The 72,089-nt window shown below is 39.6% G+C and overlaps 1 protein-coding gene across 1 annotated transcript; it reads left to right on the top strand.

Moving 5' to 3' along the window:
• Nucleotides 1-862: 862 nt before the first annotated feature.
• Nucleotides 863-57,155, top strand: tgfb2 (transforming growth factor, beta 2). The gene is made up of 7 exons (XM_067602530.1): nucleotides 863-2,251; nucleotides 42,102-42,265; nucleotides 46,292-46,424; nucleotides 46,529-46,639; nucleotides 49,415-49,589; nucleotides 51,377-51,530; nucleotides 51,700-57,155. The coding sequence occupies exons 1-7, from the start codon at nucleotides 1,906-1,908 to the stop codon at nucleotides 51,856-51,858; spliced, it is 1,242 nt and encodes a 413-aa protein (XP_067458631.1). The 5' UTR covers nucleotides 863-1,905; the 3' UTR covers nucleotides 51,859-57,155.
• The last annotated feature ends 14,934 nt before the right edge of the window (nucleotides 57,156-72,089 follow it).

Raw genomic sequence — 72,089 nt, forward strand, 5'->3', positions numbered from 1 at the left:
TTTGTGTGTGTGTGTAGGAGCTAGTGAAAGGCACATGGGTAAGTGGGTTTATACCTTTGTCATTACATTTCAGGGGGAAATATTTGCACTTTTACCTCCAAAACATTTATTTCACAACTTTAATTGTTGTTGCAGATTCAGGTTTTACATGCAAAACATATGATCATCTTTTATATCAATACAATGCATTATAATAGTTTTTCTTTTACCAAACAATTTAAAAATAAGTAAAAAAACAAAACTTATATTAGCCCACATTCTGCTGACTATTCTTTTGAACTTTTTTTAGGATTTTGAATGCAGGACTTTTATTGTAATGGAGTGTAATTCCATTGTGGTCTTGATCCTGCTGGATCCTGCACTGAGAAATGACTGAGCTTACACTTCCAGAGCTGTACTGACCACTGAGGACACTGAGCTAATGCCATCAGTATTTCTTCTTGTTAATTGTAATCACATCATGAGAGTTTGGAAACAATATGAAGATTTAATTGTAATTACATGTTTTAACCTGCCTGTCTTTAATCAATATTTTAGAGATACACTCTTCAACAAAACAAAAACACAATACTAAGGAGTGGAATATGATGGTAGGTGAGAGCATGTACACACACATATCCGTTCACACAGATTATAGCAGCTTGTACATACTAATAAAATAGCCTCTCCTTACCATGTTCACCTTCCTCTGATGGAATTATAAAATGTAACAGGAACCTCTACGAATTTCTGAGGCAGAAAACGAGAGGGATATTTCTCTCTGCTGACAAATCTCCAGAAGTCTCGGTCTGACCGGCTTTAAGACCCAGCGTCACGACGCACCAGGAGCCAATGAGCCATTAGCCGTTGCAGCGCTGTCCCAATGGGCACAGCGAGCACTCCTATTTACAATAAATCGTCTCGTAACGTGGAATTGAAGGGGTCCCCTGCTCCGACAGTGCATGACCACAACCTCGGTTTGAAGCGGGCGGAGGGGGGAGCACGTGGTAACATTAGTCCCTTATAAATCTCCTACAAGCAGCCACTGCTGTCCGCTTGGCACGCGTAAAAGACGAGCCGTTGCCCAACTAGATGGGGTGAGGGACGACGCGCAAAAGCGCTCTGCATCACATCGAGGGGAAGCTCCGAACTGTTTTTTTACCAAGTGGCTTATAAAGGAAAACGTTTTCATCGTGAAATTTCAACTCTATGTGGATCTCTGATTTCGCCAGAACGTGTTAAGCCACCACAGAAAACGTTCGCACCTTGCGTCCCTGCTCAACGCCAGGACTGCGTTTGGGACTTTGCTTTTCTAAAACACGTTTGTGATCTGTTTTTGATCATAAAAAAGCAATGAATCGCTTACCAAGACTCTGAAGTTTAACAGACAGAAGTCTCAGAGCTCGGGTTGGTGTCGGTTGAAGTGCGGTTGGAGAGCTGCGAGCTGAGCGCTCTGATGTGGTGGAGGTGTGCTAAGTCCCGCAGGCTACACGGCTGTGCGTCTCGCTGACGATAACCCCTCAGCTGTTTTTCATTCTCCTGTTTTCAACCAGATATTTCAGACCCGTTTGATGGCCGCACGTCCAGCTCTGCCAACACTCAGCTGCATCTTTACGCACTCTCGGTGTGCGTTCACTGCCAGCCGGGAATAGGTCGGTGCGATCTCTTCTGACCGTTTCTTTTTGTGTCTACTCAGTTGAATGGATTTTCAGATACACTTGACTGAAACTGGGGAATCAGAACAATACGATTTTCAAGTATCATTTCGGGGCCAGTTGGCTCGTGTGCGTAAATGCTCTCTACTTTTGAACCGTTTTGATTTTTGCTCAAGAAATGAGTCTTCCTGGTGACATTTAAATCGCCCCGGTGAATATTTTCCTCAATCTGTTTTTTTCAAATCGAGATTTGAAGACGTTGGCGGAGAAGATGAACCTGTGTATCGTCAGTCTTCTCCTCACTTTGGATTTAGCCACCGTGGCGCTCAGTTTGTCCACATGCAGCACGCTTGACATGGATCAGTTCAAGAAGAAGCGCATCGAGGCCATCCGAGGGCAGATCCTGAGCAAGCTGAAGCTCACGAGCCCCCCGGAGGACTTCCCCGAGCCCGAGGAGGTGTCCCGAGACATTGTCGCCATTTACAACAGCACCCGGGACCTGCTGCAGGAGAAGGCGAACGAACGGGCGGCTACGTGCGAGCGACAGCGGAGCGAGGAGGAGTATTACGCCAAGGAGGTGCACAAGATCGACATGCAGCCTTTCTACCCGTCAGAGAGTAAGTGTGTGTGTGTGGGTGTGTGTGTGTGTGAGTGTGTGCGTGTGTGCGCGCGCGCGTATGTGCACACGCACACGTGTAGGCCCTTAAATGCCCTTACTGATGTTACTTGAGTGTGAAATTTAAAAGCCTTGCATACACACAGTCCCAAATAGCGTCTGTGCGTGGTCACGTGTGTTTGTAATTGTTTTTGGAAAATCCGTCCCATCATGCTCTCCTGGATGAGTGCAGGGGAAAACAGCCAGAAAGGAGAGTTGGAGCTGAACTGCAGGCATCAACAACTCTGCAGTCTGAGCTGAACTTCCCCTCCTCTTCCTCAGAGTGCAGCCAAGTGCATGGCCATCACCAGAGCCAGAAGCCCCCAAATGTTCAATAAATCCCGGAGCTGTACGCTCAGTACTGTGCAGCATTAGATCTGTTAACTAAAATGTTTAACATCACCTCCAGAAAGCTGCATTCAGACTGTGAGTTTAAGCTTTGTTGACCTGTTAGAGAGCCCTGGCCTCTACTACTACTATGCCTCCATCTCAATTTCTGCCTCCATCCCTATGTTTAGAACTAATTTATACCAAAATAATAGTCCTCATGAAAACTGTTAACAGTGAGGTCTGTGGATTGTCCAGAGTTATTAGGACTCTGGTTCTGGGAAGATTATGATGTTTGTTGATTTTTTAAGTGTACCACAAATTAAACTCCGTTGTACTGAGGTGGAGGCAGAAATCTAAAAACCTGAACAATAAAAAAACAAAACCCTGTAATTGGATAGATACCACCAGAGGGGAGTGAGATTTTATTTTTTGTAATTTGGTGAACTATCACGTAAAGGCATATTTACTCCCACTTTCCTCCCCTCAGTTGATCAAGTTCCATCCCCAAAACTCTCACTCAGCTGACTCAGTCCCTTGTGCACCAGCATCACAGCTGTGTGCAATATACCGGACAAACCAGCCCTGCAGTACACTGCTGTCTGTCTCTCTGCTTTTCTCTGTGCTTGAACTTCACACGGCAAGGTTAAGGTAAAGCATCATGGAGGAGATCATTCTACTGGTGATTTAATGTAGAAGCGGCTGCATATTGCAGCTTTAAAAGACGAAGGGAGTGAACTAAACACAGTATTGTTTTCAGATTTCTAAATGTAATGTTGGTACTGACATCAGAATGGTGGTATCACAACAATGACTTGCAAAGACAAGTTGTTATTGTACTGTGTATTGTGAGCAGTTAGACACAGACCACAATGATCCAAGAATTGTCCTAAATTTAAGTTTGTCTTCAACAATCACACAAACTCACGCAATCTCATTTCACCCAAGCTTTTATTTACAGCAGTTTCACATTCAAGTCAGAGAGTCCAATACACAACGCAGTTAGTTAGTTAGTTAGTTAGTTAGGGTATTGACTTAAATATCACAATACAAATATGCAAACACAATGGCTGCATTTCATACATGTTATATACAGCAGGGCTAGAGGGGAAAACAAATACTTTATTTGGATGTGCACAGATAATGTGCTCCATATTTTGTCAGTAATATTTGTCCCCTTCCAACCTTTCAGCTGATTGACACAATATATCACAAATATCACATCACTACACACACTATGCTAGAATCAGCACAGGTAGTTTAAGTTTGATATTCAGACATTCAGCAAAGGTTCATCCTTCACCATTTTTCATTAATTGTGCAGTGTCATTGTTTTTTTTGTTAATAGCTTTCTTATTTTCTATCATATACACTTTAAACCAAGTACATTTTCATCTGGGCATCTTCCATTACATACACAACCTCCAGTTTTTGAAGAAAATCATGCAATTTGGCCCCCATGCTGAGCCAAGCTAACACATTCCAAAGTCTGTCCACTGAACACAGAGACCAGACTCATCTGACAGTGAACCAACCGACTCTCAAAATGACAAAGTAACAGAGCGTTATTGGCATCAGTAACTGTAATTTCCGGAAGTCAAATAATAATCCCTTACACTACTCATTACTGAAAAAGTAATGACATTACTATTCCATACTGTTAATGAGCCATTTGTCCTTGTGAACAGTGTTTGTATGTAGCTGTTCCAACTTATCAGCTTGTTTCCCTTTGGCGTCCTGGAATATGTTTTCTGCACAAGGTGACATAACAACGAGTCATTGACATGTGGTGTGACTACGCTTTGTTAAAATTTTCAGATTTTATCTGAAAAAAATGGTGGAGTGTGCCTTTATTAATTTACATCAATGTCTACCCTAAAATGTGATTAAACTGTTACAACTTAACTACTCCTATGTATGGACTTGTGTAGAATAATGCCCAGCGTGAGGGGTTTTCCAATCCTCACTGACTGAACTAAAATGTGTGCTTACAAACCAAAAGGCTGTGTGTAAAAAACCTTCGAGTTTGTGTGTATGACGTGTGTTTATCTGCTATAAGCAGTAATATACACTGACTGCAGAGGAAGCCATGTTTGTATAATAATCATTCAAGTAGAAGGTGTGGGTTCCTTTTCCTTCAGTGTTGCTGCTCTGTAGCTGACCCTGACCTTTGACCTCCCATGTGGAGAAGATGAATTTCCCCCTCAGCGGATCAAAAGCACATTAGAAAAAAAGGCATGGCTGTATAAACAAAATAATCATATTAAAAGAAACTGCGGAGCCATTAACCCAGATATGGTTTCCCTTCACATCAGAAATGTGAGCACATGAACTGAAGCAAAAATAAATTAGCACGACATTTTGTATGCCCTGAGGTGTATTTTGTGTTAAATGTTATCCTTGGGCCTGCCTCTTGCGTAAATACCTTAAATATGAATAAATCGGGCTGGATGCCAAGTGCAGTCAGGGAAGCATTTACAGGGTATAAATAATACTGAGTCAACACACGGGGAGGAAAGAGGCCAGAATTGATTCCCATTCATGTGAACTGGTGACACTGGCCAGGTCCTCACATCTGGAGACATGCTGACAGGAGAGAGATCAGGCAGTTAACCCTTCAGCTGATAGGCCATATTTATTTAGTCTCTTTCACTTGACGTGTGCGTGAGTCGTTGTGAAAGTGAATATCACAGACACACACACACACACACACACACACATATATATACACAAACACAAACACAAGGGTATCAGCCTTATTTGGTTGGGCGCCAGGAAGTCCTCAGAGACAGCAATGTGGGGCACAACGGCACTGGAAACCTTACAGAAATGTTGGCAGGAGGGTTAGGGGTGGGTGTGGTGTGTGTGTGTGTGTGTGTGTGTGTGTGTGTGTGTGTGTGTGTTGAGGGGGTGGGGGTAGCTGCAGACACTGTCACAGACGTCAGTCGTCTATTTGAACCCAGTTAGCTGTGAGGCATTGTGCTTACCCTGCCTGCCACTCTGCTCTGCCACTCCTCCATGGAAAATTCCAACATATACTATTCCTTCCCATCCTGTTCTTTTGTCTTTGCATTGGCATTTATTTGCAGGAGCTCAGACTAGCCATGGTTGCTAATAACATAAACTCATTTTACACATAAATATCAGTTTACTAGTCACTGGGAGTTCTACTCAGCCTGTAAAACAGTTGTATGATATGATATAATGAAATAACCCTGATGATGTCATAGTGATGTTACCTCAGTTTGGAGATTCAGATTTATAAATCAAAAACAGGCATCAAGTTTGAAAAACCCTCCCTGCTTGGCATTTACCGGGCCTAATGCAAAGATGGTATTAGTTGCATTATGGGAAATGTAGGATCCTGTGTTTTTGGAGCTTGAGCCACAGTAGGGTCTAAAAGTCAGGATATGTCAGCCTCTACTGCACAGATTTTGATAACTCTTTTTTTAATCTGTGTCTTGTGAGTCCCCCAACTTAATGGAAGTGCAATACTTAATTGTAGAATTACCCCTTTAATCATCTTATTGTCTTTCACCATGACCAGTTATGGTTTGTGGTACAATTCCCTGATAACAATCTAATGATCTCATTATGTAGAGATAACAAACAGTGGTTCTCATGTTAACATACTGTAACATGCATACAGTTTTCTCTCATGGCTGTAAAGACGTCTGATATTCTGACGTATCGAGACATTTCACTTGAAATCTCAACATTTTTGACATCTTCTTGATAATGTTATAATTAAATTGTCTTGGGGTGCCCCAGTCAGGATAAAGATGTTAACCATGAATTGCAATGTCCCCTGTTCCAGTCCAGCTGAGGATCCTTATACATCTCTCCTCATTACAAATAGTCATTAAAAAAGGAAACTGTCAGCTTGTTCTTAAGGCTTGACTAACAAACAAACTCCAATCATTTGTTATTTTTAGATTTAAAGCTATGAAGTTGTGATGAGGAGGTACCAGGTGTAAAATACATTTAAAAACACAGACTCACTCTTTTCTATTTAAGCCTGCACACCTTCAGCATATTGAGGTCAACCAACAATGCTGCATGTCAGCTTGTCAGGGTAGGTCACTGTCATCCATAGCAATGATAGCAGAATGTCTATCACATTCATTTCCCAGACTGGCACATCTAGCCTTCATGCTGTGCTTGTTTCACACTTTCACTACTTGTGTTTTTGTCCAAAAATGGATGTTTTGCTTCATTCCCATTCTTGACTACAAGTTCTACATTTTTTAAATGATCTTTTCCCTGAAACTGCACTGTTCACCTGTGAGTGAAAGAACCATTTTATTTAGTAATTTGACTTAAGTTAAGATCAGAGCAAAATTTTTTGAAGATTTTTTTCTTAAAGAGGTTTGTTTATCAAAGTTTATTAGGTTTATTCCTTTGAAATTATTCTCAATATTTCAGTTCAGTGACAGAATAACATCTGTTGTGTTTACAGTCAAAACCTTTTTGTTCACAAAGAACACATTTTCACAAGAACAAGAATAACATGTTCATAAAATGAACAGATCAACAAATGCCTGCAAGTCTGTTGTGTCAGGCTCGCTCCACCTGTCACTGTACACACATCTGCCCTCCAAGTTAGTCATGTCCAGCATTATTCTTTCAACTGACCGTGGATTCTGAATTTATACCTTTTTATTGTTCTTTATATTTATGAAGTCCAGAGCACATTTTTCTTTAAAGCAATCAAATAAAAAAAAATGTATTTGACAGTGGGAGATTTTAAATTGGTCAAATTTGAGCAGAACACAACACAAGGTCTAGAATACCTTGACTACTTCTTCTGTCTGCAGGATGCATTTGTCGTGTGCTACAGGCATCACGTTGAGGAACTCTCCATGCTGTGGCCAATGAGTGCTGTTCAAATTAAAGAGGTCATATTATGCATCTTTCCCATTTTCATGTAGGGGTCTATTTACCAACATCTGCATGTTTTTATGGTCAAAAAGCACCAAGTTACACTTGTAAAACCATGGATGCAAGCCCTCTGTTTCACTCAGCTTGGGCTGTTTTGGGTCTGCTCAATGCCTCTCTCTTCTAATTGGCTGACTGTTTTCTGAATGACGCATGTCCAGGCCAACCACAGGTAACAGATTGTAGTCTACTCTGGCTAGGAAAAACCAGGGCTCTGGGCAAAACTCACAGGTAAATTGCGATGGCCACTGCTGAGGATAATGTTATCCAACCTGTGCAACAACAAATTTGCTTCCTGACATCCAACAACTGTGTAGCATTCCCTCCACTGTCTGTCTCTCCTCTGCTCCGCTCCGTGTGTGTGTTGAGGAGCTAAGAGATGATTGCTATGATTGCAAATTAGGTAAATAACACAAATAAACATATTTTGTTTCTTTCAGGAGGGCAGGGTGGGCGTCCAAAGCAATGGTAGGGGAAACACTGAGCATATAGTTGTGACATCACAACCTTACAGAAGTCCAAACGGCTCAATTAAAGGCACAGTTTCTGAATATGGGCTGAATGCATTTCTCCATGGACTGAGTGTTTTGTTAGTTTCACAGTATTTATATAGCACCTAGACCTGCTTTATAATCCAAAAAGAAATGGAAATATCCCTTTCTACAATATGTCCCCTTTAAAGGGATATTGCTTTTTGTAAAAAGCATTAGGCAGTTTGTACTTACAAACCAGCCTGAGCCGAGTTGCTTCCAACTGTTTCCAGTTTTCATTTCAATCCTCTCATTTTACTCTCTCAAAGAGAGCAATGTCACTGTTTGAACACATGCATATTTTAACAATTTGGACACTTTGGACATCGTATTTTGTTGCAAGTCAAACTTTCCAACTTCTGTTTAAAATGTCAAAAAAACAGGCCTTGAAAGTGGTGTTTTACAGGAACTCTTGGACCAAAAGCAGTAAGAATGGTATAATACTCTTGTCCCCATTTGATCTCTTGCTCTCTGGTATTAATATACACAGCTGAGCTTTGTGATCAAGCCTCTGTCTGATCAGTTAGATGTTTCACAACTCATCAGTAATTATAATTTCATGAAGACTTGAATATTCTTCAGGAGTGTATCAGCTCAATTGCTGTTGTGTATATGTATATGGATGTATGAATGTCATAGTTCTGTCTGCATCACCTATAAAAGACTCAATCTAACAGTCTGGGCTAGTTGTGTGTCCGTAATAGAGCTGAGTGGACAGAATGCCTGTGTGCCCTCCAGCTTACTGTATGTCTCTGGAGTACTTTAGAGTTCCAGAGCAACCCCCCCATCCCCCCACAGCAGCCTTCCAACACACTGACCCCACTGTGTGCTGCATCTGCTCCTACTGGATGTCTACACTAGAACTTAGTTTTCTGTTCAGATTCAGATTACAAAAAGATGCAATTATGAGTTTGTCTAGCCTGGCATGTGTGTATTTAATTTATAATAGGAAAGACAACTGAGCTCACATTCAGACAATCATTTACTACCATGTAATGAGTTTGACTGCAGCATCTGGTGACAGGTAGGTACCTGTCACCACACTCCAGATGAGTTGGAGTGTGTTTATATGAAAATATTTTGGTGAAACAGTGGCTGAGCGTACAAATGAACAGCAGGACTACACTAAGCTGCCAAGGTGGTTTCATTCTGAGCATTTCTTTTTACCACAAAAACTACTGGAACCCGCTGCAGCCAGTCTCTGTTGGCTATAAAGGATAAAACACAAAACTTTATAAAACCACCACTCAAGTCACCATGGGTCAAGTGTTTGATCATCAAAAGATGTAGTTTGTGTGGAGTATTACTTAAATCATACAGGCATCAGCACTGCTGCCTCAGTCACTGCAACCGGGGGGGGGGGGGTGATGGTGCAGGGTCGCTTGCAAAAAATTGAAACTGAATTTTTGCTACAGCTCCGTGCAACAACACATACAACCCACATTACTCTTGCTGAGTCATACAAATACTTAGGAATTTGGCTTTACAGCAGACTATCATTTAAGATTAGATAGTTAGTTACAGTTAGTTAGTTACAGCAGCCACTTGACATAGATCAAAATACAGAAACAAATACAATTAAAGGCTAAATTATATACAATAACTAAATAGACAAACTCAAATATAAAAACAGATATAAATAGTAGAATAATTAGAAAGATAGAATAAAGATAGATAAACATAGATATAGATCAAATAAATAGAATAAATGAAAATAGAATAGAGATATAACCATAACTATAATATATTATTCATATTCAACATTTGATGCAAAAATTAAAAATTAAACTAGGCTTCTTGTTTAGAATTAAAGGCTGTCTGTCTTTTTTGAATTGTAAAACTATTGTGCAGTCAACCTCAATATCTGTCCTTGTTTATGGAGATCATTTGTACTGTCATGCTGCCACATCATCACTCACTAAACGCTGCATTACTAGTGTCCCCACGGTTCGGCACACATGTGAGCCGCGGATTAATTGCAAAATTGAATGTGTCATTTAAGACAACGTAAACAAACTGCTATAAGTACAAGTCATGGACAGACAGCGTGTCATTAACAAGGATTTTGAAGAGCAGCGACCAAACCAGCATTTAACGGGTCTGCAGTGACATTTGCAGTTATGTTTACATGCTGTTTAATGTGCTGCAGCTGAGCAGCTAATTAGCTACGTAGCTGCTAACTGATGTTAGAAGTGCACTTTTCCCCGGTGGATCCGTGACTCAAAGCCGTGATATGATCCAAACCATGAGTTTTGTAATCTGTTGCACCGCTATGCATTACGCTTTATCACCAAATACAAATTTCATACTCATCTTAGATCTCTGTATCACAAGCAGTGTTGGGCAAGTTATTTGAAAATTGATTACTGATTACACATTACTCATTGTAAAAGTAATTACATGACTTACTACTCAGCAGCAAAAGTAACGTTACATTACTCATTACTTTACTTTCATCACTCAGCCGTCAGCTCTGTCAAAGCCTTTAAACAACTCAGAATTCTCCACAGCCACACACTGCATCTTTTGTACTTAACACATGTAGAAGCAGAAAATGAGACGTTTGTGGTTTATCAAGTAGGCAGAAAACAGTTTGGAAAGATTTACTGACCATCCAACAGCTAGCGTTTGCGTGTCTCAATGAATGCACAATTCACGATTCACAGGATTCCAACTCTAAATTAAACTAGCGTCAGGTGACTCCTGAATATAGGCGTACCCTTGACTAACGTTAGCAAGCCAGCTAAGAACACACAATATGTTAATAAGACAACTTTGGAATTACTGTGAGTTATATTTCTCCTCCTCCTCCGCAGTCTGTCAGCTGATCACAGAGACCACACTGATATCAACCCTCCCAGTGAGACAGTGAGCATGCTGACCCACAAGTGTAAAAGTAACAAAGCATTACTAGGATTAGTAACTGTGATGTAATTGCTGAATTTCAAATTGTAATCCCTTACACTACCTGTTACTGAAAAAAGTAATTATATTACTGTAACATGTTACAAAGTAATGCATTACTGCCCAACACCGATCACAAGGCTTCCTTACAGACAAGTAGAGATAATCATCTCATAATATTCATCTATAAAGCTCTACTGTTGAAGCTTCCAAAGCACCTCACATCTCTTCTCTCATTTAAATCCAGTGACTACAGAAACACCATCCAGTAACTACTTAACCTTAGATATCTCATATGTTCATACTAATGTTGGCAGATCTGGTTTCAGGTATGCAGCACTTTTAAAATGGAATGAACTGCAAACTGCCTCAAACTGGAGTCTTTCACTCCTCTTGGAGATTTTGAAGCTTTATTACCTGTTTTTTTATGACTCATGTTTTTATGAAGTGCTTATTGACTGTGTAGTTGTGTTGTTCTGAATTATGATTGTGTTCTTGTCTTATGAATGTCTCTTGTTCTCAGGTCTCTCTTGAAAAAAAAGAGATCATTAGCTCAATGAGATTAAATTGAGATAAAACAAAAAAATAAATCTAGCTGTTGTTGGTCTGAACACCCCGTAAGAGCCTTTCTAGCAGCAGAATGGCTTTGTGCAGGTTTACTAGAGAGAAAGCCAAGATGCAGAGCCTCACTGAAGCACTATCATGGGTGTTGTTTGCTGCATGGTTTCTATGACTTGCAGCTGAGCTCAAGGTTCACACTTCACACAGCAAGGTTTAAATCCACATCACAGACATGACCTGAAAGCAACAACTGATAGACAAATAGGACGACAAAGTTGTCAACAAAATTCATGCACACAAATCTCTCTTAATTATGTAGCAGTTATCTGTTGGGCTTTGTATGCTGCTGATTGTGAGTATACAGGGCACTGACCAACAGAACAATGTAGGTAATTAGCATTTTATAGATACATTCAATATGAACATTCTCTTTAATATGTTAAATATGGCTGTATTCCAGACAGCATTAGATATATATGACCAGAATTCCTAGGACATACTGTATGATTTATATGATGTATGATTGTATGTATGTATGATTTTCTCAGCTCTAGTTCTGGGGTTTCAAACCAGTGACTTTCTGTCACAGGCCTGCTTCTCTAACCTCCAGACTACCAACTCCACAGAGTTCGTACAGCATGTGTTGGGAGCGTCCTTCATACTCCAGTTGACACTGCTTTATCACACACACTGAAAGATTGATGCTGCTCATGACGTTTGCAGAAGATGTCAAAATAGCAGATTGATGTTGTTGCTGAGGTCAGCAGTGTAACATTATGAGAGATCCTGATAAAGCAGATCTGTCCTTAAAGGCAGACAAGCTGCTAAGCATGGCTGAACAGACTCCGACTGTTTCGCTCAGCCACTGATTAAACCTGCTCTTTCACAGCCAGTGTTTGTCTTTAATGATATGTGGCATCTGATTTATTCTGCTGTTTGCTTTGGAAATGCCCTGGAAACACACACACACACACACACACACACACACACACACACACACACACACACACACACACACACACCCAGCAGGCCACAAGCCCATTCTGCCTTTTACACACACACACACACACACACACACACACACACACACACACACACACACACACACACACAGTCCAGCATCAGTGCATCTGACACATAGTGCCCACTGCTGTAAATCTCCTGTCAAAACACTAATAAGCCTGGCAAACATTTCAAACAGAATTTAAAGAAAGCATGTTTGTTACATGGAGTGAACACAGTGAGCCAAAGATTTGCTGCTATTTACAAAGCAAATGTGGACCACATGTTTCTCTCTGCTTTTATTTAGTGAGCTGAATTCAAAGGCAGTAATTAGCTCCCCATCAGGTAACAATTCACCACATTACACACTTTGAACCTGTTTTTTGTGTGTGTGTGTGTGTGTTGGCTAACTCACTTTAAAACATTATGGGAGTGGTTACTAACAGTTCAGTCTGCAGCATGAACACCCTAAGAAATCAGTCTGAGCACTAGCTGAGGCAAAGGAAGAGAAAGGAACTGATGGCTCTGAATTGAACATTTGAAAGCTGCTAATTTGATAAACTACAGCAGAGTGACTTGTTGTCTGGTCAGGTATTAGCAGTATGAAGAAACATTCCTGTGGTGTGTAAATTGCCGAAGGGGTGCAAGACAGAAAGTGTTGTTTGGCACAGGTTTCAGATCAGCCTCTAATCAGGCCTTCAAAGAGTCTACAGGAAGGATGTGTCACTTTTTTAATAGGAAGAAGAAAGACTGAGCGGGCTAGTCCAATTTATATGGAGAGTTAGGGACTGCTTGTTATTTATGAGAGCACTGGGGAGGGACTTGTGTTTTTTATTTTGGCTTAGAGGGACATACAACTTTAAATAGCTGCATTTTGTATTTTCAAATACGTTTTTTCTTTTAAAAATTCATGTTTTACTGCTGTATGGTGATGGGACTCGGAAAATAATTCAGAGGAAATAAACCATTCACACCTGCCTATTCAGCCTGTGTTGGAATGTGAAGAGTTAAATGAAAGAAACCCCTTTTGTCAGCCTATCAGAATTTTGCACCTCCACAGTTGCTGGGAAGAAAATGCTGCTTTCAGCTCTGTGATTGGTGGTCCAGCTATAATTTTACAGAGGGCCCAGTCATTCGAATGACAGTAAAATTGACCAATCATAACCATATCTTCCCTCTAAATGGGCGGGCTTTGTTGTCGCTACTTTATGACAAGTTCAGCCCACTGTGCTCTGTGAATGGGTCCACACCATCACCACGCTGGTAAACCTGTGGTGCACCAAATAGGTAGTGTCTGTACACCATTGGACAGTTAGCGTAGCCAGCAGATCCGATGCCAAATTTCAGCGGTGAGAGCAGCGTTCACATCATCACGACTACATGTGCCACACTAACACAAGTCAATGGAGATTGACAAGACAGAGAACTGATGAATGTCATTCAGGCTTACGTAAAATCATATTTTGAACATTACTGTCCATGCTGGCAATTATTTGTCAGCTAGGAAAGCTACCATGGCTTTCATCCTGTAGGCTGACATTGTTGTTTGTTTTGTCAGCTGATAGTTACGTGGTTGCTGCTGCTGGTTGACAGATTACACTCCATTTAAACATAGTTTAAACAGTTTTCCTGGCCTTTGCCATTAGATGACGCAGTGCACCAGTGCACTGAAATGGAGCGGACACAATCACAAACTAGCGGAGAAAAACATATAAACAAGCTGGGAGTAACCATGGCTAGTGAAGATTATCCATGTCTTTTTCAAGGTTAACTTTTAATGAAAAACTTGAGTTAATCGGCAAAGGAAGACCTACACCAGAGATAATTTGGTGCAGAAAACCAAGACTTTCTTCAACTCCAGGATTTTGTTTTCAAGTAACTTTTGTTAATGCGATCATCAAAGGCAAAATTTTTTAAATCTATTATTCTGGCTGCTGCTGCCACTGTATTAATATGCACATGTTGCTAATGTTGACTGTGCACGCTGTGTTGTGTGTGTGTGATGTGTAGGCGTATTAAATTTTGTTAGTTTTGTGTGGTAGGAGGGGTGGCTGTCATGCACCCATATTCTGCTGAAGTGAACACACAGCTTGTGTGATGATATGATTATTTTTACAGAGGATTTGCATTTTGAAATCAGCTGTTTGTTTTGGTGATAACTCTCAATCCTTCCGTGCTGTTTGCCCATTACATTGGCTGGACTAAGTTAGTCTTATTATTTCAGAGCTGGAATTGTGACAGCTAACTTTTGCAGTATTAAAGGAGAGGACACAGTAAGTTTGGTTTAAAAGTCATGACTTGTTATTAAATGTAATGGTTGGAAAAGGTCAGCCTTTGCCTTTTATTTTCTCCAATACTACCTACCTTTGGTGTGAATATATTAAAATATGGTTATTTCTGGTGGAGGGAGGGTCATGCATTTTCCCCCAGTCACTCAGGGAGGCTCAAGGAAAAATATTTGTAGCTCCTGGGAGGGTCAAGATATAAAAAAACCCCATAAAAAATGAAGTCACACCCCAGTCCCCCCTCTCCCTCTGATAAATAACGAACAGTCCCTTAATGGCATGTGTCTGCGGTGGCAAATTGAGACCACTGGACTGAAGTATTAACAGCAATGCAGTGATGTGACTTTTTCTCTTCCAATAGGGATTCTGATACTGTAACTAAATGGTATATAATTTATTTTTTTTATTTTATTCATCTATTTGACAGTGGCAATGCTCAGAAATCAACTCTAAATGAGCCAGAGTTAGCCTAGAAGGCTAATTCTCATCGGTTGTCCCTGGCCAAGGTCACGTTCAGAGAATAGCTTCAGGGTCACTATGGAGAGTAGGAATTGCTACAGATAACCAGAGGACCCATTTCCACAATGGCACGTCAGTATTGTATTATAAGACAGACAGACTTGAAAAAAAGCTAACCTATCCTATAATAAGGTCAGTAATGGTCCACCTAAAAGCTTTTTACAGCTTTAAACCAAATCACATTGTCTACATTGTCAAATGTGGGACATTGTGATTTATGGTCAGCACCTTAACCCCAAGGCCACCTGGCCATCATCAAATTTGACAACTTCTGAGCTGTTGACCAGTAGAAGCACAGAGAGGAGAAGAAAGAGGAATGATGTTGGTTTTGTCAGGTGGAACAGTGAAGTACAGTTGGTCCGAGGAACCTCTTTCCAATTACATATATGATCCAAGCCAAGTCACAGCAAGAATTAATGACACTACGATCCCTTAATGTGACAAAGTGACCATCATGAAAGCCAAAACTATCATTTATTCTCATCCTGGTATTGTAGCCCAGAATAGTCTTCTCAGAGCCGTGTAAAACTCTTTTCTGCACTAATAGAAAGCAGTTCCAACAAAACACCCTTTTCCTTGACTTTTCCTGTGACATCTACTGGTATCTTTGATAATTATTGAAGGAAAATGTCTTCAGGTGTTGCAGTCATATGTTGCAGTGCTGATGTTGGTCTCCTATTCGTAAATATGAAAAAAGTGTTATGAACAAGCCAGCAGCAATAACCCCTCTTTCTTCATTTGTAGCAGCCACTGCCATTTTTTGCTTCCGTTAGGACTTCCAGCTGGTGAAAATCATTTTTATATAAATGGATAAAAGAACCATATCTCTTAAGCCCCTTTCACACATACAGTCTATCCCTGAAATGTTCCTGAACATTTCCTGCATGGGGTCATGTGTGAATGGAAGCAGGGATCGATATTCAGGGAAATCTATACCACGAATTTCTCACCTCATGACCTAGTAACATGTCAGGAAAAATGCCGATACGGCTGTGTTGTGAATGAAAGCAGTAACATTGCAGGGACATGCACGTAAAGGGTTATGTCCATCTGACGAAAGACGCTTTCACGTGGAGCGAACAAACCAATCACAAGACTCGACATGTGGGTGACGTACTGCGAGTTGGGCAGTGCTTGGTTTTAGCTCGTCTGGTGTCAACATGGTGGCCGTGTCACAAACTTTCTCATATTATGGCTAAACAGTACACTAAAATATATTTCCGAAAAAAATTTGAAATAGGCAATGCAGTAACATAATCTTGATTCATATTTCATCAGGACTGCCTAGTTTGAAAGTTTGATCTGAGTTATGAGAGGTTCGCCCTCTTCTTCTGTTGAGTTTTATGGCGGTTGGCATCCACAAGTGTTGCATCACCGCCATCTGCTGGACTGTCTCTTGCCAATCTATACCGGCATTGCCATGCCATTTCTGAAAAGGTGCAAGATGGAATGTTCCTGAATGTAACTGCATGTGTGATAGTAAAAATCACTAGCAGTGTCTGACAGGTTATCCCAGTAATTTACCGGGAACTATGTGTGAAAGAGGTTTTAGAGGTTAAATATGAATGGTTAGTTTTAATGGCACCTTGTGGATTCTTTTAGTTGTGATAGCAAGGGCACCAAAAAAAAATGTGGCTAAACTCCTTTGCTTGATTTTTCACAAAATTAGACTGTGATATAGAGGCCCTCTCAGAGAGACTAGAGGGCCCTGCTCTGTGCTGTGTATTTGTAAAAGACTATGTGGAATCAGAGAAAAATTAAGGGTGTGTGTTCATGTCTTGAAGTGAAAATGTAGGTATGGGCACGTGGCTCTTTGTTAGTTTGCATTGCTAAGTCTTGTGTTTGTGTGTTGTGATGTGGAGAGCCCAGTGTGCATGTTGCTGAGCCTACGTGTGATGGATCGTGTTTAGTTAGTCTTAGTGAAACCTCTGGCCTATCTCCCCTTCACTTCTCTAAATAAACCCAGTCTTGTGGCGGCTGTTGGTTTGTGAAGGGAGGCTTGTAAAAACAGCCAAACACACACAGAGATCAGGCACGTTTCAACCCTGGAAGGAGGTCCAGACCTGACAGAAACACCAAGATACAAATTTGTCTTGAAAGGAAAATTCCACTTTATTACAACTTTGGTTTTATTTTCTTAGTTTTGTCCATCATTTCTATTGGTGTATCCACACTGTTATATACCATACACCATGTAGTCAAACTAAGGAATAAACCAGATGCCACTTTTCCACATTACCAAACCAAACTCTTTATATGTGTGAAACAAATACTTTACCAACTCATTGTGTTTTAACAGTAAAACTGCTTGCTCTTAATCATTCATTTGGACAACAAGATGATTCTGCTGAAATGCAATAGTTCTTACTGAATTACTCACTGATACCTTGGAATGGTGTCAGGATCTGAGCAAATGTTGCACATAAAGCAACAGGGAGTCTGCTGGTTTTGAACCCTTTAGAGTTTTATGTACAGTATACAAGGAGTTTTTCGTCAGTCTAGCAGCAAGATTCAGTTTAAGTAGAAGCCTGTCAAAGACTTTATTAAGACCAGTGAAAAGTGAATTATTAAGATGAAAACATGAAGGAACCTTTCAGCATCTTACTAGCTTAAGAGTGACTGAACATTGACAGTATTTCTGATGATGAAAGAATATTATTTTGGTCACTCTGTTGATGCTTGATTTAACACTTAAAGCCCCTGTGTGAATTTCAGAATACTGTGTCTGATTTATCAACTACTACCTGTAGTATCAGAAAAGACAGCAATATATACTCACCAAGCACTTTATTAGGAACGCCATACTGATACTGAGTAGGGCCTCCCTTTACTCTCAAAAGAGCCTCAGTTCTTCATGGCATGGATTCCACAAGATCTCGGAAACATTCCTTTGAGATTCTGGTCCATGTTGACTTGATTGCATCACATCTTTTTTGCAGATCTGTCAGCTGCATATTCATGCTGCGAATCTCCTGTTCTACCACATCCCAAAGCTGTTGACTACCACTGAAGTACACTAAACTCATTTTCATGTTCATTAAACCAGTTTGAGACTTCTGCTTTGTGACATGGTGCATTATTATGCTGGAAGCAGCCATTAGAAGATGGTAAATTGTGGCCATTGGTATTAAGGGGTCCAAAGTGTGCCAAGAAGACATTCCCCACACCATTACACTTCCACCACCAGCCTGGACTGTTGACATGAGGCAGGTTGGGTTCATGGATTCATGCTAATGACGCCAAATTATGAACCTACCATCTGCATGTCTCAGCAGAAATAGAGAATTATCAGACCAGGTGACATTTTTCTAGTCTTCAGCTCTCCAGTTTTGGTGAGCCTGAGCCCGCTGCAGTCTCAGATTTCTGTTCTTGGTTGACAGGAGTGCAACCCGCCATGGTTTTCTGCTGTTGTAGCCCATCCGTTAATTATCCTTCCATTGTCTCTAGAACTTGATATTAGTCCACCTGTGGCAAATTCAAATGACAAACGTCATGATTTAGAAAGGCACACACCTATCTAAGTAAGAATTTGTTATATGTAAAAAAAGAATTGTCTGTAGAATATCATTGTCTTGAGGAAATTTGTATTAAAATTATTATTATTATTATTTCAAAGTCCCCAGGAGCCATAGGGCTCCATCACTGAAATAGACCAAGTTTGAAAGCTGACCAAACTCAGTGTCCTGAAGATCATTAGACAGGGAAATGATCAAGAACCCAGTGATCACTAACAGGGCTTTAGTGAGGATGTGTCAGGAGGACCATCTTTGTAGCTCAATTAACCAGATCTTTATGGAAAGTAAAAGGAAGTGACAGACCACCTGGAGGTTCCAAAAGAGAACTTAAGAATGTTTGTTTCTTTCATGTTTTGAATGGACACTGCATTAGTATCAAAAACACAGACATTTATACCTATAACTGCTGCTGCGTAAAATTTACCTGTGTATGAAATATATTAATTTACATGCTGTTTTAGTTGCTAGGCAACAGCATTCGTTGGAGTGTGTTATCTGACATCTACGTCAAGTCATAATTAAATGATAAAAAGAGCAGAGGAAAATGACTGGCGAAAAACCTTTGCCAAGTGCCTGAAGTGCAGGAAAACTGTCTGTGGAAAATGCACAGTCAAGGTGCTGAATATCTGCCCAAAGTGTGTTTGAGGAACACATATAATCATGTGTTCAAATGAAGATGTTTTAGCCTTTTACATTGTGTGTAAAAGTTATTTTTAGTTATTTGATTATTCATTCATTTTTGTTTTATCATGTTGCCATTTATTGTTTGTAAGCTATTTAGCCTAATTTGCCCGTTACCTTAATCTGTTGAATGGAACATCAAAGGAGAAATATATATTTGCATTGTATTGTTATAAATAAAAAAATAATAATCCACACACTGGTAATTGGCTTCCATGATTATAAATGCAACATTTTGGTCAGATAGACCTCATCAGTCATTAACTACTTTTCCACTCATTGCTTTGGTAGCAGAAACAATCTGGCATTACTTTTAAGTTTTTATGTGACATATTCTGAATGGTTTCTTCATCATCCAACTAAATAGCAAAGAATACTCACTCTATAGCTAAGTCTTATATAATAATATCTACATGCTAAGTCATATATAATAATACCTACATGTATTTTAAGCTTTATTAGCCTACTTTAATATGTGGAAATTATTTTTAGCATTTTTACATCATTCTTATATGTATGATTACAGGCTTGTTTACATTTCACTTCATTGAGTATGACTTTTTGCTGTCCTTAAAACAGATTTTTTCCACAGGTGTCTTTCATCTCATATCATATGAAGTACTTCATTCATGGTTCTGTAATTAACAACCCTGCCTCTTTCACATGAACATGCTTGTAGCTGGATAGGAAAACCCGGAGTTGACTGAACAGGTTGTTAGCCAGCTTCATAGAACTGGTTATCTGGATAGCCAATTTTAGGCTCAGTGAAGCCAGCTAACGGAAAGATATCCTGGGTATGGTGAACTTGCTTCATAGTACAGGCCTCTGGTCTTTCCCAGACATTGGTTTCTTCAGCTAAGGCTGAAGTCTTCTCTCTGCCACCAGGTCAAGCTCTTCAGCTGAGTGGAGTATGAGCTGGTTAATTTGCCTTTTTTCTCCTGACAATTGTGGTGGTAGTTGCTGTTGCCAAGATGGCTTCATTCACAACTATCTTCAGCTCCAGATAACCACAGAACCTTTCCTCAAAGCCCCCCAAGATGGCTTGTAAAAAGGGAGAAGTGCACCTTAGGTTTGAGGCTTGTAGGTCCTGGAGTTTGGCTTGCATAGCAAAAAGAGTGGGAATGAATTCACCATAGTAGCAGGAGATCTGACCCTGTAGCCAATCAACTTAAATGGACTGCACTTATATCGCACCTTTCTGGTCAACCGCCCATTCAAGAGCGACTGATTCACATTCTGTTGAATCTGGTTTGATCCAGTGTGCTGTCATGAAGCTAGTCTTACTAGTAGACCAGATGTCAGCAGTGGTGCAAACACATTGCACTTCTTCTATTTTTTTGTGTCAATCTGGAAATCACTGTTGTATTGGGGCTTAATCCATGAATCAGTTCAACAAAATCAGTTTGTTCAACTGTAGACAAAGGATGCATTCTCTTCACTACATATGAAGTAATGAGAGAATCTAGTTTACCCATGGTATTGTGTGTTCAAAAAGGCAGGTCTGTGTCTGCCTATAAGGGGTCTGTATCTTCTTACCACTAGATGTAAACTCTGTCTTGTGCCTTTCAAAATCATTAAGACTCTCAGGTTGCAGTCTCTTCAGGTGAGTTTTGAAATTTGATGTAGCTGTCAGAGTTCCAGGCATCTTCATGGTGTGTGAGTGTGTCTAAATGTACTGTTCTTCACTTTAAGATGTACTTATTACTACTACTACTACTTTTTTTTATGGCTGGACTGCAACAGCGGGGCCAGCCCTTTAAACGTGAAAGTCTGTAACTGAGTGAGTGAGTGACTGAGTGATGAAGTTGCACTAGGGATGCAATGGATCACAAAACTCATGGTTTCATGGAGTCAAGGATCAGCAAAAAAAAAAAAAAAAAAAAAGGGAGACCAGTTGCTTTCCATTTATCCTGTAACACTTTTGCAACATTCAAGATGTCCAATATTTAAATAAATCTTAAAATATATAAAATATTAAGTACTCAATATGAGGCATGATCCATTCTGCCATTACGCCTAAACATGGTAGTGAATGAAAAAATAGCTTGTGTCCACATAAAAACTTGATAATAACATACAAACATGAACACGTTTTGTCCTGCAGTCTAGTTTGTTGAACAAGCCAACATGAACGAGCAAACATTCACTGGGGAAAACTGCACAGCTAACATCAGTGAGCAGCAATATAGTTAATTAGTTGCTCAGTTGCAGGAAATTAAAGTGCGCATAAACATGCCTATTCACTTCGGACTGTTAGATGCCGTTCTCAGCTAGTTAGCAGCTGGTTGCTGCTCTTCAAAAGCCCTATTAGCAACACTCACATGATTTGTAGCTACAGTAGTTTGTTTACTTTGTCTGCAATGAGCAAATCAATTTTGCAATTAATCTGTGGTCATTCATTGCTGTGCCGAACTGCGTGGAGTGGTCTCTACGGATCACAGATCAACTACCCTCTGTTACACCACTAAGTTACACCATTGGTCGGCCAAACGCCACTTGACTGAGTGATGAAGTCACACCATTGGTTGGTTGATTGCCGCTACTTCCTGTATCTGTTTAAAATTAAAAGATCTAGTTTCAAATTAAAAGCCCTCTAGCGTTTCATACATTGTCCAGCCATACACAAGGTTTTGACCTAGGGTACATCAGGGTACACGTCTGTTATTTGATCTTTCCTCGCTCCTCGATCCTCGCTTGAACCAGAAGTTATTCTGGTCCGCCATCTTGAAGGCCGTGTCTTGAAGTCTCTTATTCCTGCTCTGGGGATCGAGGAGCGAGGAGGATCTCTGAGGAGCCATGAGTGAGGATATACCAGAGGCAGCCTTCAAGGAAATCTCATTGAATATTTGAATATTGAATATACAGTTATTGATTGGCAACTGCAGCTGATCGAACTGATTTGATACATCACAACATCACTGAGTGAAGACAGATGACAGATCAAACTCAAGTGTATCACTCCCAAGTTTTATATTTTATTTATTTGTTGGTCTGGTCAACTTAAGGACCAAAAAAACTTTCTTCATTTATTAGAAAGATGATCTGATCTCCCCCATTAACTTTTATTATTGATAAAGTTAAAGTCAGGGAGAGTCTGTCTGCCAGCAAGAAACACTTTTGAAACACATTTATTTTATCATTTGTCGTCATTTCCATTCAGTCACATGTGAGACTGAAAATTCTTGAGTGTCGGGTTTGATATGAGTTACATAATTTCAATTTTCCCTGAAACATTAAACCTAATAAATAATTGCCAGTGTTCAAAAGACACCCTGATCATATTCTGGGTTATTAAATAATGAATTCACAATCAGAATATCAATAAATACAGACGCAAAATGATATAAATATATTTTGTCATTAGAAATGGTTCCTGTGCCTCTGAGCAGGACACAGTACACAGTATAAATACAGAATGCAGGTTTTTATTCATGTGCAGGAGTTTGTTAAACAGGTAACAGGCTGCAGAGAGAAAACAGCTGCTGGCAGTGATAACGCTGCGCCTTTATTAGTGTCAGCACAGTGCACGTGTGCAGACAAAAACTCCATTAGAAGTCGATACAGCTGTTAAAGCTGACTGACAACTGCTCCAGCTGAAACATCATCAGAAACGGACGTTGCTTCACGTGATGTTTCAGAGGAAAGGATGTCTCATTTCTCTAAAAACATATTTCCTCATTTCCTCTCTCCTTGCATGGTTTCCTTGCGTCTCTCCATGCATCTTCATGGGGATGGACTAAGACTGAAGGAAAAGACGCAAGTGAGGAAAACATGGATGCAATTAAGAGAGTTGAAATGTACCCCTAGTGTTGTTTTTTGTGTTTTATGAATCATGGAGAAAGCATTTTGAGTATTTTGAAAATACCAAATTTCTCCACTCTAAAGTACCTTGTTACAAATTACATTTGAATTTTTTCAGCCCTGTCAAATACCAATTACAAAATACTCATAAGTAATTTAAATCTGTATTTCAAATACTAGTAACAGAAATACTGCCCATCCCTGATAACAGGGTGCATTGACCTGACAGTATTTAATAACTGAAACCCCCAGTGTTTTAGTGGTGTAAACCTACAGTAACAATGTGTGGAATATACAGGATGTAATCTCAGTCTCCAAAAGTCCTGAGCTTTGTATACTCATCATGCTCCACACTCCAGGACAGGGCAAAAAGGTCACCCTCATAGAGAAGGGCAAAATGCAGTGAATCTACAAATGGGGATAACAACATATACCTTTACGGTCTCTTTTCAAAGACAATCATGTGTTGAGAGCTTAAGAAAGATATTCAAATGCTAACTTTTGAATGTCCACGCACCTGGCCAATCACTATGAAGTGGAAATGCTTGTGTTGTCAGTTTCAGAAAGTTACAAAAATTGCAATTCTGGTGATGATGATGATGTTGGAAAGGGGTTTTCAGATACTATTAGATAATCTGCAAAGCGCTGTTCAGAATGTCTTCAGGCCTGTTTTTTGCCTGTCACACTGTGTTCTGATTCCATCTTATCCAAGCAGACTGGAACTGAGAGTCCTCTGCTCTCCAGGCGTTGAAACTCGTTCTTAGCTGTGTGTTTTCTTCAGCTTATGTCATTGTCACTATGATGGATCTCGTAGTTTTCAGAGAAGTAATAGAACTCACAGTCATAGTGTTGTTACTGGGTTGCTGCAAACAGACTGCATGGTAACTGACCATCATTTTTCATTTTTATAAAGTGCCAGCTGTGATGACTGCAGCCCGGGATTGTTGTTTTTGTCTCAGATTCTTAATCAGGATCCTGCAAATTCAGCTGAAATCCTCTTTCCTGTGATGGAGTGATCAGAGAGAGAAGGCAGCTGCAGGGAGAGCTGAAAACTTTTAAGACCTCTGGGTATTTGCCGGAGTGACGGACTTCACCACAGGGTTGTTGTTGAGAGCCTGCTTTCTGTTCACTTACGCAAGACCTGGACGCTGCTGCCATTTGAACTGCTCAGCCACTGTGGCCAAGTAGCATTGCGTAACAGAGGGAGAGAAAGAGAGCGATTGAGCGAGAGAGTTAAAAGAATAACAAGTTCTCCTCCAGCACTTTCTGTATTGTTTACAGCAGCGGCACAAGTCCTGTGTAAGATGATAGTCTTAACAGGAGGAAGGGGAGGAGGATGTTTGGTGCACAGGCTCGGCTGTGGTGTGGCTCACATGCTGGATGGGAACTTGGACAGTGTTTGTGGCTGCGCTGGTGCTCAAAATCAGGTTATGCAACAGGCTGGTTGAGCAGAGCCTGCTGAAACTGTGGTCACGATGGTGTGTGTCAGTCACTGTGTAATGAGGCAACACTTGTCTGCCTTGCTGCCACTCTGCATGTGCACACACCATGCATGTGGTTGAGTCACAAGTATTCTGTGTGTGTGTGTGTGTGTGTGTGTGTGTGTGTGTGTGTGTGTGTGTTTGCCATGCTTTCTGATTACCTTGTTGCCATACAGCAACAGTGGAAGTGTCCCATCCCAGCAAGTATTTAACAGCCTTCATCATGCAGAAGGAGGCCAAGTTTACCATCAGCCCACATGAGCAACAAATTTTACAGTGTGCTATTATGGCATAGTCAAATCCATATTAAAGTAGCACTTATTTGGTACTTTACAAAATTGTGCAGTTGGCATCTTCTTGGCATATTCTATAAAAAACTACAAAATACTATATAAAGTAGCACCACCTGGTCTAGCCACAACTTTGAAAACCTGATTCCATTTTAATTCATCAGTAATTTCACTCTGGGCTACTTGGTATGAGTGCATTTATTTATTTCGCTGCTAATGTTTTCATAAAATATTTTCTACTTAAGTAAATGAGTATGTTTTTGGTAGAAAGTAGTTCCAATGAAAACTGTTGACCTTGTTCCTGGAAAAACACACCACTGTTGAATTTTCTAGACATGCAAATGGTTTTTATAAATACCATAAACAAAATTAGATAACCAGGAAATCAAAGCTATTAGCTTTTCAAAAGGTTTTGTGTCTGACAGAACAGATATGCTTGTATTTTAATCAATACAGCTGTTTACACAGGCTGCTTAACAGCTTGTGTCTCACTTACGGCGTACATGTGTAACCACAAGCCTATTTTACAAGTCTATTTACTTCTGTTTTACCACAAAACTAGAGTTAGCTGCTGCTGCTCTGATAACATGTTGTTTTCATGACACAGGCTGTGAAGACATTGTGTGAAGCTACAGGTGGCTCTATCAGAAAAATTCTGGGTTTGCCTTTACTATCAGTCTTTGTCATTTTTCTTAAAACCAATCAATGAGTTGGTTTTGCTGAAGCCAACAACTACATAAAAGGCTAGTATCCTTTGACCATATTTGGTACATTTATGTTCCAACTATGAAGGAAATTTAAAAAAAATGCAAATTACTTGCACCATTTTTATATGATGCTCATAAATTTTAAAGATAGCTTTTAAAACATATAAATCATGATTTGGTAGAAGGATTTAGTGGCACCTGTAGGTGACTTTCATTTAAGTCAGGTTTATGTATTTTTGGCTTTGCAAAGCTGGAGGCCAAGGCTCTCCATCACTGCCTGTCTCCCACATATGTGCACATGATATATGTAAATCTGCATCACTCTACACTTATGTGTGCTTCTATGTGACTGTGCTGTATCTATGCTTGGATGGTCCCAGTCACACAGTGCATAAAGAACATGTGTCTGCATTGTCACACATGTGTCTGTACTGTGTATATGTGTGTTTATCTGTTGCTGGGAATTGGGCCTGTGGAGACTGACAGGCCGTGGTGGATGGGCCCTCAAAGCGCTGGGTATTTTTAGTTCCCAGGGATTATGTGTGGAGTTGTTTTCAATTTGCTATTGGCAGGTGAGCGGCTGGGCGGAGGCGTCTGCAGGGAACCAGACAGGCGGGAGCTCACATTCCCCCGCTGTAGATCCTTCCCCCCCTCTCTCTTTCAGTCTCTCCTCTTATTCTCAGACTTTTCTTTTATTCTCTCGTTCCCAACACATCCCTCCCCTCCTCCTGCCCCCCGTCCTTGCTGTTTCCTTCATTTCCTCTTGGCTGCTGTGTGTCTGTAGCCGTCTGCTCCTATCTTCTCCACTCTTTATCATTCTTCCTCTGCTTTGTCGCCCTCACTCCCTCAATTTGTCCAGTTTCCTTTTCCATAAATCACCTCTATATGCTGGACAATGATCTGATTCACTGTCACCACGAAAATCATTTTTTTTAGGATTCTTTCATTGTGTGTCTTATAATTTGTTGTTTCATGTGCTGATTTTTCCTTCTTATCCCTGCTGCCTCTCTTCATCTAACATCTCCTCTGCCTTCAAAGAGGCCATAATCAAACCAATCCTCCAGAAGTCTCTCTATAGATACATTTAATAACTTTAGACCAATCTTTCATTCTTCTCCAAAACACTGGAAAGAATAGTTGCAACTCAGCTCACTGCTTAGCATAAATTGTCTTCTGGAGACTGGTCTGGTCTTAGGCCATTTCATCCTACTGAAACTGCTCTCATCAAGGTATTCAATAACCTGCTGCGTACCTGTGACCTCAGCCTCTCCTCTGTTCTAGTTTGCTTGATCTGAATGCCACATTTGACACCACTGACCACAACTTGTTGTTATATTGTCTTGGGTTTGATGTTAGCATCACTGACTGCATTTCAGTGGAGTTGTTCATATGAGCTTGGCAGATGACACACACTGGATTCTCTGTGTTCTCTGTGAGGCAACCCAAAGCTCTGTTTTAGGACCACTGCTTTTTTCATTGTACATGCTCCGACTTGGAAACATCCTCTGTGGATGAAATGTAAATTTTCATTTTTATGCAGATGACTCTCATATTTATATCCATCCTGCCGGACAGAAAACAGAAATCATGAGTTGTTGGACCAAAATAATAATCATTTTATTTGTCAAATACCACCCTCACTGCATTGTTGGCAGGATTCACACTGAATGATATCAGTTAAGTAGATTTCTATCATGTCTACCACATGGCACAAGTTCACCTGTTTCATTCAAAGTTTCATTCATGTGTTCATCTCATCTAGACTGTACTAGAGATGTAAAATCTGTAGAAATATTTTCTTTCTCTTACAACTGAATTGTACAAGTTCCACCAACTTTACTGTTGTATTTCGGTTTTTATGTAATGTACATTATTACTATCTTCTCATGCTATTATTGTCCTCTTCCACACAAAATGATTTTACACTTAAGTTAACTCAACTCACTCACTCCTAACCTTCTCTTCCCCTGTGCATGTCTTACAGAGGTGGGAAATACTCAAAAGTAGGTCAAATAGTCAGCCCTGCAGACCAATATTTAGTCCCTGTTTCCATTCTGAAATGGTAAAAGTGATTCTGAGGTAGTAAACAGTTGCATCCGGTAATAAATCTTTTTAGTGAGTTTTGGGAAAATTTGCACAAACAGAAATAGTCACTGCACCATGCCTACTCTGAGGGGGGGAAAACAGAATATCTCCTCATAAAATATATACCGCTTAATGTTACATTTTATTATTGCTACATGTTTTGCCATAAAGGTCTCTATGGTAACTGAAATATTTAAATTATTTCACAAAACACCCAATAATTCACCATATGTGTGTGAGGAGAAAGAGATGATAATGATGATGATGTCGGTGCCAGAAGCCACTACCAGCACTGAGGAGACACATGTGCACATGTGGATTTCTTCATTCCAGTACATCTGCAAAAGCAGTCACAGCTGAATTCCTAACAGCTCAGGATCACAGCGTAATTATTTCATAGCGAATGTTTTCATTTATGTATTCCCACACTTTCAATCTGTTTTTGTTCAGTTCATGGTTTGAGCCGAATAATATGGCTGTCACCTGTTCAGGTCATTGAAGAGAACTGTGGTTTGGAAAATAAAATTGGGAATGGTAAAAACCCTTTCATGGACTAGTATTAGTAAAAAGAGCTGAAGTGGAGTATTGAAGCTGGCTAAATCCTCACAAAGGGACTCCAAATGAAACAGTTTTAGCTCAAATTGTCTCTTCTTGTCTTCGAGGTCAGTTGTTTGCCCACTGCAGGTGTCCCGCTCAGCCCTGGCCAAAACTATAATGACCCTTTCATGTTGCAACCTCCAACTCCCTGACAGTGCGTAAAGTAGCCTTGTAAAGTTGAGGCCAGCTGCAGCTGAATCATTACATCTTTTCCTCAGAAACCGTGAAGTCCGGCTCACCAGTTTGGTCAGCTGCAACCTGTAACACATCCACAACTTGGGAAGTTTATCTGTGGTCAGCTGAGGTCAGGAGGCTGATGGGAGGGGCTGTCCTGAAATGCTGTTGCTTAGATTTTGTAACTGCAGCTTTCATGAGGTCATGACCCCAGCTCCACAAACCTGCTGGTTTCATTAATTAGTTACAGTATTAATCTAAAAATGTGAAGAGCCTCTCCAGAACTACATGAAGTCTTAAAAAAATGCAGTGGTAGGTATGTCATGGATTTACTTGTTGCCTTCCCTCTGGCATGTTTGTCCTTATCAGAGCATTAAATGTATACAGATTGTGATATTATGACCCCATTTAATCAAAGACATTGCAGATAGATTTTTTCAGGCCTTAGTCACATTAAAGGAGTACTCCCAAGAGAACTCACAAGAGACAGATTGAAAAAAAAAGGTTGAAAAGTTGAAAATGCAGATTCATTTATATGAGTCAAAAACACTGGATCCTTTCCCACAACGCAAATATCTTTACTCTCTTTTGTACTAAACGTGATCAATAAACTGACTGTCATGTGTAACTGTTTTCAGTCATGTTACATTAGCCCCTTCTTGTCTTTTCATGTGTTTTCATGGATTTGTGAAACGTTATCCACACCAAGTACTAAATGTGAAATTTCACATTCAGCAAAGTATAGTCCAAATGCCCAGAAGTGTTTTTGCTCCGCCAATTAGATCCAGGATGGTTTTGGAGCTGAATTGTGTGTGTGACCTTGACAATATCTTCAGTCAGCTTTTCATAGTCATCCTAAGGAGAACAGTTATGTCAGCAGCCCTTGGTCCTGATGTCCCTGTAGCATTTTGATTATAATATACATATATATACAAGTATTAGAGTTAAAGTCTAATATTTGTTACTGCCAAATTATTTTGGCTAGGGTTTGTGTTTTTCGTGGGCAGTGATGTTGTACAACAGATTTTCTCCAGATCTTGCCACACAGCAAAAAGAATGAATTAATATATATTGATTCATATGTCCATTTCATGTATATATATATCATATTTATAGATATATGAAAAAAGTGAGCCAGTGTGTTGATGATATGATATATTTTGTTTTACTGCACAGTAAATATACATTACAGCGAAGATGACAAGTGCCATTGTGCCATTTGTCATTGTGCCATTTTCAAATTGAGTGTACTGCTTCCTTGGACTCCCAAGTTCAACATGCCAAGTTTAAAGTCTCAAGAACCTGCATTCAAGCTAAGCTGTTAGCTTGCACTATTTTGTGCTGAGAAAGGTCTCATTTAAAATCATTATAGTCAACCATATATTCTTACAGAACCCACCATAGTAATCCTCTCTGTTCGCCCCATTTAGTTGAATTTGGATCATCCCTGCTAGAGGCCTTCTATTGCTTTAGTGTCTCCTTGCTTTTTCTCAAATTCTTGGTCAGTGTAAGGTTCTCTTGTAAGTAACAGCTTACATCTCAGTGGTCATGGGTTGTTTCTTTTGTTTAATCTCTGAAGACAGAATCAAATGCTGTTGTCGTAGCAATTCAGAATTCCCTTGCACTTCTGTCCAAAACGGGAAATAAAACAAACTTTGCATGGTGAGGGTCACTGCACTGAAACTGTGCTGCTGGTTAGCACTGTGGGCCAGGGGCGTTTCTAGGAGTTGACAAGGTCTGGGGCTAAGTCCAGACCATCTGGGGCTGTGGTCAGGGTGTGTCCCTAGTGTTCTGCTTGGAACACTACTGCCTACATTTCATTTAATTTTACTGCATTGTATGACTACTGCAAATATAACATTTTATTTGAAATTTAATTTTTAATAGTAATGTTAAGACAATTGCTCTGGACAAAATGGACATCTGCAGGGCAGCTGAGAATTCTCAAACCCATAGCACCAGTATTTAATTGCTGCTTTATTTTTTTAGTCTGTTTTTACATATTTATTTGACTGCTATAATGTTTAACTCTTTGTGTTGTACAAATAAACCAGCAGCCTAATGACAGTTGAAACACTGCCTATATCCTTCAACTTATGTCATCTATGCCTACATGACAAAATCATGTATTACCTTAAACATTGTTCCCATAACACATTTTTCACATTCACAAAGCAATCAATCTTATAAATTGTGCTATATATAAGAATTTCATGGATGTTTCCAAGATATAGCATGCATATCTTTGTTTTCTCTATATTAACTTTCACTTCTTTTCTGCCTGTTTGCTGTGTTGGATGCCCATCCTTTCGTGTTGCTAGCTGACCTGAGAAGTTAAAACAGATACTAACATTAATAATGAAATTTAATATATACCAGCCACTTACTACTTTCTCAAGACCTAGAGTCTGCTCTGACTACAGTTCTGCTATGAGTCTGCTACTTAATTTGCAATATATTTTGTGATGGTCAATGACAGAATGAAAAAACATTTGTATTACTACACTTACACAGCAGAACTGTTACCAAAGATGACTCAGTTACCAATCAAAACTCTAACTCTAAGTCTGTACTTATCCGTTGACAAACAGGGAGATGCATATATGATGACAAACACCCAGTGCACCACAAAACTGATATTTACCATGGAGCTATTAGTATTTTGTTCAATTTCTTACAAAGGATCCCTGATTAACTTTCAAAAAAAAAAAAAAAAATTAAATGTACAGAAAAAATGAGTAATTTATATGCAAAATAAATAAATATATATATTTTGAAAAAAATATATAAATAAATATATACAGAAATAAATGAACAAATAAATGTGAAAATATATGAAAATTCTTATAATTATCTTTTATATTTTGTAATTTGTCTGTATATTTCCACATTTATTTTCATATTCTTTTACAGATTTATTCTTTTTTATGGCACTCCTATGATTCATTAGCCCATCACTCATTAGCACTTAAGTATCAAATTATCCATTTTCATTTTTTTCAGTGATACATTGTATCTCTTATTCTTCACAAACCACTTTTAGATATGCCTACCAACATCTCTAAAGCTCACTAATGAACATATATCACATTTGTTAAATCTGTACACACACAGAGAAATGTAATGCTGTTCTGTGTAGGTAGGTGTATTTTTGAACTTTGGACAGAGCCAGGTTAGCTGTCTCCCCCTGCTTCTTTATACCAATCTAGGCTAACCAACTCACTCTTAAAGATTTTCCCAAAATATTAAACAATTTCTTTAACCTGTAAAAAAAAAAACACATCATACATCTGTAATGGACTCCTTTCCCTCAGGAGTGAATAAAGCGAAAGCTGCTGCTTGGATTAAGATTGCTTCTAAAGGCAGTGGTTCCCAAACTGGGGACGCCCAGGGGACTTTAATGTCCTTCCAGGGCATAGTTTAATATACTGTGATTCTGTTTACTAGAAATGACCCCAATTAGAGATTATTTAAGACTGACTATGCTAATCATAGGTTTCACTCCCACCAATATCATCCCCCCATGTGTAATGTAGCTTAATGCTGTTTTCACATTGAATTTCATGTGGAAAACATGTAGCCTAGTAATGACAGATTAGCCAGAAGTCCAGCATTCAAAGTGGTGCTAACTCTGTCATTGGAGAGCGGAAGAGGTCCATGAAGCCAGTGGTTTCTGCTGACAAAGCCACCAGTCATAGACTTAGCAGGCCAGGGGAGCTGAGAGCAGCCAAGCACAGCACTCCCAGCCCTCTCCCCTCAGGAAGGAAGCCTGCATTTGATGGATCCTCACACAGGTTTCCTATGAACTGCGAAGTCCTTCAGGCAGGAAGACGTTCAGGGTTTTATTATTTGAAATAGATTGGTCACTGACAGATGGGCCTCGCTTTGCTTCCGGCTCACTATTTAAACTGTGCTTGGGGAATTTATTATCGTACTGTGTCAATGTCATGTGAAGGTTTCTTAAAGATATGCAGCAGGTCAGACCTCAAAAGCTTACCGAAGGATTTTGTCCTATGAAAGCCCATCTCAGAAAATATTTGATGCCTGATACTTTATGTTCATAGACAGAATTACATATACCTATAGTTTAGATAGCACAGGAAGATTTGGGAGAATTAAACAAATGATAAAAGCAGACATTCTTATGGAGCTTATGCTATCTGACAAAGGAACAGATAAGTGTATGTTGTTGTGGTCAAGTCTGTTGCTGGAGACAGTATCATGATGTCAACCAACATGTCATTCACTTCTTTGATGAAATGTTAAAGACAATGACAGACAGCAAAAGGTCAAGTCTCAGCCTCATCTGGCACCACTGCATTGTGTTGTTTATTACATTACTATGCAACAGGCTGTCCAGTCAGGCCACAGACAAGGCTCATTGGAATACATGGGATGTTCTTTTGGTACAGAAATAATAGGATTTGAATGGACATTGCTAGTGTTCATTTTACAGCCAATGTCAAGAAGTGTCTGTTTTCCAGCCGTCCATCTGACAGAACAGATATGCTTCTACTTAAACAAATCCATTAAAGGGAGGGGTCAGCAGCTATGTTCAACCACATTTTTCTCAGCCCTGCTTATTGGGACCGACATTGCACAGGCATGGGGAAAACCACCAAATATGTTTTTAATATATTTTTTTATTTATTTTGTTTCATTTAAGAATAGCATTTATAAAACTGTTTTAGGGTTGTATGTGAGGGCAGATGTCCCATTAGTAAGTGGGAATGCAGAAGATGTTAGAGGGGCAGGGGCCCAAATTCATAAAAGGTAATTTTTGCAAATGATTAAATAAATATACGCCTGGAATGAATACTTTTGTGATACTGTAAAAGGGATATTGAAATGTATGTATTTAAAACAAATCCATGACTGAGGTTGGTTCAAACAGTGTTTCATGACAGTTAATTCATGATAAATGCAAAGAAGTAAAGTTTATTTTCAGTAAATTCTCCTCACATGTTAACCAGCCCAACTCTTACCAACTGTTGCCCTCTGACATCCTCACTTGCAGAAGCTCAGCTCAATACTGCACTTCCTCTGGCTGCATGGCTGCCTCTCTTGCTTCCATCGTTGTCTCCTACCACCTCTTGGAAGACATCATGCATTTAGGCTACATAAGCTTTAGATAAGGTTTATTAGACACTGGTCTATAAAAAATTTAACGTTCTTTAATCCCTTCCCTCCCTCCCCCCAAAAATACTGAAAAAAGTGCTTGAACTTAACTATTTAACTAAATATATGACATTTAGCAAGCATATCTTATGTTAACATATCTTTTCTACACACAATAAACAGAGGTCTGCTTCATTTATGGTTTGAAACAATGTACCGTTATTGACACAAATCTGTTCTGTTCTGATAAGCCAAATTATGTTATGTAGCTGTGTCATACATCTTGTAAGTTTAAGGTGTTACAAGGTCATATTTATAGGAATTTACATGAACCTTGTGTTTACATTGTTTTCTACTGTAGGTTTATGAGGAGTCATGTAAACGATTGGATGCAATCTGTAAAAATTCCTTTTGTCGGGGGGCCAAATATTGTCAGGTGAGGGCCAGATTTGGCTTGATTTGCCTACCACTGTCATACATATTTTCTTTCTACATGCACACATAAACGCTTGATTTAAAACCACCAGGGGACTGTCCGTTATTTATCAGAGGGAGGGTGGTGGCTGGGGTATGATTTAGTTTTGTTTTGTTTTTTTTTTAACTTGACCGTCACAGGAGCTACAAATATTTATCCTTGAGCCTCCCTGAGTGACTGGGAGAAAATGCATTACCCCTCCTTCCACCATAAATAACCATTCAGCAGAATATGGGTGCATGACAGCCACCCCTCTTACCACACAAAACTAACAAAAATTAATAAGCCTAAACATCACACACGCACACACAACACAGCGCGCACAGTCAACATTAGCAACATGTGCATATTAATGACCATTTTCCCAAATAAACCATAACATGCACAACAGTGGCAGCAGCAGCCAGAATAATAGATTTAAAAAATTTTGCCTTTGATGATCGCATTAACGAAAGTTACTTGAAAACAAAATCCTGGAGTTGAAGAAAGTCTTGGTTTTCTGCACCAAATTATCTCTGGTGTAGGTCTTCCTTTGCCGATTAACTCCAATTTTTCATTAAAAGTTAACCTTGAAAAAGACATGGATAATCTTCACTAGCCATGGTTACTCCCAGCTTGTTTATATGTTTTTTTCCTGCTAGCTTGTTATTGTGTCCGCTCCATTTCAGTGCACTGGTGCACTGCTTGACACGTAACAGCTAAGGCCAGGAAAACTATTTAAATGGAGTGTAATCTGTCAGCCAGCAGCAGCAACCACGTAACTATCAGCTGACAAAACAAACAACAATGTCAGCCTACAGGGCAAAAGCCAAATATAAAATAAAGATAAAATAATTGCCAGCATGGACAGTAATGTTCAAAATATGATTTTATGTAAACCTGAATGACATTCATCAGTTCACTGTCTTGTCAATCTCCCTTGACTTGTGTGGCACATTTAGTCGTGGTGACGTGAACGCTGCTCTGGCCACTGAAATTTGGCATCGGATCTGCCGGCAACAACAACTGTGTCCAATATTGTACAGACTCTGCCTACTCGGTGCACCACAGGTTTACCAGCGTGGTGATGGTGTGGACCCATTCATAGAGCACAGTGGGCTGAACTTGTCATAAAGTAGCAACAATAAAACCCGCCCATTTAGAGGGAAGATATGGTTATGATTGGTCAATTTGAATGAATGAATGAAAATTATAGCTGGACCGCCAATCACAGAGCTGAAAGCAGCATTTTCTTCCCAGCAACTGTGGAGGTGCAAAATTCTGATAGGCTGACAAAAGGGGTTTCTTTCATTTAACTCTTCACATTCCAACACAGGCTGAATAGGCAGGTGTGAATGGTTTATTTCCTCTGAATTATTTTCTGAGTCCCATCACCATACAGCAGTAAAACATGAAGTTTCAAAAGAAAAAATGTTTTTAAAATGACTACAAAATGCAGCCATTTAAAATTGTAAGTCCCTCCTCTAAGCCAAAATAAAAAATACAAGTCCCTCCACAGTGCTTAAAAAATTATGTGATGTACCTCCCCCGTTTTGCACCCCCTCCTCCCACTCATAAATAACAAACAATCCCTAGACAAGGCATTTTGCATCGTAAATACTTCAACACAGCTTTCTCAACCAAATAACAATTTTCTCTATTGTATCGCTGACATGTATTTATTAAGCATATTTGCCAAAATACATCTGAATATGCAGCTGAAGTGCGGCTGGTGTTTGCGGAAGAGTTATGACTTCTTCTTTTTTTTGCAAGTTGTTAATGTGCTTCTTCTGTTACACATTTGGTGTTGACAGAGAGTAACTGGCATAAGATTTGGTGCTTTTTGCAGCAAATTGTATTCATAGCAACCTGGGCATTTGAGGTCTTTTAAAAACAAAACAAGACCAAAATGTCTTTGGTTGAATTGGTAACAGTTCACAATGGGTAGATATGCAACTGATGATGATGGGGATTACACTTTGACCATACCTTTTTAAAGGGTCATAAGCCAAACATGTTGGGAACTACTGGCCTTAAGTGTTAACATGAAGCCCTGGAGCCAAAGAATTAGGACACATACAGTAGATAGATTCGGTATCCATGTTCTCATCATTTAACAATTAAGTTGACCAACAGGGCAGCCACACATAAACTCTGTAGTACTTGTGTTTTGTCCACATAGCACATGCTTTAGTGCTTTGCCATTGGTATGTGAGGTAATGGGAGTGATGAGTAATGAAGTGACTGATTACAGGAGTCAGGGGCCCTGTGTCGGCTGTGTGTGACAGCTCTCATGTGACATCAGCTTTTCTGTCAGAGGGAGGAACTGCATGAAAGAGCAGCATCCATGTTGCTGTGTGTGTGTGTGTGTGTGTGTGTGTGTGTGTGTGTGTGTGTGTGTGTGTGTGACAGACCACAGCGGCGCCAGTTGTACTGGATCATTTTCATGTCAAGTTTGGATAAATCAGTGGTAATGTGGGCTGACTCTGCTGCCTGCAGGCAGTCATGCTTATGCCCCACACCCTCAACCAACCCCCGGAATTTCCCTGTTGATCTCACTTTACTAGAACACTCAAGTGTATTTCAAATGACAGTCCACTTACTGCACTGTCTTTACTGCTCAGCAAACTATTTTTATTGAATATTATTCATGAATATATGACAAGTACAGTATTATTTTTTTGGAAGTCCATAATAAATAGACCAACAAATTACTTAATTGGCCTTTTACTAAAATGAAGCCCATTGAGGATCCAACTATCACTCCCTCTAATAAATGCTGAATGGAATGTTCACACATATAGACGCAAATAACAGGATGACAGTCAATATCCAAGCTGGCACTGACTGCAAACTTTATCAGTCAGAGAGTGGAGTTGGGTTTCTATAGCATTTTATTGAATCTAATTCCAGTATTGAATCTGAAACCATTTTCAATCCCTTATCAAATCTGTTTGGGTTTAGTCCAAGTTAGAAATAACTAAAATTCAGAAACACTACTGTTTACAGTGACAGATAATGTTTACAAGCCAAAGAAGCAACCTGAAAATGAAATGCTGATTACCAATGGATGTGACACACTGAAATATCAGCTCTAGCCTAGTATGCATACAGAACCTGAATATGCACAGTAGTGTTTCTCTCTCTGGCCCTGCCCACAAGTTCCTTGGGATAACGTTACAGAATTTTAAATCACTTTTCTAGACTCTTGAAAGGTTTTACAAATGTAAAACCTTCATGGATTAAAAATTCAGAGTAGACAGAGTAATAATTGACTTTGACTGCAGTTTGAGGTGTCCTGTCAACAGTTTTACCACCATTACCATTACTTTTATAATGGTGGTCTATAGTAAAAATGCTCTTTTGGATCATAGTGGATGTTCTTCTGCAGTACCACAATAACCAATAGGAAAAAGTAGCAGCAGGTCTGAGTGGCGGCGCCATATCCAGCTCTCCTAATACATTCATGATCAGACCACACAGATTATTTCAGTGAGCAAAGTAAAACCTGTGTCACATCTCACTTCTCATAAGAAGTTGCTAAGTCTGGGTTTCAGTGAAGGTTTTAGTGTCACATTATAGAAGGCAGATATCAGTCCAACAAAGGTAGTGAGCTATATTTGTGAATGTCTATCAGGTATAGTGGTTATGCGCATGCGCGTGTGTGTGTGTGTTCCATCCACAGCATATGTCAGTGTGGCTGTAGCTCTCCCCTGAACCTCTGCTCAATGCAGCCAGTGTTGTGTTAAAGCACAGCGGACTCATTCATGAGGCTGTGCTGCAGTTTGTGTAAACAGTCCTCCTTCAGCTGGTCCTCCGGGAGCTGGAAGTGTGACTTTCTCTGTTGACGGATGGGAAGGAAACGAACAAGAGCATCGTTAGTTTTGGCTCATCATGCCTCTACTGCTCGCACTGCATACTGGTTAATGTTGGCCACTGATCAGCACCGGAAGGAACACAGGGATTAAACATGTTGATGTGTGATTATGTGGAGTTTGATCAAAGAACTGCTTTAGAGTTCATTCAGGTCAAGAGCTTCCCATAGAGGAGTAGTTCTGGTTATATGGCAACCACCAATCACCTGCTAAACATCAGCATGTTAGCATTGTCATTGTGACCATGTTAGCATAGCTGCTAGTATAGCTGTATATTTTAAGATTATTTTGTAGACAGTATGGTGACAGGAAATGAAGGGAGAGAGAGGGGTTCTGACATGCCGCAAAGGTCCCCAGCTGCCATCGAACCAGGGATGTTGCGGTTAAGTGGTATGCCCCCTTCATCTTGTTACTAACGTGCTTGATTTTGATTTTGCATACAGATTTTTTGGACATATTTTCAATAGGACTTAATGGAACAGTTTCACAGGTTGGGAAATATACTTGGTTACTACCCAGAGTCAAAAGAAGAGAACATTTTGTCTCTGCAAATCTCATGTGGACTCTGTTGAACAGGCCCAAATAAAATGTAATTTTTCAGTGATGTGTTTAAAAGTAGTTCACAATTTGCACATAATATCTTTTCTAATATGCTACTGTATTAATCTATCTATCACTTTACTGCATACATTGGTAGAAAATTGAAGATGAAATTTGGAAACTGTCACTGCACCAACGCAATGTCAATATAGTATTCTGGTTGTTGAGTGGTTATTGAGGAAGGTCCTCTGTTGGAGCATCATTTTACATGATTTGGCCAATAACAGATTAGCATGAAAAAATGAAGTACATTAAATTGATAGAAGAGATGTCACCCTTAGGAGGACAGCAGGAGCCCGTCCTCCTCTGCTCTCCTCTCACCGCTTCACACACACTGTCCTTTCTCCTCTTCCCTGCACTGCATGTATTACTGTTGATCAGAATTTCAAAAATGGATCTTTTCCAAAGAAGAGAGAAAAATTATTTTATAAATGATTCTGAGATTTGGTAATGGTTTATATGAATTATATTTGTTATTATATTTGGTAATGGTTTTAAAATAGAGGAGAATCAACCTCCTCTGCCTCTATGGACCAGCCTCCTCAGATCCAGATACATGCAGATTACTGTAGGTGTGAATGTGTGTGTGTCAGCACTGTGATAGACTGGAGGCCTGTCCAGGGTGTTTGACTCTGAATAGGGTAGGTGGTTTCTAGAATAGGTGGATAGAGGAATAATAAAAACAAAACATTGGTTTTCGGGAGATTCAGGGCTGTTTTATATTTACAACTCCTGGGTGGAGTAAATGTGGTGCAACATTTAAAAAAAATAAGATTGAAAAACGTTCCCAGGTTTGCACATTGCTGTAGAAACTGTAAGGATAGATAGGGAGAGAGATGGACACTGGAGACAGCCATGCTGAAACACAACAGCAGCAGAGGTATTTCACAGGTGGCTGTGAGAATCCTGAGAGTTGGCTGGACAAACAGTCAGATGCTGAATCAGACACAGTAAACCTTTCTGCTGCAGTGGATTTCTGCTGTCTAGTCTCTCACATAGACACTTTAAATCCACTCAGTGTGAAACTTTTTCATATCAAGCAAATAAAAAGGATTCCAATTGAGAACACCAAGACAAGTGAATGACAAGTGATTCTGGGAACACACAAATGTGCAGGAGGTACAGTACTGCTATTGATATAGTACGGATATTGGAAGAATAATTATTGGCTTTTATGTCAGTCTTTCTTTATAACAGTGGTGTAAAGGAAGTATTCATATAAGAACAGAGCATGTGCTCTCGACAGGTGCAAACAGCATCTGAATTTGTGTAGAAATACTTTTTTACCCCACTAAGTTAATCGGTCACCTGACTGACCTGACACAATTTGCATCACATCATACATAACTTACTGTTTCCATTGAGGATATGTGTACATAAAAATTCAGAACTTGTCTTATACTCATCAGATTGAGACAGTACTGCTGTTGATTGTTTCTGTCCTTTTTTTTTTTCTCCCTTCATTGTTATTTTCCATATATATATATATATATATATATACATACACACACACACACACACACACACATATATATATATATATATATATATATATATATATATATATATATATATATATGTATATATATATATATATTAACGGTCATATTCAACCATATTAAAAAATTGTGTGAAAAAACAGTTTCTTCCTTCTCTCTCTCGCTCTCTCTCTGTGTGTTTGCCTCTCTCAGCTGGTCCCAGTCCATCTGTCTCGCTGGTTGCTGTGGTTGTATACTCTCTCTAAACAAACCACAGTGTCTTGCTAATCCCTGACTTCTGCCTTACGTTACAGCCATCAATTTAAGACCTCCGGGCCTCCTAATTCACCATGCTGTGGGACACTGTCAAACACTCCTTCACCACACACATGGTTTCCAGTATTACGTTGTTCATGTGTGTGTGTTCCGCAGCATCTGTCAGACATGGCAACACATATGGCTGTCAGTGCTGCGCGTGTCACCCCAGTCCTGTGTAAGCGTCTGTCAAACACTTCCACACACATGGTTCTAAGTAGTGTATGAGGGGGATTGTGCTGCTGCTACTGTGCATGGCTGCTGTTGTACTGAGGGAGTGTGTGGGTGTCAGGGTTCCACTGGTCTGGCTTTCACAGTAAAAGTCTGATGCCTGTAGTAATATTTAGCATTCAAACTGATCGTTAAAGAGGCACTCCACAGATTTGACACCTCAAGACCAGTTTATTGGTCTTTGGGAGTACTATTCTGTGAAAACAGTTGTATAATGTCCTCTGTGGCTCTAGAGGGGCTTTGTCAAGAGAATAACCCCAATGATGTCATAGTGATGTCATCAGTCTGACCTTGGACTTGGAGGCTACAAATATGTGACTTGACTTGTACTAGGGATATCTCAGCCTCTGCAGGTCATACGGACAGACAAAGTAGTCGAGATTAATATCTAAACATACATTTGGCGAAATGATCAAACTGCTGCATTTATAGAGAGTTAATAATAATAAAGCATTGAATTTGTACAGCATTTTTCATTTGCAGTGAAACTCAAAGTGCCACAGCATTAAAAACATATAACATATACAGTAAAATAAAGAAAATAACAAGAGTTAAGATAAAAAAAAAAAAGCCTTTTTGAATAAAAAGGTTTTTAAGCTTGTTTTGAACAGAGAAAAAAAAAGATTTGACGCGCATCAACATTTGGACAGTTGGCGTACACCAACCTATGATGCGCGTCAAAATGCAGCTGTTGTTGCTCATTTAGCTCATAGTTTAGTTCATGGCTCATTTGGTTCATTTAGAAAACAGTGGCCAAGACTAATGGGATTAAATGCATATGCCAAAAAAATGGTCATTGTTTTGTCTTTAAATGTTTTTTTTTAATTTCTTTTCCATTAACATAACAGGGTGCTCTAATTTGGCTAATACTGATAAGTACAATATACTGTTTTACATTAGACTGTAACTAGACTAACACAGAGGATCATTGTCATATTTCAACTATTCAGAGAGAGTTTAAAGCAAAAATGTGCAATGAAGGCTAGGAACACAAACAACGATGAAAGTGGGGATTAACTTCAGTTCTCTACTTTATATCACATTATATACCTGTCTAATCTAAATGCAGGTGTGCTGTTTGCAAAGCATTTTATATGAGCTTTTTTATTTCTAAAGCTTTAGTTGAAGAGTGAAATCTGTTTCTGTTTTTTATGAAATTTTTAGTATGAGTTACAGAAAATCACTCATCACCTACTTATATGGTCATTGTCAACATTGTTGTTGTGGATGTTATTTCACTGTAGATCACATTGATAAGAACATCAGCTTAATGCCTACATGTCAAACTGAACCTTTCACCTTTCTCAGTATCTAGAAATCACCTGTTTCTCTCCTTTGTTTTAGATGTCATCTCTCCTACACACTTCAACCCTTACTTCAGGCGGCTGACATTTGATGTGTCCTCCATGGAAAAGAACGCCTCCAACCTGGTGAAGGCTGAGCTCAGGATCTTCCGTCTTCAAAACCCTGGGGCTCGAGTGTCTGAGCAGCGCATTGAGCTATACCAGGTACACACACACTTTCCTCTGGGTTCTCTAAAATGATTTAAGAGTTACTATTGGGATCAATTCAGGCAAGGAAGGACAGTTGATTTACTTCTGAGTCATAATGAAATAAATAATAATATTTAGACATTATTTTCCCATTTTACACTGAAACAGTACAAGAAATGTCAATAAAACAACAGCATTTTATATAAACCTCCATCAGAGAAGTTACAGTGTTTTGGGCTTCCAGGGTTCTAGAAGTAAATGTCTGTTTATCAGTGTTAGGTGACTGACAGTTGGAGCACACCCACAAATTAGATGGGCATGAAACTCTTCTGGTTGAATTATCTGTTCAAAAGATGAACATTGTGAATATCTAATAAGGCACTCTTCATAAAGGCTTCATAAATTGGCTTTACTGATGATTCATTAATCATTTTAGGAACATTCTTTCATTCGTCAGCAAGATGTCCAAATTGACTCATCAACCACTTACCTACTGGAAAACAGCTGCATGGCATCTGGACCATAATCCATTTATTAACAACTTATTAATATTTACAACTGCGGACTTGGTGGAATGTTGTAAATACTACAGACCCACCAGCATTTATCAGTGGATTATCCATATTTATAGCTGTAATAATACAAAATAAAAGGGTTAGGGCTAAAAGAAATCATTGTTTTTATTGCCATTCAATCTGCTGAATTATTTTCTTAATAATTAAACAACAGAAAAAAGCTAAAGATCCCATTGGAGAAACTGAAACCAGAAAATGATTTGAGTGTTTTGCTTTAAAAATGACTTTTCAATTATATCAAAATTGGTACTAATTAATTTTCTGTTGATCAACAAATCAATTAATCCACTAATTGTTACATCTCTACAGAGGATAAAGAGACTTTTTACAACCTGGCAACCTGATTTGTGCCTCTGACTGGCTTCTTCTCCATAGCAATGGCAGCTGAGAAAAACAAATTGACAGCAACAATATAAACCTATAGGATGTATATTTTGCCCAGGATACTGCTGTTTCTATGTTGACAAACACAGATGAGATCATCAAAATGACAGAGCATTACTGTATATTTAGAAAAAAAATGTTTTGGTGTACAGGATACAGTAATTAGCATAAGCAGTGACAGACACACTTACTGTGGCTGCAGGCACCTACATAAACTCAAGCTTCATCAAATGCCAAAGAAAAGGCTTTGGTCAGCGTATTTGATTGGCAAGTAATCTTTAGGAAGGGCAGTATGCATGAATAACACAGCATTATGCAGCACCAGAAGAAAAAAAACTGGAGAAACGCCAGGGTCTGGAATACTAGAATAACAACTGTAATGCACATTCTAAATGTGAGTGTGGTACTGTTCACAAGGGTCCATGGATGATAATGGTGTTTTGAACACAGTAAAGAATTCAGGTTAGTGATTTGGCCCTGTAGTCACCCTGGGCTGTCTGTCTGTCAGCCTGTCTGCACCAGCCAGTTCAAATGCTATGTTTACATCCAGACAAGGAGATGACAGCTGGGCTAAACACAGCTCCAAACAGGGAGATTTTCTCACGCAAACACAGCGCCTGTAAATGTGTGAGGGAGGAAGGGACAGACCGGTACAAAGAGGGAGACCCGATAACATCGACCTCATACACATTCATCACACACACACACACACTCACTTATTCATGTCTATACATAGCAAAACGTAACACCTCATCTAGAAATATTTCAGCCCCTGAGGTGGAGTTTGGACTCTGCTGTGATAAATATCCTGGAGATGTATCTATAGATCTTACAGCCAAATGACTCCTGAGACCTAAATGTGTGGTGCACAAGGTTTTTTTTTTCTTTTCTACATCAAGGTGAAGCACCATTTCTGACATAGTTCCACAAGGTAAAACTGTAAATAGTTACTGTAATGGTTTTAGTTTTAAATTAAAACATTAAATTATGAGATTACAAAATTCAGTACACACTTTGGTTAAGATAACTTTAAATTACATTAAATTTGTTGCAGTTGATCACTCATCATGAGCATACTATGTGTATTTTACTACATTTTAATTCTACAAGTCACAGAATTCTGGTGACCTTGCTCAGGAGTTGGAGGTGTGCAGCCTGTCACTTGCAGCTCTTCATCTAACGGCTCACTGTGGCTGCACCTGACTGTTCCATTGGTCCCTGCAATATTTAAATCTGATTCACTAAAAATGATCATTGACTTGATGCAATTATTACTTAATGCATTATTGATGAACGATGGCTGTCAACGCTAACCTCTGTGACAAATACATTGTTTTCCTGTGGCTGCCTCACAATAAAAGCCACCCTGTGTTTCAATAGTTAAATGCTTTTAATGTGAAGCAACAGCAGTAGTAAATGTTGGGTTTGCATTAACAGTAACTTAATACACCTCTGATATGACAGGATTTACTACTACAAATACTACATACTACATACTACTACATGCGAAGTCCACCACTAACAATGAAGACTACTAGTATGTAGAAGGGTAATTACTGAATGTAAATACATTACAACGACTACAGAATGACTGCAGCAGAGAACATACCATAAATAGCATCGAAAATGTTTTTTAATGAAATTTTGTGAAATGTATTAAATTTAAAGAGGGCTTTTGTGCTCCTTGTCAAAGATCTTTCAAACAGATATTTCCTCGTGTGGTGCTTTGATGATGGTGGTGGAGAGTTTCACTTCATAATCTCAAAACCTCCCATAAGTGTTCAGCTAGGTTAAGGATCTGACTGTTACGGTCATAGCATCTGACTAACTTCATTTTACTTCTCATCAAAGTGCTTTTCATCTTCAACTTCTACCTCTGATGTACTGTTTGTGACTGAGCTTCACTGTCCTCTATCAGGGTTACTACAGCGGCCCTAACAGGAGATCTCAGTGAAAGCAGCAGGAATAGTGTTTTACACATTAGGCAAGGTGAGCCAATGTAAACACATGGTTCTGAAGGACTGCAGAATAACAGAGGTCTGTCCAGCATCTGGTTCCGCTCTCACTGCTCCTCCCAGACCTGGCCAATCAATCAGAGAGAAAAGAGCAGGCTGCTAGACCTCAACTGATGGTTCAACCAACAGTCCTCCAAGGCTACTGTTGCCGCTTGTGTGCCTTCTGTGTTGATGTATTGTAAGTTATGTTATGACAGCAGGCATAGAAATGTAGAGGCATAGAATATTATTGAAATATTATCCAGGCATCTATTTAGAAACCTAGCATCATTAATATCTGCTTGAATTTGGACAACAGTGTAGTCCAAGCATTTTATTAAGTTGTCAGTCCTTTAAGATATAGATTTAGGTGGTGAATTCAATTATGAATACAATTATCAAACAAATTAATTTCATTTGTAACTGGTGTTCTTAATTAGCACACAATATGAATTAATGGGACAGCAGGGGCAATGCCATGATGGGCCAATGGACGACCTGGTGCAGCTGCACTGGCTGCACTGCCTACATTCACTGCCACTTAATGTGATGTTTTGTGATGCTGCAAAACTTCTGAGGGGGATTAAATCAAGGTGGACGTTCAAAATCGCTTAGGGAGAAAGACAAGGTGGATGGCAAGAAATGTCTGAGTTTGACAATGCAAACTGCAGTTAGTATCATGTCTCCTACCAACATAACGTTTGAATTTTTTAACCATGATCACGTAAACCAATTAGTTTAAGTTGCCTAAACCTAACCAAACATTAACCAAAGAGATGCCATGGCTGATGCTTGTGTGAATTGTTTTTATAACGGTGATAAGTATTTTGGCAGGTACAGTAACACAACAACATCCTACCAATAGGGGTGCCAGATCAGAAAACACTCAATTACAAACAACCTATTGTGTCATCAAGGTTTGACGACTTGTTGGACAGGACTGTGGTCAATATAGCTCTGGGTATTCTACATCTTCTTACCAACTGAGACAGCTTCAAGACCATGAGAGAAACTTTTTTTAATCATCTTAGTGCAGTTATCTGTTATTTGTTTCACACATTCCTCTTGTGCCTCTCTATTGTCCACAGATTTTAGCACACAAAGACCTGACATCCCCAACACAGCGATATATTGACAGCAAGGTGGTACGAACACAGACGGAGGGGGAGTGGCTGTCCTTTGATGTGACAGAGGCGGTGAGTGAATGGCTGAACCACAGAGGTGAGTGCATGTTCCTCCTATGATGTACTGTAGCCCATTACTCATCACTTATTACATGTGCTACATTGTTACATCACCTTGTCATGACTTTTGTCTCTCCACAGACAGAAACAGTGGATTCAAGATCAGCTTGCACTGCCCATGCTGCACGTTTGTACCATCAAATAACTACATTATTCCCAACAAGAGTGAGGAGCTGGAGGCACGGTTTGCAGGTTATTTGATTCGAAAAATTGTTAGGGAATGTTAAAGGGTTAGTCTGGTGTTGTTCTATATTTTCTTATTGTCAGCAAATCTCATGAAAAGACCAAAACCAAAAACGTGTTAGTCCATCTCTCAGTAATGCTTTCTGACTTCCCTACCTCCCCAGCTCCAAGTCCATTGGTTTCTTCTGAAGATGTAAATCTCTAAAAATGACTCACAAATATATAGTTTCAAAAGGGCTCAGTCAATTCCTTAAACAGCTGATCACTGTAGTTTTTACAAAACATTACTCATGCTTTTGCCAATGCAGTTTGCTGCTGCAGCTGACAAGTTGGTGCCCCTGGTTTTGGACTTTATAAAGGAGTAAATAATCTTGGTGAGTGGCGCCACTGTCTGTGCACTCAAACAGCTGTCAGTTCAGAAACCAGGACAGAAGCCGAGTTTTCTTGTGTTTGCTGTCGGAACATGACCACTCCATCAGGGGTCTGTTCACTGGATTTCAACTCACCATTATGCTGGGGTCTGAGCTAAGTATCTGCTGCTGAGCTGCTTGTACATCCTTCATTGCCAGTGGCATTGCATATTTTGGTTCAGTACAGACCGTGTTGTTTGCCATTTGCAGTAAACTATAAGGCTGCATAGTTTTATGTATGTTGCCTGTTTAGCTCCACTGCTGTGCTGTTGCTGTTCAGATTCATTTGTGAGGAGTATGAATTATTGGTGTTTATGGCTTCCACATGCTTGCAGGTGATGCTGTGCTGCCGACTCCTCAGTTTGCTGTTTGCTTTTGAAACTCTGTGTACTCTTTTGGATATCATGCAATGTACTGTATGTGTATCCATTTGCATATAAGCATGTATTCACTTGCAATGTGAATTAATTTGCATAGGTATTAATCAATCAAACTCATGTAGCAGTTGAGCTCATTTCTTGTGATGTTGTCGGGCATGTGCTTCCCTTCTTGCTAATGTACAAGTGATGGCCATATTGGCTGAACTGGTTTTAGGCACATTTTCCCCAAGAGGTTGGAGTAATTTTGAGGGTTGTCTGTTAGCTCATGTATCCTATTTAGCTGATTACTAGAAGATACTTTACTTGACTTGGTTTATGGTTGTTCATATCATAATGAAATCTATAGACCCAGTTAAACTCTTGCTCATTGGTGATATGGGCAGCCTGGCTTGCATTAGCGCAACATGTGTTTCTCTTTATCATCCAGGTTAATTTCAGTTGCAGATATTTCTCTTGTATTAAGATATTATTAGTATCTCGTCGTATCTTCATAATTAATAATGACTTACATATCAGATGAGAAGGGCTTTGCCAGCATTCAAGAGAAATTGCCTGTTGGTTCACATTGGTTTGGTACATTTTAGTAAATTTGTTGGGGACTATTTTCAGCAGCAGATTAATCCACATTTGGTGGTCTGGTGAGTATTTCCAGCAGCAGAACAGTGTGTGTGGAAATGAGTCAAAATAAACTACAGTTAAACTAAACACAAATGTATTTTAATGGAGCTCTATGGCACAGATATAATAAGATATATCAGGCTTTGGATACACAAGTAAAACTTGTTAGTAGTAGTGATTAGGCTTGAGTCTACACATAGGATTTGTTGACAAAAAGAATTTAGAATGTTGCCAGGCTTATGCTCTCAGGGGTTAAAGTGTTTAATATTAGTGTTTTGAACTGACAGGTTTACTGGGGCTACATCAGAATGGCCTTTTTCTTTCTAATCAGCAGTCAAAACTCTTAGCTGTTCTATTAAGAATGAGTAAATGTTAGCTTGTTGGGTATTCTGTTTAAACCAGTAAATGTTTTTAGCCACACTACTGGTGTGGCTTGGTCCACTACTTTGGTCCAGACTGAAATATCTTAACAAATATTAGATTTCATTGACATTAAATTTTGTACAGACATTCATGGGTCCCAGAGGATTAATCTTAATGATGAATGAACTTCTGACTTACTATCTAACATCACCAGCAGGTTAAGCTATTCGGTTCTGATTAAAATATCTCAACAACTTTAGGATTCATTACCATGAAATTTAGTACATATTGAAGGTCTCCAGAGGATGCATCTTGATGACTTGAGTTGCCTTGATCCCTTGACATTTCCTCTTTCTGCCAGCAGGTCAAACTTTTCACATATCCAGTGAAGTATATAAAAATCTATATGATGAATTGGCACAAATTTTGTATAGACATACATGGTCCCCAGAGGATGAATTTTATTTGGCTTTTGTGACCCTGATTTTACATCTATGATCATAATCGGATCAGAACTGTTATTTGTCCAATTCTTTGGTTCATGACCAAATACCTGCAAAACTAATGACATTCCCATCAGCCTCAGCTGAACTTTGTCTTCACTGCTAATAATATTGCTTATGCTAACAAAGCCACTCTGTCTAGCTGCAGTCTTACAGAGCCTCTAGCATGGCTGAAGACTCTTAAGGCTTTCCAGAAAGGGATTCATGGTGTCGCACTCGATTGTACACATGAAAAATGACAAAAGTACTTTAGTGAATGATGAAATATTAGAGCTTGAGTTCAATTTAAAATCCTGCTTACAATAGAAATTGTCAGACCTGGTCATGGTTCCACATCCTGAAAAACACTTTGTTTGAAGCTTATTAATACCTATAGTCTTAAGAATTCGATATGATTAGATTATTATTAGATTAAATCAGATGTTTTGATCTGTTAACTCCTTTTGCCATTAACACCAATACTTACATGCAGTAACATGCCGCTGGTTGATCTCTCTGTCCTGTCTCCAGGTATTGATGACAGCTTCATCCGTGGTGGTGACCTGAAGGTATTTAAGAAGCGGCGGCACAGTGCTCGGGCTCCACACCTTCTCCTTATGCTGCTGCCTTCATACCGGCTGGAGTCCCAGTCCCAGCATAAGAACCATCGATCCAAGAGAGCCCTGGACGCTGCCTACTGCTCCAGGTACTGAGCTAGAATTAGACCAGACTCACACTCGTCCACATCACATACCTCAGCAGAAGAGGCCCAGAAATTAAGGTCTGCCTGAGGTGTCAGAAATCATGCTTAAATTTTCCTGTAATATGAGCTGTTAGTAGCTATTTTTATTTAGTGATAAGCAGCCAAAAGCTCCCCTGATGTTTGCACATAGGGTCTTATACTTTGGCTGTAAAGTCATATAGACAACAAAATCCAGTGACAGTGATTATGAGCTTTTCCGCCATGGCAACAGTTTGTTAGAATTTCTTGGATAGTGACGCATTGTCCTGCTATTTGCATTGAACTGACGTTAGTTGTGTTGACACAACACAAAGACACAGTCTGTGTCTATAGGCATAAAACTCTCCATGGAAAGCCATAGTAATGAAATTCCATTGTGTGGTAGCTGCTCCTTAAGGCAGAGTGAGGTAGGCTTCATTACAACTTTTATAGGCTGCTGAGTAAAATCTTCCCACAGAGTACTGGAAGAAATTCTCTACTCACACAAGTGATAAAAAATGATATAGTACTACTTGTAATGTATGCCACTATAATATTACTCATCACATCATAAAAGCACATCAGTGTTTAAATTTTCATACAACCAGCTGATCATCCGCAGTCAGGATCTATCCAGATCATTAAAACCACTTTATTTCGAGGTCAAACAGAATGTGTGCTCACTTTCAAATAAGCCCTCATTACACAGGAAAACTATAAGTGCACAACTACAATAAGTGCAGCAGGTCAAAGCAGACTTCTCCACGTGCCTAAAACTGAGACCAAAACAAGGCCCGTACCCGCATTTCTACCCAAACCCCCCGAACCCAACTGCTACAGCCAAATTTGAGACTCGAGCCCAATCAAAGGCCCAAAGTGCTGCTTTTGTTTCATTTCATCAAGTGCACCAGGCTAATGTAATGTATTGGTTGCGCTCTTTTGCTTGTTTGCAGGATGCAGATAGTTGGCGCAATCAGAGAGAGAAAGATATTTCTTAATAAATTACTTTTGAAAATAACCAAACTTGACCCAATCCTGAAGCTTAAAACAACAAAATGGCCTGAACTTGCCCCAAAACTTTGTGCCCCTTTCAGGTTTGGGTCAGGCAGCAAAACTCTAGGTCAAAGTTGAAGTAGGAAGTCTGCCTACTTGTTAGTTAACAACAGACAGTAATTCACTTGCTCAAAGTAGGTCTAATAGGGCAAGAAACACAAGCAGTAAGATGATCAGGTTGTAAACAAGCCAACCATTTATCCACATCAGCTAACCCACTTTAATTGGATGTCAAACTGAAAATGAACGCACCTGAGATATTGCTGATAGTCCCTCATTGCACAGGAAAACTGTGCACTCACAACTACAGTAGGTACAGTAGGTCAAAGGTGAAGCGGGAAGTGGGACTATAAATGGTTGATGTTTATAAGGGACAGTTTGTGTAATAATTTTAATTTTCACCTTTGTTTTCTCTTCCAAATACGTTTGACTAATCTGGAAGTTTTAGTGTTTATATTATTATGACTGTTAGGAATGAAGGCCAAATCTAGAAAATCATCCTAGAGTATATGGTTTGAACTATCTGGTATCTCTCAGCCTCAACATAGATGAGTAAAAGTTGCAATATTCAGAGATCTCAGACACAACCCTGTTATTTTCTTTGATCCACTGAATGACATACTGTAAAAGTCAGATGAGACCAGAGGAATTCTTTGTGAAACTCTGTCCCTGCTGCACTACAATTCACCTCTCTTCTTTGTATCTTGTATAATCTGTAGAAATGTTCAGGACAACTGCTGCTTACGGTCACTTTACATCGATTTTAAGAAGGACCTGGGCTGGAGGTGGATCCATGAGCCCAAGGGCTATGAGGCCAACTTCTGCGCTGGGGCCTGTCCATATCTGTGGAGTGCAGACACCCAGCATTCCAAGGTACTGTATGGGTGACAGGGTCAAAGGTTAAACAATCTGTGGGGTCTGAGTTAGAAAGGTTAGTAACTTGAGCATGAAAGTTACAGTTTAAAATACATACATGGGAATTTATGCTCTGAAATCTTCATCTTTAGGTAAGATTTTCTTTATTGTATGGTTGTGTTCCCAGGTGTTAGGCCTGTATAACACCATCAACCCTGAAGCATCAGCATCGCCCTGCTGTGTCTCCCAGGACCTGGAGCCCCTCACCATCCTCTACTACATTGGCAAGACCCCCAAAATAGAGCAGCTCTCCAATATGAAGGTCAAGTCCTGCAAGTGCAGCTAGAAGCTCTTACAAGCCAGCACAAACACTCTCTCTCCTTCCTTCACACAAACACGCACACACATGCAGTGGACTTGGGCATACATGCAGTCAAACCGCAGCCATCTCTTATGCCAGGATCAGACTACACGACATTTTTGTCTTTCACAATGGTCACTATGTTAGATTAGACAATTATAGTACAATAAATTCTTGCCATGTCTTAGTAAGGAGACTGGCAACACTACAACTATGACCCCAACCAATCATTGTTCACAACCTTGTGCGAGTTCATAGCTTGTCAGGGATGAGGGTCAAGAAATTGTCAATCACGGCTACAGAAGCACTATGTGTGATGCTGGCTGTCGTGTTCCGAAAAGGAAAAGAAAAGAAAGGAAAAACGATCGTGGACTTGTTCCTGGGTGTCACAAAGAGAACAGTATAGGCTGTATATCCTTCAAAAACAACTTGAGATAACGAATGTGTTAACATGTCAAGAACATAACATAAAGCCACCAGTTTCACTGTATGTAAACAGGTCTTGTGGAGGGAAAATGATTGGGTTTTTGGGAATTGTATACTCTGGTAGATACAAAGATATGTTTTAATATCAGGTGGTTTGACAATCACTACAACTGAAGTGCTCTCTGGTGCACATATGTAAACACCAACATAGAAAGTCAAAGCTGTCCAGCAGCTGTCTAGCTGAGCTGAGCCGCATTTAGTGTCTCAGACAGGGGGGAGAGCAATGGCTCATCTCTGCCTCCTCCACAGGCTGATTCAGGCAGGAGAACCTGCCGTCAGTCATCAGTGCTGTTTTCTTATTTCAGTAATAACTGTAAAACTACATAGTGATATGTATATATGAAATCAAAACAGACACTGACAGCAACTGGGCAGCTTTGACTTTATGTGTTGGTGTTTACTTATGTGCAGCAGAGAGCACTCTGTCATCCTATTGGTCAATGTTAAGGAACACATCGTAGGAGATGTCAAACTAGATGAAAATACAAAAAATTCTGACATGCTAGACTTTTCGTTGGGGTGTCGTGGGGCGTCCCGGATGCCACATCGCTGTTTGTTGATTATGTCACACTACAAGGCCATGTTCGTCGTTCCCGATGTTCATAATCAGGCCCAATGCTGGAAATTTGCTGGCTGTGACAAAATTGTGTCAAAATCAGGCTGAATTCATGTAGTCTGATCCAGGCATTATAAGCGCTATTATACTCACAGCAATATTCCTACACACACACACACAGTCAGGTGTGGTGTGTTGGAGAATAGAGGTACAGAACAAATCAACTTCAGTGCTAGTTCAGCTAAGACAGCAATGCTCATTCACAACATACAGGACCAGTGCTGTCATGATACCAGAAACATAACTTTGATACCACTGCTAAGTACTTGTAGTACAGGTACACTGCTGTCTTTAAGTGAAATAGTTCAAGTTTTGGCTCCTGGCATCAGTTTGCCAACCAGTTTAAATAGACTGATATCCAGTTTATGATGCGGTGGACACCAAAAAGCTACTACCACTTGTGCTTTAAGATATAGTAACTCTAGTATCCACTAGGCTCTGGTTCCAAAAAATCTGACTGTTTTGAAATTTGTTCAGAAAGTAGAGCTAGACTGATACATTTGCTGGGCCAATATGCCTGGCTGATGTTAGCAATTAACAAGAAATCTCAATTTAGAAATGCCAGGTCATTTAGAAACACGTGGAAAAACACTACAGAGTTTGTCCATCAGAGATTTTTTTAATTCTCAAATATCGGTAACAGCTTCAAAAATCTAGTATTGGTTGATTTCTTTTAAAAGGTCTTGACCTCTCTGTCAAAATAGAAAGGCAATGGATGTTCACAAGGACTAAGTGTCTCATTAACTGATTTCACTTCAGTTTGAGTATCATTACTCTGTTATGGAGCTACTATGGCTTTAAGAGACATATGCTTTGGGGCAGGTTTGCTTGATTGACAGATGTCTTAGCCTATTATAGTCAGCGATGTTATTGCAGTTTACTTGTCCCCAGAGTTCCTCCTCTTTGCACATATGTAGATGTTTTGACTAGTAATTTTAGGACCTGGTATCAAACTTACTACTATATTATTACTATACTACTACTATTATCTTCTGAACTATCTTACAAATACAAATACAAGTTTCAGGGGACATCATTAGATGCTACAGCCATGTCATGTGTGGTTGATGCTTATTTTTTCAGTTACTGGCCAGTATTCCAGTGCACACATTTATACTGCAAAGAGGTGACTTTGACATTAATTTTTACACTTGATGAAAATATCAAATGTTTGTAAGATAATCTTTAGCAATGGTATCAAAGTCATGCCAATTTGGATCATGATCACACACATGTAAAGTGACACAGATATGGCTTATGTCCTTTCTTTGCGTTTTGAAGGCCCTGTCAACATGCATCACCTCACACACTTGTCACACGAGACACGAGAGTAAGGCAAACACTGGAAGTTTAAGTGATAAGTGTCTATATGTGAAATTAATAACACAGCCCCACCCTCGACACTCACCCACCCCTTCGCTCCCCTCTCCCTCACCTCACCCCCTCCACAGTTTTCACAGTCACGCCACACCATGTCCTCATTTCTATGTTTGTCTTTGTTTCGTATCCTTCGTTATTTTCTAAATTTATTCATTGTTTTGCTATTTAAGATGTTCATGGTTTAGCACCCAACAAATTTTGAACCTGGTAGAGAAGTGGACAGAATCAACCTCGCACTGATGAAATATAATATCTACTCCCTTTTGTAATTTTGTGTCGAAAAAGTTGAACTATTCATTTTTATAGATGCATGAAAAACCCACCAGAAGAGGAAAAAATAACATGTCACATGGAAGGTCCCTTGATGGATAATTTAGTGTTTTTATAATTTGGGTCTTATTTTCATAGTTTTGGCCATCATATCTGTCCGTTTTGATAGATCTTCCAAGAACTTCCAAGTCCTGTTCCAGAAGTATAAAGAAATTAATCCCATTCACATTAATAATAACACAAAATACTAAAAATCCAGTCCAATCTGACTTTACCCAACAGTAAATGGTGTGGTTCACTCCACTGCCAAGATAAGAATAGAATGTATATATATGATTTATATAACATATCTGCAAGCAGCCTTTAATAAACACATTTCCTACAAGCTCAAGACCTTTGCAGGCTGAACATGACCAGCTCGACAGAAGAAGCCATCGAGCAGCTGTAACAGCAGCAGGGCAGGGAGAGCCGAACAGTATAGATGTGTTTACACAGCAGAGATTACAGCTAAAAAATTGGAAATATTACTTACAGGAAGAGGGTGTTGTTGGATGTCATGTATGTGGAAGAAACTGGAATTTATGATGTTATATGAAGTTAAAATTGACGGGATCTCTGGTTTTTGGAATGCTAATAAATTAATTGTTGTTATATAGGGTTAGAATTCTGCAGATCCTGCTCACATATGTAGAATATGGACAGTAAATCCTGGGAATACATTTCACCTTTTCAGACATTGATGAAAAGTACCCTCAACAAGAGGCTGCATTGAAGTACAGAAAGTGATGGAACAGAGGTGATATAATCCATATTCCATAAGATAACACAGTATCTACTTCAACACTTCAACACTACAGGAATTTGAACCCTTCAAGGTTTTAACAACGTTAGAGAGCTCCCATTAAATTTTACTAGTTTTCCAGAACACTGTTTCTCCCTTATTCACAATATCCACTGATGTCCTCTTCTAAAGTCATTTTTCCAACTCTTGTGCTATAATTCCCACTGTTTAAAAACGACACAGGTTGCTCTTCTTTGTCCTTCTTTGTCTTGGGCTTGTGGGTAAAAGGTGTTAAAAACCGAAACATTAAGCATAAAATTATATAGATGTTGTTTTGTGAATGAGATTTCAAAATTACACAGTTACAGTTGAGTTGGGACTACGGGTTCAAATTAGCTGTTGAGCTAACCCCGGCACATTTATATTGATGCTTTTAAAATGGCAATGCTGATTAGCGTGAATTTCAAGGAACTGACCATTTCTAACAAATGGTTATACAGTCCAATTCAGCAGAAAAGACTCTCTGAGGGAGTAGAGATTCCCCTAAGGTAAACTCATGCATGAACATGAAATCTCAGTAAAGTTTACAATAAAGTCTACAACTTGGGTACAAGTTGGGGAGGTGGAGGGAGCTGCAGCAGCAAATGGTGCTGGCATGAGTAAATCAGCAGAGTAATTATAAATATTAAGTGTGAGCTTCTGGTAGTCACACTGTAAACCTATAAAAATATGATGGGGCACAAGTATGAATTGCCAAAACTACAAAAAGACCCAAGTTGTAATAAATTTAAACGATCCTTTTATGGTATCAGCTTACATAAATAGTCATTGAACAAAGATGGTTTTCATGTCCCATTCACTGTATATGGGTTATGTTTAGCTTCACTAAGTTGAACCTCCAGCAGTGATTAATGGTTAACAATTAGAGGCTTTCCACACACAGAGAAAACTCAAAGAAGTGATGAAATTTCATAAACTTAAGAAATACAGCAGTGTCATGTCATGCACTCAGCACAGCCACACATTCAGTCCACACTAGCTATGAAAGGTCTGGGTTCAGAGAGAGGAGATGTTGTCTTTTGGTAAGTGATGATGAGGCTATGTATGGAGAAATGCTGAGGGCGATTAGTGTGATGAAAGATTATAGAAGGTGTAATGAAGAGTAGATATGACCTCCAAAAATACTCTTACAGCCAAAAAATATTCTAAAACTTCTCCAATAGTGGTCAAGTCTTTCACTCTGTTGTAGCCTGTAGTAGTGTCATCAGTGTGTTGTCTTCCTGCCAACATAAAGCTTTTATTTCACCCACCAATGTGTAAAATCTGTCAGTAATGATCTTTTTGTTTCTTTAATAAAAACAAATTGCACTGATGCTGTTTTATTTTACTATTTTAAAATACATAGTTTTGTTTTCTTTTTTTCCCTTTTAGTTAGTTGAAACTCCCCCACCCTTTATAAAATGAGGAGTGTTGATGTAGGTGACCTAACCCCTGACCCCGGCCCCATTTGGGCGTTTAGTGCCAGTGGACTTACTGAATAGCAGGAAAAAAAAGAGAGCTAGGCACCAACTTTGTCACGATAGAGCTGTTATTTTTTATGTGTATTTGTTGTTGTTTTGATGATGATGATGATGATGATGATGATGATGATGATGATGATGATGATGATGTTATTGTTACCCACTATGCTGTATTGTAACACAGTATTGTTGTGGTGCTCTAGTGGTAAATAAATTATTTAAGTTTCAAGGGAACTCTGTGTTACGTGTGTTCTTTCAGATGCTGATTTGTTTGTCTGCTGCAGCAGCGTGTCGTCCTTTCTTCTCTGCAAAGTCTAATTCCTCCTACACTTGTTGTGTTCTGGCTACAGAAAGCCACAAAGACAAATAAGAGACTCATGTTTCCATCACATATGCAATGCAATATTGCTTCATAACATGATATATGAACAAAGGAGCAACAGGAGGAATCTTTTGTGAGACAGTCAAACAAAACTGCAGCACATGAGACAAAAGGAGGGGATGTAGATGCTAATGCCAAACTGTTATTGTTTGCTAAATAATAATGTGGGTATGGCCTCCAGTGGCTAATCGTAACGCAAACAACCCTCAGCATAAACAAAATTAAATATGTTAGGAAAAGCCAGATTAATGTCTTTCTTCTTGCATGTTCCTGGCTTTAGACTGAATTAAAGCTAGGTGTAAGATGTTTTTTCAGCCCAGTGTTCCTGAGAAATACTTAATGTCCATATTGGACATTTCTGCACCTCACAAGAGTAAGGGTGTGAAGGTTCAGGTGGTGGATGGGTGTGTAGCAGGAAATGATCCAATGGAATCCATAATCTTTCTCTAACCTCCAGGGTTTCAGTTGCCTAACCCCCAACCATACCTTAAAGAGCCCCTTTAACCTTTTAGCACTTTGGTAATTGTTGCACTACTTTCTTGTTGTCTATGGTATTTCTCTTGCTCTTGTCTACTTCCAGTCATTTCTTACTTAAATAATAATTTTTTAAAAAATTAAAAAATGTTCTCATTGCACTTGTACCTGGTCAGCTACTTGAGAATTTGTGCCACGACCCTTTTAACTGACACTGTCCTCTTGATTGTCTTGCCTCACTCGTAAGTCACTTTGAATGAAAGCTTCTGCCAAATGGCTAAATGTAAAATTCAACTGTAGTCCACCTCCACTCAAAAATGTGTTTTTCTTCTTGTTCCTTTGTTCTTTTCTCTGTGTAGAATAATGTATGTGCAGAGTTTGTTTTTACCTTCACCTGCAGAGGGAGGAAAGATTCTCTGTGCTCACCTTAAATCTGAGTTAAAGGCATCTACGCACAAGCATGATTTGTGACATCACAAACAGTTTGGAGCCAATCACAGTCAAGTATGTAACAAGTGTGATGTGAATTTCATTTTGAGCCAACCTGCATTCAGAGGTCGATGTGAAGTTTATATGAGGCTTCATCAGTCTGACTTAGTCATATCAAGTGGATATCTGACACATTTACAGTCTTTTTAGCATCAAATTCCCTCTTTGTGTTTCCTCAGACAGTGTTTCCCTGTTGAGCTGTGGTGGAAGAATAGTAACAAAAAGAGGAACTTTGGCACTAAAAAGACTGTAATGTTGAAAGATATCTACTTGATTTGACTCATTTGGATGCTGAAGCTTCATATTAGCATCAGATAAACTTTTAAATACATTTTTGCACAGAAGGACTGGATTTCGTCTCCCATCAATTACATTGTAAGTGCATTATGAAGGGATCTTCTAATGGTCAGTATGAACAGAAGCAATGATTACAGCAAGAAAAACAGCAAGAAAATTGCTCATTTGGGCTCCTGACTGTTGTTTTAAGACAGACTTGAAAAACTGTGAGTGTACTTTTTTGAATTTCAATTGATTTAATAACAATTGGCATTTTGACTTGTGGTTTACAGTATGTTTCAGCTACCAACATGACTGACTGGTGCAACTAGAGTGGAAGATGGTGGCTTTGTGCACTACAGTATACAGCATTGAGAGGCAAAGATTCCTCTGACTTCACTGTATCACCACCACTTCTAAAACCAACCTGACTGAGTTTGACATCACTTACGTTTATAAACTTTCCATAACTCTATAAGGCGTAAATAATCTCTCAAAATCCAAAAGGCGGGTAAATCATGTTGGGGTGCATTTACTCTCTCTAAACCGTGATGCTGTCAGTATGAAACAGATGGGTGGAGAGAGAGGGGAGGGAAAGCAGCATTAACAGTGTGGGAGGTTTTTGTCAGCTCTGGAATGAGGCTTTCCACCAGGCTCTGTATGAGGGATTAGGTCTGTGTGGCGGACCAGTGATAAATAAAGACAGTGTGGTCCCGGCTCTGTGTGGTTCCTATCCAGGGGAGAAGACCAGAGGAGAGCCTGGCACTGGCTTCCAGTCATAATCTGGACCTCCACGAAATCTAACTCAGCATCTCAGCTGGAAACCATTGAAGTGTGTCATCATCTGGGTCATTGATGATCATGTTGAGCAGAGCAGAGCTGCAATCACACACACAATATCAGCCTTTTAATATTCAGTCAGTTAACGTGATGATGTTTAAACTCTTTCTCTGTAGTTTTTGATTCTAGTTTTAGAAAATTAATCTGTTTTTCAGAATGTTTTTATATGTATCTGTTAATACTGATAACAGAATGATTGATGTCTGTATAAAACCTCTTTGCCTGCTAAGAAAACATCACATTCATGAATAAAGAACAACTAACAATCCAATCCATTAACAATGTCTGTAATCAAAGAGTATTTTTGAGGTTTTGTTATCTATTTTTTTTTTTTTAACATTGATTGTGTCTTTGATTTTTGTTTTTTTTTTACATTGTTCCTGATTTACAGTATAATTTGACTATGTAGCTGTTATGTATGTGCAGAACAGAGGAATGCCCTATTTTGTAAAAATATGGTTGTTAAAGAATGTTTTGTCTCTATAAATACAGGTAGTGGTAGAACATCCACACAGAAAGCACTGGAGGATTTTGTAAGTAACACAAAACAATCAAAAATCACACCACTGAGCATTTAAAGCTTCAAATAAACTGTTGTTATTTATTTCAAGATGCAGTGATCAATATTTTTAATATATAATAGATCAAATGGTGGTGAAAGTTATGTGAAACTGAATCAGCCCTGAAGGAAAAGGTCTCTGAATTTTACCACTGTATCTGTTATTTGACGAACATGATCAGTTCTATCAGTTACATATGTGAGTTAATGAAACAAAAAACAAAAAGCACTTTGTTTAAAGCAGTTACTAAGTAGGATTTAAAGATTGTGGGTCAGACTCTGTGAAACAGATATTTGCACTTTGTCAGATTATCTGGAGGATGCCTCCCAGTACTCTGATTGAGTAGAGAAACAAACAAGGCAGCTGGTGTGACAATATGGAGCAGAGAGAGAGAGCAGGACGTGGCTACAGCTGGTTCGGTGACTGAGGTTTGACTTGTGGTGAATTCGTTTGTTATATTATTATAACAGCAGATGTTTCTTGATGTGAAAAAGACTCAGTGTGTTAAGCTACATTTAGCTTGTGATGTAGCTTGCTACTCTTAACTAGTGTTGCTGTGGAAGTTTCTTAACACTGGGTAATCTTTCCCGGAAGTGTTTTTGCACACAGTAGTGCCACGCAAACCCCACTTTTCCTCATGGATCTCAGCTGGGTTGAAACACATCAAAAGTGAGCAGTGGGAGAATTCTAGGGTTTAGGGGGCACTGATTGGTTGCTAAATATCAGTGTAGTTTTAAGGTGTCACTGAATCTAAAGATGCATTTGATTTTAGAATTAGTTTTAATTCTGGCCTCAAACATCCAAATCCCTACATTTCCTCTCAGTTTAAAGCTGATGTTTTAAAACGTGACTGTTTGAAATGTACATGTTCAGTGTTCTTGCAGACAGAGACAAGCTGCCACAAGAGGACTGGAACTGATCGTGGAGTCTAACCGGTTGTCTTTGGCTTGAATCTTGAATCCAATCAGATTCCTGAGGCTGGTGGAACATTTCTTCAGTATCTGTCTTACACATATAACCACCATTAGTGTGAAGTCAGAGGGTGAGGTGAGCCTGTGAAGGGCCCTCTGTCCTCCGCAGCTCCTGTGAGAGGCCTGAGAGTCTGCAGCAAAGGAGAACAAGGATTTTCGGGGTGAAAGGGCTTGCTGTCTCTGGGGAGACAAGCGATTTGGAGATTTTGGTTACTCAGCTGCAGCTGGCGGCACACAATAACACAAAATCAGAGAGAGGCACTCAAAGTGTGACATCAGCAGCGAGCAATGTGCTGGCTCCCATCAGCAGAGAGAAAAATCTCAGAGGCTAGGCTACTGACAGAACGTACATGTCTAACCGCGTTAATGCATGTGTGAGCCAGTGTGTTTGTGTGTTTGGATGCTCGCAGCCAAGGCATTCCTTTGACAGCAATTTGACCGAACTTGATACCATCTCGGTTTGGTTCACTGTGCCTGCCCACCCCACCTCTGACTCCCCTCGCTGTGCGTCTCGTGTGGCGGCAGTAATAGCTCAGAAGACAGAGTGTTGTATTGCGTCTGTAATTACACAGGAAGGCCAGCTCTCTTTGAGCTCCGGATTAGTGACTCTCTTTGTGTTTCACTCAGAAAGGGGGGCACAAAGGCAGCCAGAAGTATCGCTCACAAGCTCAGTACAAAGTGAGGGTTTTTTTCCTTTTCTTTTCTCCTTTCTGCAGCCTTCCTCTAAAGTTTGACAGGCGTCTTGGAGATGTCACGATAGAGAGAGTTAGGCAGGAAGGCAGCCCTGGAGCCCCAGACATTCAATCCGTACAGCGCCAGTCTGCTTGCCTGCCTGTCTGTCTGATGTTTAAGTCAAGTTCACTTAATTATATTGAGTCATAAACACAAAACACTTTCACATAAAGTGCCTTGGAATGTGAAAGGAGAAAATAGAGAAAATAAAGATATACAGTAACAAAACAAAAAAGTGTGGAACAGATTAGTGGTATTACTGTATATGTCTGCGTACATCTCCAGTTTTAGACAACATTAAAAAAAATCCATCAAATGTCTGGTAATAACCAGTAGATGCAGAGTCTGTGACATCACCACGAGGTTACCACTTTGACTCCGAATTTGGTCAAGCCTTGGTGAAGCTGTGATAGGCTGAGACACCTACCTGTCAATCAAGTAAACATCCCAAAATATATTTGTCCTTAAGCCCTATGCGTATGCTGTGGAGTTTTTCAAAAGCATACAAGTAGAGAGAAGTAGCAATGCACCACCAACGGAAGGGAAAAAGATGACGGCCACCAGAGGTAAAAAAAAAAAAAAAAAAAAGATACACACAATATGTTATGGTGAGAAACATTGAATGTAAAAATATCTTAAATTCTTAAGAAAACTCCACTGGGAATCTTTTCTATCTTGTTAATGGTGCAATGATTATCAAAATCACCATCAAGCAACCCACATTGTGGTCGGAGGTGGGATTACATGCGTAGTGTTAATAACTTGAAAACATTTAAGAGATTTAAACTCTACTGTTGAACTGTGTAACGTTACTGTGAATGAAACTTGGCATGTACGTGCAAGACTTAGTTCTGGATGTCTCAGGCACGTTCAGAAACAACAACGTTGCTTCTCCTTCTTCCTCTGCACGTGGAGTGAACGAGCAGAAATACGGACAGCACCACTCTGCCATTGCAACCCACATTGTGGTCAGAGGTGGTAGTGATGAGAACTACCTTAGAGAATGAATTGAAAAAGTTTAGAGAGTTAAACTCTATTATTGTTCTATCTCACACAGGCTCCGCCCTCTACTGGACTCTATGGGTGATACTCCTCTCCAATCACACACACACACAATCGCTCACTGAAATTTGCATGTACGTAGCCAGTCAATTAGGACACAACTCCGCAACTCCACAGCGAGAAGGAGAGCAGCAGGGTAGAGCACCAACAGCCTCAGCTGCTTCAGCCACCTTCAACACCACTCGATTTATGAGCACTATGTTAGGCACAATGTGGTGAGAAAAACACATATCACATCCGCCATAGCGACACTCAAAAGCACGTTTGTGTTTTGCTGTGCTTGCCGGTACCGTTATTTTCCAGACTGGCCAGCATTACTTCTGTCTGTCGTTCTCACTCATGACAGACAGAAGGAGTTTTACTCTGTGTACTTCTTGGTTCCCAAGAAGATGGGAGGTTTCAGACCTATTTTGGATCTCCGCATTCTGAACCAGTGCATCACCAGAAAGATGTTCCACATGCTGACCATCAGGAGATTGCTGCTACTGATTCAACCAGGTGACTGGTTCACCACCATCAACCTGAATAATGCATATTTTTAATGTTGAGGTGATGCTGAAACACAGGAAGTTCCTGCATTTCGTCTACCAGGGGATAGCCTACAAGTACAACAGGCTACCGTTGAGCTACTCCCCACACTACATTCAGCAAGTGTCTGGACGCGGCACTGCAACCACTCAAGAAATAATCATCAATGGACTGTTCTGGACAGGCACGTTTTGAACAGGCCCTGCACTAGTAATTGAAATAACGGAAGCGGACGGACTAAATGTTTAATGCGTTCAGTCTGAAATCTTCCCAATACAACATATAAAAATAAGAATCATATATATTGTTAAACATACTTTATTTAGCCTTCTATGTGAAGACACTATAATGCTTGTGTATTTTGTCTTATATGATTATGTCCACTTTTGTACAGATGTCATAATATTTTATACTTGCCTACATGTTTCACATATGGTAGTGTAGTAGCCCATATAATATGTTAAGCATGTGACATGTACAGGCCATAGCCCTGTAAGAGAAAACACAAAACATAGTTGTTTTTGTTATTTTTCAAGGAAATGTGGTATCAATACTGGTAACACTAGCACTAAATAGTCTCATACTATATGTAGTAGTGCATTGGTACCCAACCGTTCTGGCTTGTGATCATTTTAAAATGATGCACTATCCACTTGCAATGCATAAAGCAATGATTTTGTCCTTATCAGAGTTTAATTTGAAGGATTTTTAGGATCCAAAAAGGGTCAGTCCTACACACACTGCCCTGCTGCAAAACACTCACAAGAGCACCAAATGTGCATCATTCATTCACAGAAAACAGTCCACAACAAACACACTATTTTCTCGTGTTAGGTGAAAACTACAGTGCGCAGATGTTTTAGCGTATTACTTCAGCCAGGAGAGACTTCAGCACACATAAATATAAGGTCCATATGATTTATTGGGGTCAGTTTTGCTGCAAACTTAGACTCCATGGACGGCGTGACTGAAGCTGGTAGAAAAAGTGGCAGAGTGCTCTGCAAGAGTGCATGCCCCAACAAGGACTCCTGAGCCCTCTGTTGGAAGGTGGGGTTGGGGTGGAGGTGGAAGCCTCCAAGACAAGCATCACAGAGAATGAGAAGTTTCAAACACATGCAATAATTTTTTGAATGAGATGAGGTGGGCTGTAGGCAGGGAAAGGGGAGACTAGACTAGAGTAAACTGCAGTAAACATCAAATAAAAGTACTCCAAAATTTCAGAAGAAAAAAGCAAGTGTTAGACAATTTCTAAACTCTATAGCTGACCCCCCAGGTTAGGAACCACTGTACACAATTATTACTGTTAATTTGTCAGTAATGCTGCAAACTCATTTTTTTTGTCTGTGCAGTGTGCTCACATATTGTAGGCATGGATGTAATTTGACAATTTCCATTCGAATAAAAGCTTCTCAACCAGCATATAAACCAAAAAAGTCTTCATGACCGTTCTCTGGTCAGTGCATACCTTACTTTTTCTAAGCTCTAGGAAAGGTGTACCATTATTAAACCTTCATGGTGTAAAAATTCATATAACCAAGAATAATTATGACCTTGTTTGCCAATGCAGGTGTCTTGTCAACAGTTTTACTGATGTATTTTTTACAGTGGTGGCCTATGGGATTTTTTGGTTGCTTTACTGTGGTTGGGGCTGACTGGTCGCACCATATCCAGCTTCTGGTTAAGTCACTTGGGGCATTTTGAGGCATGTGCTTTTTAGTCTGGTTGAATGGGACTCTGGTTTGTTTTCCCCCCTGGTGTGATTTGTTTGGGCTGGTCTGAATACAGCAATCGTACTCGGACCAAAACAACAGTACCGAGAGGAGGTGGTCTCGGTCAGGTCCCAAAGGAACTCTGAAAAGGTTTGTTTGTGGTGGGAAAATGTTACAACTTCAATCTGACCCAACTTCTAGGCATGCTCCACAAGTTTGAGCTAAATGGCTCTTGTAGCCAGGTGTGCTTTGTATGCTGGGATGCCGATGGGTGAAATCAACAGTTGCTAGCAGCTAGCTGGAGCATAAATTGAGGTTTGACCTGGACTACCATAACAAAGTTCATTGCATTTTAGATATTTGGGCAGACTTGGACTTCCTTCAGGACCTTCTTCCTGACACATCCCAGACACATCTGACCAATGAGTGGAGTGAATGTTGCATTTTGCATTGCCTGTTTTTTCTGTGTGAAAAGAAACTAAATCAAGGGGAAAATGCACCAAGTTTACCAACTTATCAACTGATTTGGACCAGAGCAAACCAACTATAAGTTTGAAAATGCTCTCAGAGAATACCACTACTCACCTGTAGGAATATCCTGTCGGTATTCTTTGCTGGGTTGTGTGTCAGCTCTCCTTCTATATCAAACATGTAACAGTGCTACTGCACTGTCCTCTTCCCCACCTTCATCCTTGTCCCCCAAACAATCCTCAAACACACACACTTTTCTTTGACCATTTCAAGTTTCAGAGCAGGGCAATGACTCACACTTTTTCCCACAGACCATATCGCTCACTGACCGAGCAACACTTTAAGATGATAGTTGCCGTTTATTGTTGAAGTGAGTTACGGTTGTGAGAAATGGAAGTTCAGTTGTTGAGTGCACGGTGGAGTCTGCTATAGTGTTTAGATTTATTTTCTCCCATGGTGAGTGTAACAGGGAGACCCGTGAGGATGTGGTGTGGGTGGGCCATGGGAGAGAGATTTAACCCCGGGCTGAATATAATATACACTATGTTTGTGTGGAGTGTGTGTGTGAGGTCAGGGATGAGAACATGCAGATTGAGTAACCACTATTCCATATTGGTTCAGTGACCCTGTGCAACATAAGAGCTGTGCGTGTAAAATCCCACTTAGGATAATAACCAATAATAATTAAAAGGAGATCTGGGTTGAAATAGAGCTAGAGATTCCCATTGGTGCACTGAGGTGTACGGGGAGAGAGGAATAATGTTATGGAGGGGGTTTCTACTCTGCACTGGGTACTCATACTATTACCTCTGATAATAGCGATCTGGTATTGTCATTATGGGGTGCCGGCCAACACATCCACAGCAAACCACTGTACGCTTTTAACTCTTAGTTTGCACTGAGCTGCACTGAACAACACTCAGCTCTGCTCAAATGAGGAACACATTTTCATTCTGCGGTCAGACCACATCAGTACACAGGTTCAGCTGAGCCGGCCAGGGTGTCTGCACGTGGAGCACACACACACATACACAAACACTCTCCTAGAAACACAGCAGGATAGCAGTTGATTCCATAGTGAGAAGGCAACCCCTCACAGTGAGGTGCAGAAACCTGTAAGCATTTATGCGATAGCAACATGCAGGTTGTGCAAGTTCAATGAATACAAAATAAACAACTCTACCAGACATTTGGAGACTTATAACAAAATATTCTAAACTCAGAGGTCCATTTATTAGCTTTTCTGAGTTTTCAACCACCCTAATCTCTAATCTAATGGTCTTCATTCAGTTAATGGAGCTGGCTTAAGTGTCTTCATGTGACCTAAGCTGAGGAATGAATAACAGAAAAAGAAAAAAGAACACAATCATTTTCCTACAAATGAACAATTGAATTTATAAGGTCATAAGGGTTTTTCTGCTGCAGTCTTACATGGTCTGGAATGACCAGTAGCTTATGATGGCTAATGTTAGCTAATGTTAGCAAACATTAGATAAACAGTGCAGTAAAACTGACATTAATGACTGACATTGAGTGCCCCTGTTACTAATGTAACAGGAGTGTCTGCTAGCTGTCACATCGCTGCACATACCATTTTAAGCTCTGTGATTGCATGTTTCATGCAGTAATACTCCATGGGAGTCATAGTTCACTTCTGTCCCTCCTTTTTATGTTGTATTTTTGACTTTTTATCAAAGAACCAGATATTTTCTAAAGGTTTATACAGACTTTAATATGGATGAGGGCAAATGCAAACATGCACAGGGACAGTGGACATCAGTAGTGGAGTGAGCAGGGGGGCAGGATGGGGGCTGTCCCAGGGCCCACAGTTCTATTCAGTTATCTTCTGCAGAGACTAGGCCCCACTACTGCCAGCACCAGTGGGGGCACTGTGGCCTGTTTGTATTTACATTGATTCCACCCCCTTAGTACCTCCTTAATTGGGCTCCCACCACTCTGAGTCAATTTGGCTGCTGGGAGTTTTAGCATAAAATAAATAAAGCAGGTTAGTACCTTTTTCAGAGTTATGGGATCCACCAGAGAACGCTAACAGTCCACAAGTCTCTGTCCATGAGCAGGATGGCAGCACTCGGGCATCTTCACGGAGTTTGATGGTTATCCAGCATTGCCAGAGGAACCCTGAGCATCCCCGGGTGGCTCAGAGCGTTATCTGGTTGTTGTCTCTCGTTTCCAGGTTGGAATAAGTCCAGACGAAGCTACTTTGTCGGGCTGGGTTAGCTAGCAGCAGCCTACAGTCACATTGTTAAGTCACTTCATTAATGAGCAGCCTCTTTCAAGTTGGCTACAGCGCAGCAAACTCCGGGTAAGTTACCTGTTACTCCTAAAACATGTCCTCTCACAGATTATCGAGCTGACAATCTAAGGCTCAGGTAAGTTACATATAAACTTCTCTCTCTTACTCCCCCTGTCTGCGTACACACACACATCAGCCAAGTAACACACATAAACCTATTTGACTATATACACCCCTCTAGAAAGATACCATCAGTGCCGCCGCTCCGCATATGCAGAGTACACGGAGCGCGTGGGGCCTAAAGTACCAGGCGGGGGCCCACAAAATTAAGGTTGATAAAAATATCATAATTATCACATTATTACATTTTCACACAAATTGAAAAAATATATAAATTAGTTATGGACAGGCCCACTGTTTGGTTTTTTCATTGTATGTACCCTATCACTCAATTCAGGCAAATTAGATGTTTTTACCTAATATATAAAAAGAGACACAGACATTGTTGCCACACACAACATGCAGTCGCACACACAGCGCAGAGAAAGCCAGCGCCCCTCCCAGCCATCTTGTGACTCGACTCAGACTTGACTCAGGGCCCCCATGACCAATTATGCTTAGGGCCTCCAAATGGTTAGCAGCGGCCCTGGATACCGTTCTATTAAATAAGCAGCTTTTTTATCAAAAGAAATAAAATAAAATACATATATGCATTTTTAAAATCCTCAACATGTTTACTCATGAACTTGACCTTTTTTTTAACACACAATGAGAAATATGAATTTTAACCATACTCTTTTAACAAACCCTATTTATCTATTTATCTGTCACAGACAACTATTTATATACGCATATTTTTAACCGGGCTACATTACTATCTATAGAGATCGGTATTGTCATTGATAAGGACAAGGTGGCTGAAAGGTTTGTTAGGATGAAGGAGAGTAGGATGGGGCTATAAGATCAGGTCACATTAATGTATATAGTTTGGGACTACATTTGAGTTTAGTCTGTTCAAAAATGTTGGAGTTTTTGGACATTAGACATTTCATGTAGACTACAATGGATTCCATGTCATTTTTGCTGGATTGGATTCAAACTGTCAGCCACTGGATGAAAAGATCATTGGTAAGTTGTTTCATATTCATTATTTGTGATGACATAGGCTGGCTATCTGGCCTTTTTTCTTTTTAGGTGTAGAACACTGTGTCTGCTTGTTGTTGTATTAACGGCAGGCCATACATTGCTTGCACACCTGTAGTTTGTTGTTGTGTGTGAGTTGATATGTGGCTTGACTGAGTAGGCTATATGGCTGTATGGCTGTATAGGCATTCAACATCACTGAATGTTAAACTGTATTCATTTGCCTTCTATCCTTGGCTGCCTGCCCTACTAGTGTCGTCTGTCTTACTTTTTTATCCTTTATTTGACAGAGATTTGAGCAAATTATTGGTAAAATCCATGGAGCCAGCCATCGTTCTGAAATATCACAACCTAGTCTCGCATCAAAATGTGTAATAGCTACGTTGATCCACAAAACATACTAGTTTCACAATAACGGCTCTAAAATTTTGAGATGCCTATGTTTTTTTTTTGGCCTATTCTTTTCTATTGGCCTGCGTCCACGTCACATGACTGTCAAGTTTCTGTCTGCCCAAACAAAACACAAAAATGGGTGCCATTCCTTTTATTCTCAGCGGAAAATGCAATATTTTTTTTTAAAAAGTTTCAGCATTAAAATTAGTTTTGATAACATTTCTAGCAAGAAATGTGTACTTTATTTTCATAATCTATGTTCAGTGAATGTATATGATGTTTAGTTTGTTAGTTATTACAGAGATTTTTGCAGGTTTTCTATCAATGCCATGGTGGTTGCTATGGATGCTGAAACCACATGGTTGCATGTTGTTTGAATTATTGTCTTTGTGTTGTGCAGTTATCTGAGCTGTTATGTTATTTGTGTTATTTTATGTAACTGTTTGATGATGTTATTTCAATAAAAAACATAGATTTTGGAGCGCCCCAGAGATTAATTGAATCTGAAATCCAGAATTTGAAGATTTACAATTGGCTGACCAGTTGGTTGACCAGCAGTATTTTCCTCACTGTCAACATGTTAAGGTTTTCTTTTAATGATATCTTTAACATTTCTCAACACAAAAACACAAACGTTTCCTTGATAACTCAACAATATGAAGGCCACCAGTTTTAATTATTTATCCTTTGATTCTGACAAATAAAGGGTTTTTTTTGTCAGTTTTTGATAGCAGAAGGTGAGGGAAGAGCATTGAGTTGTAGGTGGATGTGGCACATTCAACTACTGTTTTGGGTTGTCTGCCATCAGTTGGCTTCATTCCATTTCAAATTGCTGCCATCTGCTGTAACTCGAATCCAAACACTACTATCTGTGTTAAGAAAAGACGTTTTATAGCCTGTGATTGTAAAATGTGAAGTTGCTCATTTAATTTTATATTTCAAGGAATTTGTGGCTGAGGATATTTAATATGAAGCAAATTAGCTTTAAGCTAACTCTGGTGCAGTGCATCTTTAATGTTTCAAACTGCACACTATCCCAGTCAATAAATAAATAAATCAAAATCAATCAATATATTAGCTAGTATTCTAGAAATGGGATTTTGTGTTGGTGTTGAGTGTCAGTGGGAGTTATGCAGCACTTCAAACTGTGTTTAATAAGTTTTTTGTTATGGATTCAAAATGTTTGTTTAGCCACATCATGCATGTATTAAACTCCTGAATGCTTACCAATATGTTAAAAATTGCAGTAGATTAACAGCTACCTTTCATGCAATTAGAAACTGATCTCAGAGTGGTTTCTATGCTAACATACTCTGAAAAGTCTACATGATATGCAGGGGGAACTGATCTGGTGCCAGGAACAGCACTATTTCTGGCCATAATATTATCGTATTGTTAAGTTACCAAGGACACTTTTGTGTTTTTGTGTTGAGAAAGGTTAAAGATATGATTAAAAGAAAACCTTAACACGGTGACAATGTCAAAAAATACTTCAGGGTGGCGGGTCCTCCGGTCAGCCAATGGCCAACCCAGGTAGCATATGCAAGTGGGCCACTTCAGGCAATGATGCGGCACTGCTGGCCTTCTTCTGGCCTGGATAAAATGGATGTGAGCCTGAAATGGCCCACATATAAAATAGCTAATATGGTCCAAATATCCCAAATCGAATGTGGGCCTTTTTTGGTAAAGAAGCAGTGCTCTCAGGTATGTGTATTCTGGATGTGGGCCAGTTCTGGTTTATCTGTTTTTTTCTTGGTTGACATATGACTTGCTTATGGCCCAGATCTGGGAAACAGGAGCGGACCGCCCAAGTGCCATCATTCCACACGGTATGTGGGCCGGATGAAAGTGCCGAAAGTGCCAAAAGTCAGATCTGGGCCACAGCAATTTTGCTATCTGGGAAGCTTCAAATTCTGAATTTCAAATTCAGTTCATCCCTGTGGCGCTCTAAAATCTACATTTTTTTATTGAAAGAACATTGTCAAACAGTTACATAAAAGAACACAAATAATATATCAGATAACTACACAAAACAAAAACAATGATTCAAATAACATGCAACTATGTGGTTTCAGCAATTGCAACATCCATAGCAACAACCATACCAGCCATAGACAGCCTGCAAAAATCTTCTTCATAATAACTAAAAATCTAAACATCATGTACAGTCACTGAATGAAGATTATGAAAATAAAATGCACATTTCTTGATAGAAATGTTATCAAAATGCATTACAATGCCGAAACTATCTTAAAAGATTGCATTTTCCACTGAGGATAAAAGGAATGGCAGTCATTTTTTTTGTTTTTGTTTGAGAAGACAGAAACTTCACAGTCACGTGACGTGGATGCAGGCCAATAGAAAAGAATAGTCAAAAAAAACAAAGGCATCTCACAATTTTAGAGCCATTATTGTGAAACTAACACGTTTTGCGCTGTGGACCGACATAGCTATTACACATTTTGATGTGAGACTGGGTTGCCTATCAGTAGTTGTGCTGTTTAAATATCAGCAGGTGACCGTTAAATGATAAATCCATGGCACTGTCCATGGTGCTGAAATAGCACACCTCATTGTAATCTGCATTTCTCTCTGTTTCGCCCCACCATCTCCCTAAGTTTCCTCTTGGATTTGTCTTGCATCTCCATACGGCCTATAGGCTGTATAAGGGCCCACTACAGGTCCTCGCCCCTTCTACAATGAGCCTTCAGCTCCACGCCTGGTGGACATGCACTATGTCCATACATCCCACAATCAGGGGTTTGCATACGTATAAGTGTTCTACACATGCACACTAGAAAACAAGATGGCAACCTCAAGACAGCAAGAAGAAGAGCTCCTCTGTTAGTTGTATTTGGCTGAACAGCTGAACAAGTAAA

This window comes from Thunnus thynnus, chromosome 10 (assembly GCF_963924715.1).
Source record: "Thunnus thynnus chromosome 10, fThuThy2.1, whole genome shotgun sequence".
NCBI lineage: Eukaryota > Metazoa > Chordata > Actinopteri > Scombriformes > Scombridae > Thunnus > Thunnus thynnus.

Excerpts from the sequence above, each read along its gene's own strand:
- tgfb2 (XM_067602530.1), top strand. The coding sequence starts at position 1,906 with ATGAACCTGTGTATCGTCAGTCTTCTCCTCACTTTGGATTTAGCCACC. Across the intron at positions 2,252-42,101 it reads GCCTTTCTACCCGTCAGAGA|ATGTCATCTCTCCTACACAC; the intron begins GTAAGTGTGTGT and ends CCTTTGTTTTAG. Across the intron at positions 49,590-51,376 it reads GACGCTGCCTACTGCTCCAG|AAATGTTCAGGACAACTGCT; the intron begins GTACTGAGCTAG and ends TATAATCTGTAG.